Source organism: Idiotropiscis lumnitzeri, unplaced genomic scaffold (genome assembly GCF_059441095.1).
Source record: "Idiotropiscis lumnitzeri isolate Australia: NSW breed Sydney's pygmy pipehorse unplaced genomic scaffold, RoL_Ilum_1.0 HiC_scaffold_39, whole genome shotgun sequence".
NCBI classification, from domain to species: Eukaryota; Metazoa; Chordata; class Actinopteri; order Syngnathiformes; family Syngnathidae; genus Idiotropiscis; species Idiotropiscis lumnitzeri.
Genome location: NW_028283577.1, coordinates 608,862 through 680,950, shown reverse-complemented (window position 1 = coordinate 680,950; position 72,089 = coordinate 608,862). Strand labels below are relative to the sequence as shown.

Sequence of the window (72,089 nt, the reverse complement as noted above, 5' to 3'; positions counted from 1 at the left end):
GTGCATGCAATAAAATGGTGAGCTGTAAATCATGCTCTGCCCACCAAACAATATGTATTTGAAGAGTGATTTTAATTGTTCTGTTTTACTTTGTCTTCTAACTTCTCCAATATTCAGACAGCTCCGCCGAGACCAACGTTTCACCCCCACACTGATATAAAATGGACCCAACCGTTTGGGTCTCTTTCCAAATTTGGTACCAAAGCCTCCCCCACAGTGCGGCAGCTATCTTGAATTGGCCCGTTCCCAGAAAGTTTTACTTCATTCAGTGTCATTCAGTATTATTCAAAATCTTTCAGTGTCATTCCAAATCATTCAATGTCATTCACAATCTTTCCACATCCTTCCACCTTCCATCGTTCAGTGTCATTCCACATTCTCTTTCATATATAACATAACATAACAATAACATAATCCTGGGTCAGCAGACACCTAATTAATGTGTTAATACATGATACATTTTTCTATAAGCAACCCTTATGATTGTAACGTATTTTTAATTCTTTCTAGGCGGGAACTGTCCGAACAAAAAATTCATGCAATTTGTAATTAGACACTTTGTCATACAAAAAGTCACTCAGGGCAAGAGAAAAAAAATTGTCACTTGCCCAAGTTGGGCAAGTAATTTGGCCACTCGGGCAAGGCAAATTTTAGTGGCACTTGCCCTATGGGCAAGCAGTTTTTAAAGTTAACTTCGAACCCTGTGATGGTGTCTTGTGACCTGTCTTTATCAGCTGATGTTCCATGAAGGCGTGCCTTACCTGTCACAAGAATGAAGGCAAGTCACGCCCCCCGCTGTCCATTCACTCCGCCAAGACGCTGCTCCAGGTGGTAGAGAGGATGAAGGCTCCCTTGTCTCTGTTCATGGTTTTTATGCCTCGCTTGCAGATCTCAATGGCCTCTCTGATCCAGCGCTGTAGTTTGTTCTCTTCTGTGCGGATGACCCTGCCCTTCTCCCGGTCCATGATGTGGTTTTCCCTTTTGCAGTGGTCAGTGATTGCTGATTTGTAATGTTCATGTTGTGCTTGTTCTTTTACTGCTCTGATTTTTTAATTTTTTTGACAGGTAAGTCACACCCTCATGGAACATCAGCTGATAAAGACTGGTCTCAAGACACCATCATGCGACACTCTGAAGAAGGCGAAAGACTCGCTGAAACATGTCAGGTAAAAAATTAACCTAAAACATAAATGTCTGCTTTTAATGAATCAGTCAAATATCAATAATAAGAAGACAAAATGAACCTAATACAAATAAATGAATGCTTAATAACTCCCCTGCACATGCTCCTAAAAATCCAAACCTTCACCTGTAAATAAAACGTCCCGACCTGAAGACATCTTAATGTTATTATTTTGTTTTACACACAGCGCCGCCAAGTGGAATCAAAAATTTGTTTTTATTTAAATTTTCACGTACTGCACGGTGCCCTTCTGACGAATCCGACTGAAAATTAGTCAGAAAAGACTCAAGACAATGATCTTACTCTCTGCCGAATTTTGTGACGTTTTGGCAAAAGGCGTGGCTATTACGGTGCTGAAAAGTCCGATTGTACTTTGTGACAACAAAAGCTCCGGCAACATGACTCAGATGATCCTATCTTCTCGAAGTTGTACACATTTGAGGATACTTCAGCCCTGAAGACTTCTACCAACTTATTTTTCATCGTAGTAGTAGCGCCACCAACTGGTAAAAGCTAATACAAGTTATTTTCTTGGATGTTTTTCTCCGTGCAACTCAACAAGGTCGCCCTCATATATGCTCGGATTACTGTTTCGGCCATGAGGATGTCACAATACGAAATTCGTCCTTTTTCGTGAAAGGTTGTGGGAGTGGCATTGCACTGTTCGGCAATAAAACAACGCTGATTATGAGGTTGTAAATATGAACGACAACTCGTGAAACTTTACACACACATCAGGCCGAGCAAATTTATCAATATTTTATACGTTAGTTGTGCAGCTTTTTTGAAATGGCTCGCCATGGCCCTCGAGAAATGTTCAAAAAAGCAACCCTGGTTGAGTGTTTCACCTCGCCTTTTGTAAATTTTATGGAGTACAGTGAACCCTCGGTTATCGCGGTTAATGGGGACCGAGACCACCCGCGAAAACTGAAAATCCGCGAAGTAGCGGCACACCTTCAAAAATGCTTAAAAAAAATACAATATATATAATAAATATATAAATATATATATATATATATATATATATATATATATATATATACGGGGAGAGAGAGAGTGAAATTCATGTTATAACAAAAAAAACAAATTATTATTAAAACATATTATTTTTTAATTCCCCAGCCATTCTTTTTGTATTTATTTAATTACTCCGACTTTTACCTGCTGGTACGCCGTCCGGTGTACCCTGTGAAATGAAAGGTGGCATTCTTTATTTATTTATTCATTTATTCATTCATAACTGACAGCCTCGCGCTCCGCTCGTGCTCGGGCGGAAGAGGTGCTCCAATTCGGCTTAACTGTGACACACGCCCGCCCTCCTCCCCCGGAACTTCCATTCGGTTAAACTTAGGGGCCGCTTGGCACCGCCCGTGCCCGGGGAAGGTGCTCCTCTTCGGCTTACTGTGACGCGAGCATGCCCTCCTCCTCCGGAGCTTCCATTCAGTTAAACTTAGGGGCCGCTTGAAACCGCCCGTGCCCGGGGAAGGTGCTCCTCTTCGGCTTACTGTGACGCGAGCATCCCCTCCTCCTCCGGAGCTTCCATTCGGTTAAACTTAGGGGCCGCTTGGAACCGCCCGTGCCCGTGGAAGGTGCTCCTCTTCGGCTTACTGTGACGCGAGCATGCCCTCCTCCTCCGGAGCTTCCATTCGGTTAAACTTAGGGGCCGCTTGGCACCGCCCGTGCCCGGGGAAGGTGTTCCTCTACGGCTTAACTGCCACGCACGCCGGCCGGAGCTCTGGTACGGTCCAAACCGCGCGAAACGTCGCCACCGATCGTGTCCGGGGGAACGTGCTCTTCTTCGTCCACTCTCCTCTTCGCCCACGCTCTTCTTCGGCGCACGCCGGCCGTCTAACCGCTCCAGCGCCCCGTCGTGCCGCTCGGCGAAACTACAATGCCCCCGAATATTTTTTAGACCCGCGAAGCACTGAACCCGCAAAAGGTGAACCGCGAAGTAGCGAGGGTTCACTGTATGTATAAGACCAAGACCTACAAAAAAGTCTCTTGGAGCAATGAGCTAGGTTTTACAGGAAGTCGGCCATTTTTAATTTCCTTAAAAGGGGGCGGGTCACCACAATGGACTTTGTGTAGAAATTATTATTGGGGCCCGAGCAGCGACGGCGGCGAGGTCCCTATTGTTTTTGTAGAAATTATTATTAGGGCCCGAGCAGCGACCGCTACGAGGTCCCCATTGTTTTTGTGGAAATTATTATTATTTTTATTATTATTATTAGGGCCCGAGCAGTGACCGCTGCGAGGTCCCTATTGTTTTTCTAGAAATTGTTATTAGGGCCCGAGCTGCGACGGCTGCGAGGTCCCTATTGTTTTTGTAGAAAATATTATTACTTTTATTATTAATAATATTATTATTATTATTATTAGGGCCTGAGCAGCGACCGCTGCGAAGTCCCTATTGTTTTTGTAGAAATTATTATTATTATTATTTTTCCGATTGTTCGATCGCATTTTTGACCCCCGAAACATGCACAAAAACTCACCAAACTTGGCAGTCTCATCGGGCATGGCGAAAAATTTGATATTTTAACGTCTAATATGAACAGGAAGTGAGTTATGAATTTTTGAAAGTCCGACTTTTGCCCTTTTTTGCATGTTTACAGGGGTCATTCTTTTGCACCCTGATCCTAAAGGCTTCATCTGATTGCCTTAAAGTTCTGTCTGGAGCATCTTAAGACCTGGGACAAACACTGGGGCTAAAATTTTTTGTTTCCGAAATACTATATGACGGGGGCGGGGCTTCAAAGTTTTCACTTAAGATTTCCTTCGCCGCAATGGACAAAATGCTTAATAACTCTCCTGCACGTGCTGCTAAAAATCCAAAACTTCACATGTACATAAAGAGTCGGTACCTGAAGACATCTATATGTTTATATTCAGTTATACACCTTGCGCCAATCAATATAAATTTTTACATTTTGACGTACTGCACGGTGCCCTTTTAACGAATCCGATTGAAAATTGGCTAGAAAAGACTCAAGACATTGATCTTACTCTATCCCTATTTTTATGACTTTCCTTCAAAGGGCGTGGCTATTACGGTGCCGCAGAGTCTGATTATTCTCCGTGGCAACAAAAGTTCCTGCAAAATGATTCAGATGATCCATCTTCTGGAAATCTTTCACATTTGAGGATATTCAGGCCCTGAAGACGGCTGCCAACTTATTTTTGATCGCAGTGGTAGCGCCACCAACTGGTTAAAACAAATACAAATTATTTTCGTTGATGTTTTTCTCCGGGCAGGTTAACAAAATCTACCTTATATTTGCTCGGATGAGTGTTTAGGCCTTGAGCATGTCACAATACGAAAGTCTTTCGCCTTCTTCAGAGTGTCACATGATGGTGTCTTGTGACCCGTCTTTATCAGTTGATGTTCCATGAGGGCGTGACTTACCTGTCACAAGAATGAAGGCAAGTCACGCCCCCCGCTGTCCGTTCACTCCGCCAAGATGCTGGTCCAGGTGGTAGAGAGGATGAAGGCTCCCTTGTCTCTGTTCATGGTTTTTATGCCTCGCTTGCAGATCTCAATGGCCTCTCTGATCCAGCGCTGTTGTTTGTTCTCTTCTGTGCGGATGACCCTGCCCTTCTCCCGGTCCATGATGTGGTTTTCCCTTTTGCAGTGGTCAGTGATTGCTGATTTGTAATGTTCATGTTGTGCTTGTTCTTTTACTGCTCTGATTTTTTCATTTTTTTGACAGGTAAGTCACACCCTCATGGAACATCAGCTCAAGACACCATCATGCGACACTCTGAAGAAGGCGAAAGACTCGCCGAAACATGTCAGGTAAAAAATTAACCTAAAACATAATTGTCTGCTTTTAATGAATCAGTCAAATATCAATAATAAGAAGACAAAATGAACCTAATACAAATAAATGAATGCTTAATAACTCCCCTGCACATGCTCCTAAAAATCCAAACCTTCACCTGTAAATAAAACGTCCCGACCTGAAGACATCTTAATGTTATTATTTTGTTATACACACAGTGCCGCCAAGTGGAATCAAAAATGTGTTTTTATTTTAATTTTCACGTACTGCACGGTGCCCTTTTGACGAATCCGACTGAAAATTAGTCAGAAAAGACTCAAGACAATGATCTTACTCTCTGCCGAATTTTGTGACGTTTTGGCAAAAGGCGTGGCTATTAAGGTGCTGAAAAGTCCGATTGTACTCTGTGGCAACAAAAGCTCCGGCAACATGACTCAGATGATCCTATCTTCTCGAAGTTGTACACATTTGAGGATACTTCAGCCCTGAAGACATCTACCAACTTATTTTACATCGTAGTAGTAGCGCCACCAACTGGTAAAAGCTAATACAAGTTATTTTCTTGGATGTTTTTCTCCGTGCAACTCAACAAGGTCGCCCTCATATATGCTCGGATGACTGTTTCGGCCATGAGGATGTCACAATACGAAATTCGTCCTTTTTCGTGAAAAGTTGTGGGAGTGGCATTGCACTGTTCGTCAATAAAACAAAGCTGATTATGAGGTTCTAAATATGAACGACAACTCGTAAAACTTTACACACACATCAGGCCGAGCAAATTTATCAATATTTTATACGTTAGTTGTGCAGCTTTTTTGAAATGGCTCGCCATGGCCCTCGAGAAATGTTAAAAAAAAGCAGCTCTGGTTGAGTGTTTCACCTCGCTTTTTGTAAATTTTATGGAGTACAGTGAACCCTCGGTTATCGCGGTTAATGGGGACCGAGACCACCCGCGAAAACTGAAAATCCGCGAAGTAGCGGCGCACCTTCAAAAATGCTTAAAAAAAATATACAATATATATAATAAATATATATATATATATATATATATATATATATATATACGGGGAGAGAGAGAGTGAAATTCATGTTATAACAAAAAAACCAAATTATTATTAAAACGTATTATTTTTTTATTCCCCAGCCATTCTTTTTGTATTTATTTAATTACTCCGACTTTTACCTGCTGGTACGCCGTCCGGTGTGCCCTGTGAAATGAAAGGTGGCATTCTTTATTTATTTATTCATTTATTCATTCATAACTGACAGCCTCGCGCTCCGCTCGTGCCCGGGCAGAAGAGGTGCTCCAATTTGGCTTAACTGTGACACACGCCCGCCCTCCTCCCCCGGAGCTTCCATTCGGTTAAACTTAGGGGCCGCTTGGCACCGCCCGTGCCCGGGGAAGGTGCTCCTCTTCGGCTTACTGTGACGCGAGCATGCCCTCCTCCTGCGGAGCTTCCATTCGGTTAAACTTAGGGGCCGCTTGGAACCGCCCGTGCCCGGGGAAGGTGCTCCTCTTCGGCTTACTGTGACGCGAGCATGCCCTCCTCCTCCGGAGCTTCCATTCGGTTAAACTTAGGGGCCGCTTGGCACCGCCCGTGCCCGGGGAAGGTGCTCCTCTTCGGCTTAACTGCCACGCACGCCGGCCGGAGCTCTGGTACGGTCCGAACCGCGCGAAACGTCGCCACCGATCGTGTCCGGGGGAACGTGCTCTTCTTCGTCCACTCTCCTCTTCGCCCACGCTCTTCTTCGGCGCACGCCGGCCGTCTAACCGCTCCAGCGCCCCGTCGTGCCGCTCGGCGAAACTACAATGCCCCCGAATATTTTTTAGACCCGCGAAGCACTGAACCCGCGAAAGGTGAACCGCGAAGTAGCGAGGGTTCACTGTATGTATAAGACCAAGACCTACAAAAAAGTCTCTTGGAGCAATGAGCTAGGTTTTACAGGAAGTCGGCCATTTTGAATTTACTTAAAAGGGGGCGGGTCACCACAATGGACTTTGTGTAGAAATTATTATTGGGGCCCGAGCAGCGACCGCGGCGAGGTCCCTATTGTTTTTGTAGAAAATATTATTACTTTTATTATTATTATTATTAGGGCCTGAGCAGCGACCGCTGCGAAGTCCCTATTGTTTTTGTAGAAATTATTATTATTATTATTTTTCCGATTGTTCGATCGCATTTTTGACCCCCGAAACATGCACAAAAACTCACCAAACTTGGCAGTCTCATCGGGCATGGCGAAAAATTTGTTATTTTAACGTCTAATATGAACAGGAAGTGAGTTATGAATTTTTGAAAGTCCGACTTTTGCCCTTTTTTGCATGTTTACAGGGGTCATTCTTTTGCACCCTGATCCTAAAGGCTTCATCTGATTGCCTTAAAATTCTGTCTGTAGCATCTGAAGACCTGGGACAAACACTGGGGCTAAAATTTTTTGTTTCCGAAATACTATATGATGGGGGCGGGGCTTCAAAGTTTTCACTTAAGATTTCCTTCGCCGCAATGGACAAAATGCTTAATAACTCTCCTGCACATGCTGCTAAAAATCCAAAACTTCACATGTACATAAAAAGTCTGTACCTGAAGACATCTATATGTTTATATTCAGTTATACACCTTGCGCCAATCAATATCATTTTTTACATTTTGACTTACTGCACGGTGCCCTTTTAACGAATCTGATTGAAAATTGGCTAGAAAAGACTCAAGACATTGATCTTACTCTATCCCTATTTTTGTGACTTTCCTTCGAAGGGCGTGGCTATTACGGTGCCGCAGAGTCTGATTATTCTCCGTGGCAACAAAAGTTCCTGTAAAATGATTCAGATGATCCATCTTCTCGAAATTTTTCACATTTGAGGATATTCAGGCCCTGAAGACGGCTGCCAACTTATTTTTGATCGCAGTGGTAGCGCCACCAACTGGTTAAAACAAATACAAATTATTTTCGTTGATGTTTTTCTCCGGGCAGGTGAACAAAATCTACCTTATATTTGCTCGGATGAGTGTTTAGGCCTTGAGCATGTCACAATACGAAAGTCTTTCGCCTTCTTCAGAGTGTCACATGATGCTGTCTTGTGACCCGTCTTTATCAGCTGATGTTCCATGAGGGCGTGACTTACCTGTCACAAGAATGAAGGCAAGTCACGCCCCCGCTGTCCGTTCACTCCGCCAAGATGCTGGTCCAGGTGGTAGAGAGGATGAAGGCTCCCTTGTCTCTGTTCATGGTTTTTATGCCTCGCTTGCAGATCTCAATGGCCTCTCTGATCCAGCGCTGTTGTTTGTTCTCTTCTGTGCGGATGACCCTGCCCTTCTCCCGGTCCATGATGTAGTTTTCCCTTTTGCAGTGGTCAGTGATTGCTGATTTGTAATGTTCATGTTGTGCTTGTTCTTTTACTGCTCTGATTTTTTTCATTTTTTTGACAGGTAAGTCACACCCTCATGGAACATCAGCTCAAGACACCATCATGCGACACTCTGAAGAAGGCGAAAGACTCGCCGAAAGATGTCAGGTAAAAAATTTACCTAAAACATAATTGTCTGCTTTTAATGAATCAGTCAAATATCAATAATAAGAAGACAAAATGAACCTAATACAAATAAATGAATGCTTAATAACTCCCCTGCACATGCTCCTAAAAATCCAAACCTTCACCTGTAAATAAAACGTCCCGACCTGAAGACATCGTAATGTTATTATTTTGTTATACACACAGTGCCGCCAAGTGGAATCAAAAATTTGTTTTTATTTTAATTTTCACGTACTGCACGGTGCCCTTTTGACGAATCCGACTGAAAATTAGTCAGAAAAGACTCAAGACAATGATCTTACTCTCTGCCGAATTTTGTGACGTTTTGGCAAAAGGCGTGGCTATTAAGGTGCTGAAAAGTCCGATTGTACTCTGTGGCAACAAAAGCTCCGGCAACATGACTCAGATGATCCTATCTTCTCGAAGTTGTACACATTTGAGGATACTTCAGCCCTGAAGACATCTACCAACTTATTTTACATCGTAGTAGTAGCGCCACCAACTGGTAAAAGCTAATACAAGTTATTTTCTTGGATGTTTTTCTCCGTGCAACTCAACAAGGTCGCCCTCATATATGCTCGGATGACTGTTTCGGCCATGAGGATGTCACAATACGAAATTCGTCCTTTTTCGTGAAAAGTTGTGGGAGTGGCATTGCACTGTTCGGCAATAAAACAAAGCTGATTATGAGGTTCTAAATATGAACGACAACTCGTAAAACTTTACACACACATCAGGCCGAGCAAATTTATCAATATTTTATACGTTAGTTGTGCAGCTTTTTTGAAATGGCTCGCCATGGCCCTCGAGAAATGTTAAAAAAAGCAGCTCTGGTTGAGTGTTTCACCTCGCTTTTTGTAAATTTTATGGAGTACAGTGAACCCTCGGTTATCGCGGTTAATGGGGACCGAGACCACCCGCGAAAACTGAAAATCCGCGAAGTAGCGGCGCACCTTCAAAAATGCTTAAAAAAAATATACAATATATATAATAAATATATATATATATATATATATATATATATATATATATATATATATATATATATATATATATATATATATATATATATATATATATATATATACGGGGAGAGAGAGAGTGAAATTCATGTTATAACAAAAAAACCAAATTATTATTAAAACGTATTATTTTTTTATTCCCCAGCCATTCTTTTTGTATTTATTTAATTACTCCGACTTTTACCTGCTGGTACGCCGTCCGGTGTGCCCTGTGAAATGAAAGGTGGCATTCTTTATTTATTTATTCATTTATTCATTCATAACTGACAGCCTCGCGCTCCGCTCGTGCCCGGGCAGAAGAGGTGCTCCAATTTGGCTTAACTGTGACACACGCCCGCCCTCCTCCCCCGGAGCTTCCATTCGGTTAAACTTAGGGGCCGCTTGGCACCGCCCGTGCCCGGGGAAGGTGCTCCTCTTCGGCTTACTGTGACGCGAGCATGCCCTCCTCCTCCGGAGCTTCCATTCGGTTAAACTTAGGGGCCGCTTGGAACCGCCCGTGCCCGGGGAAGGTGCTCCTCTACGGCTTAACTGCCACGCACGCTGGCCGGAGCTCTGGTACGGTCCGAACCGTGCGAAACGTCGCCACCGATCGTGTCCGGGGGAACGTGCTCTTCTTCGTCCACTCTCCTCTTCGCCCACGCTCTTCTTCGGCGCACGCCGGCCGTCTAACCGCTCCAGCGCCCCGTTGTGTCGCTCGGCGAAACTACAATGCCCCCGAATATTTTTTAGACCCGCGAAGCACTGAACCCGCGAAAGGTGAACCGCGAAGTAGCGAGGGTTCACTGTATGTATAAGACCAAGACCTACAAAATAGTCTCTTGGAGCAATGAGCTAGGTTTTACAGGAAGTCGGCCATTTTGAATTTACTTAAAAGGGGGCGGGTCACCACAATGGACTTTGTGTAGAAATTATTATTGGGGCCCGAGCAGCGACCGCGGCGAGGTCCCTATTGTTTTTGTAGAAATTGTTATTAGGGCCCGAGCTGCGACGGCTGCGAGGTCCCTATTGTTTTTGTAGAAAATATTATTACTTTTATTATTATTATTATTATTATTATTATTAGGGCCTGAGCAGCGACCACCTTGCACCACCCAGTGGTGACAAAAATTATAATTTTTTACATTTTGACGTACTGCACGGTGCCCTTTTAACGAATCTGATTGAAAATTGGCCAAAAATGACTTTAGACATTGATCTTGTTGAATCCTTTTGGGCAATTTATCGATACTCATAGTGGTGTCTTTGAAAAAGGTACCGATGACGCGCTGGTCCAATGATCAGCATCTCGGTTTTATCTGAGTTAAGACGCAAAAAATTGAAAGACATTCATAGTTTAATTTCGGCAAGGCATGCCTCTAATTTATAGCAATCACACGGATTCGTTATATCCAACGGCATGTATAATTGCGTATCATCAGCATAGTGTCCCCCAAAATGGGTCTGATATCACGATAGCTCGAGGGTATTTTGAAATGATTATTTTAAAATCAGTGTTGATGACAATGAAATGTGCATATTTCAGGTGTTTTTTTTTTTATTGTGAAATTACACCAGATTTTGATGGGACCACTTTTGATGAACAGCTGGGGTCGTCGAGTGTCCAACAAAACTAGTCTGGTATTACGACAGCTCCAGCTCTTTTATTTTAAAATGCCTCCTTACATTTTGATGGGACTACTTTTGGTGGAAAGCTGTGTTGTCTAGTGTCCTCCAAACCTGGTTTGGTATTACCATAGGTAGAGGATATTTTTTAATGAAATTTTAAAGTCAGGCATGATGACAGTGAAATGTGCAGATTTCAGGCAACTTTTAGTTTGAAATTACAAATTAGATTTCAATGGGACCACTTTTTATGGACAGCTGGGGTAGTCTCGTGTCCCACAAAACTGGTCTGGTATCACGAAAGCTCGAGCTATGTTTTTTTTTAACTCAGTGGTGATGACCGTGAAATAAGCGAATTTCAGGCTACTTTTATTTTGAAGTGCCACATCACATTTTGATGTGACCACTTTTGGTGGACAGCCGGTGTGGTCTAGTATCCCCAGTCCTGGTTTGGTATCACGATAGTTAGAGGATATTTTTTAAAGATTTTTCTTTTAAATCAGTGTTGATCACAGTGCATATTTCAGGTGATTTTTTTATTTTGAAATGCCACATCAAATTTTGAAGTGACCACTTTTTGTGGACAACTGGGGTGGTCTGGTGTCCCGCAGAACTCGTCTGGTATCACGATAGCTTGAGGATTTTGTAATGATTTTAATTTTTTTAATCATTGGTGACGACAGACAAATAAGCAAATTTTCACGCTTTTATTTTTAAATATCCAATCAGATTTTGATGGGACCACATTTGTTTTTCCGGTTCCGTCGCCACGCGAGTGGCTACCTGCTAGAGCAGCACGGCTCACTATTTGAGCCTTTTTCGCGTGTTTTTCCCTTTACCCAGTTTTATTTATTTTACCTCATCGCAGCAATGGACATCCAAATTGCGGTGGTTTTATTGCTGCTGAGGGCTGTTTTTTGCGTGATCGTGTCCGGAGATGTCACTGGGAGCTACGGATCAATCGTTTACACAAGAGATCAGCTGTTAGCACTTCGTGCTAACCCCGTGCCGACTCCCGGAGCGAGACCCGATATCCCCCACGAGTTGAGGAGGAAGAGACGGGGGATGTCGCGCGGGGGCGAAACGCCAGGCAAAGAGGAGGCGTGACCACCCCGTCCTCCCGTCCGTTTTTATGGGAAATGTTAGATACCTTCCCAAGAAAATGGACGAGCTAACAGCGCTAACGCGGCACGAGAGGAACTTCCAATGAGCTAGCTTGCTGATGTTCACGGATTCATGGCTAACAGAGCTAACGCCGGACACCGTTGTGGAATTTGACGGCTTCCAAATACTACTTGCGGACAGGACACTGGAAAGCGGTAAGAGGAAAGAGGAGGGCTGGCTGTGTTTGTTAATGATAGATAGTGTAACCCTAGGCACATCACAGCTAAGGAGCAACTTTCCAGTCGGGACAATGAGCTGCTAGCTGTTAGCATGCGTCCATACTTGACAAGCATCGCGAGTTAACAAGGACGCGCACGTAACAGGTGCGTGAGTAAACTGCTTAAAACTTTGATCGTCATTCGGCTGACCTACAAATTGAGACGCTACAGTCAGTTTGACGTTTTTGTTTGCTTCATTGTGGATTGACATGGAGGAACAAGACAGTGGAAAGCGGACATTAAAAATGACGGAGAAAAGCTGTAGAAGATCACAAGCCTAAACGGATGCAGGCACGCAGCTGCAAATTTGCTCAATTGACCTCCATGCAACGTCAAATTGAACAATTGATGGAGGATGATGCAAATGTTGACGCTGTAAAAAACTGAGGTTCGTGTTTGCTTTAGCGGCATGGAGCAAGAATTTGTGGACCTCAATTCCGGTCTGCAAAATTTAAAGACTGAAGAGGATTTTGCCGATGACCAAAATAACTGGTTTGATCCAAAAAATGTAATTAATGGAAATGTGAGCAATGGAAGAAGGACGTTTTGAAACGTGCAGAGGAAGGATGCAATAAACAAATATCACCTGCTGATAGTAGATCTGCATCAACTAACTACACCCATAGAAGTAGAAGTAAAGAATCTAACAGACAGAAGCTCACTTCTGTCAACGTCTTCAATTAAATTAAAGGCTCAAATGGAACGAGCATGTTTAAAGGCAAAGGCTGCTGATTTACAACAAAGGTTGGCACTTGAGCAAGAAGAAGCTGCAATTAAAGCAAAGAAGGAAATGCATGCAATGCAAACGGCACTCCCTGAGTCTGATGCTAAATTGGATGTCTTGAGAAGATATGAAAATACCCAGGAGGATGGTATCCACATTCCTGATGAGTGTGTTACAATTTAAACAAGGAAAAACATTCAATTACCATCACAGCCTATCAGAGCAACAAGCAGTGTTGACCTGAAATGCTCCCACTTCGACTATTCCAATGGCTAGATTTCCACATCAGACAGAAAGTAGAGAACAACAGGGACATGTGCTTGATGGCCTTTGCCACGCAATCTCACAGCAAGCCAGTGTCGCAGAATACTTAGCAAAGAGTCAAAAAGCATCGCTTCTTCCCGAACTTTCCATTCCTACGTTTTACAGGCGACCCTCTGCATTATAAAACCTGTATAGGTGCCATTGAACATGGGATTGAAGGCCGTACAAGTGATAACCGTGATCATCTTCAATTTTAGCTGCAGTATACTAGTGAACAACCACATGAGTTGGTGAAGAGCTGCATCCATATGGAACCTCTGACAGGATATACCAAAGCAAAACAAATCTTGAAGGAGTTTTATGGTGATGACTTCATGATAGCAGAAGCATATTTAAAGGAAGCCATGGATTGGCCAACAATCAAGTCTGAAGATGGTGTTGCACTTCAGTCTTTCACATTATTCCTTATGGGCTGTTCGAACATAATGGCAGATGTTAATTACATGGAGGACTTGGACAACATGGCTAATATAAAGGCATTGGCAAACAAACTTCCATACAGACTTATAGAATCTTGGAGAAAATTTGCCTGCAATCTCCAAGAAAGAACAAATAGAAGAGTGAAGTTTAAGGATTTTGTTGACAAGCACGAAAGATTTCTATAAAACAGAAAACAAAATCACAACACACAGAAACAACAAAATCAAAGAAAGTCTTCACAACAGTCATTGTGCCCGCCAAGATGGAAAACAACAAAACCACCACGCCAAAGGCAGAACCTGTTTCAGTGGATGCTATTGCCAAACCATGTGCTAATTGTAATGGAGAGCAACACAGTCTCACAATTGGTAAGGAATTTAGGAGAAAGCATCACAAGGATAAGATTGACTTCTTGAGGAGCAAGGGTCTGTGTTTTGCATGTTTGATGCACGGTCGCATTAGCAGTTGCTGGAAACAAAAGCTTCAATGTCAAGAATGCTCTAGACTGCATCCTACAGCACTACACATTGTCCATAAACTTCTGCAAAGAAACAGCCTAAGACGATTGTGAATAGCAGTACCTATTAAGCGCCCTCGTACAAACAACAGAAACCTGGGGTGTCACTGGGGCCTGTAAATAGGACTGCATCCTTTCAATAATTCCGGTATGGGTCAAGGCACAAAAAGGAACCAAGACAGTGGCGACTTACTGTCCGGTTTAAAAATGCCCTGACGCCTTTTTTAGACTGAAATAACTTACTAAAGTTTTCGTTTTGTGCCATTCAGAATGGGAGAGGGAGCCAGGAGGTGAAACAGCCGTCTTGCCAGTTCAATCCCGCACACCCTCTGACTCTCACCCTCCGTTCTGCCTTTTTATTGAAACTAACTCATCAATAACTAATCACCAGAAGACAGAAAAGCATCAACAACTAATCACCAAGAGACAGAAAACATCAATAACTCACGGTATAAAGGTCAGTTTAACTAAAGCATCAATAACTAATCACCAGGGACTCCAGCAGGCAGAAAATCATAACCCAAGGTCAGTTTAACTAAACACATCTTCAGGATACGGTGTCTGTGTGTGTGTGTGTTAAAATAACAAGTAAGTGTCTCTGTGTGTGTTCAACATTAATGAGTGTATAAAAACATGATTATGAATACACAAACTGATTACCTATCCTCAGCCCATCTTACATTTCCCCCCTGTTGTGGATTTAAAAATCATGTCCTTACGGCTTTAAGACAGATCATCATAATGAAATCATACAACAGTGTGATCATCAGTGGAGGAGCGAAAACCTCACATTAGGGAAAAATTCCCCTCCTCCCTTCCGGCGTAGAATGAGATCCTCATAATTTGATGACCATCAGGGAATAAAACTTGTCCCTGGGGTGACTTGGTGGAGGCCCTTGCCTCGTTGTAGGAGAGATAAGATAAGATAAGATAAGATAAGATGTCCTTTATTAGTCCCACAATGGGGAAATTTGAGGTGTTACAGCAGCAAAGATATAGATCACACAGAGTCGGCGGCGTAATGTAGCCGTTAATGTATAACATTAGCAGCAGACATTCAGAAAAAGCATGCAAATATACACAGTATAAACGTATCTAAGTGTAAGGAAACACTCCTAATGTTTGTCCATTATACGGAGGGGGAAACGCTGTAATGATAAAAACTACTGAATGATTGAAAATACTGCAATCATAAAAATATTCCAATGATAAAAGTACTGTAATGGTAAGAGTACTGAAATGATAGAAAAGTACTGCATGATAGAAAATACTGCAATGGTAAAAGTACTGTAATAGTAAAAGTACTGCAACGATAGAAAAATACTGCAATGATGAAAGTACTGCAATGGTAAAAGTACTGCAATGGTAAAAGTACTGTAATAGTAAAAGTACCGCAATGATAGAAAAATACTGCAATGATAAAAGTACTGCAATGATAAAAGTACTGTAATAGTGAACATCCTGCAGTGGTAGAAATACTACAGTGATAGAAGTATTGTAATAAGAATACTGTAATGGTAAACAAAATACATCATTGGTCAATATTTAAGTACACCCTTGGCTGAAAGTACAGTAGTAGTTAATATTGCATCCTAGGACTGCACAATTGCACTAATGCCCTCCCGTTTGTAGGCCTGACCCAATGTTCTTGTTAAAAAGTCTGACAGCAGTTGGCAGGAAGGAGCGGCGAAATCTCTCTTTGGTACAGCGAGGGTGTAAAAGTCTGTCACTGAAGGAGCTGTAAAGTGTTCTCAGAGTGTCATTGAATGGGTGGGCTGGTTTGTCCAGCATTGATGACAGTTTTGCCGTCATCCTTCTGCCCCCCACTGAGTCCACAGAGTCCAGGGAGCAGCCCAGGACAGAGCTGGCCCTCCTCACCAGTTTGTCCAGTCTCTTTTTGTCTCGGCCCGAGATGCCTCCTGCCCAGGAGACCACTCCATAGAAGATGACTGATGAAACCACCGAGTCATAGAAGTTCCTGAGGAGTGTTCCCCGAACGCCAAAGGACCTCAGCCGCCTGAGTAGGAAGAGTCTGCTCTGACCCTTCCTATAGAGAGCGTCTGTGTTGTCGCTCCAGTCCAGTTTATTGTTCAGATGAACACCCAGGTACTTGTAAGTTGAGACCCTCTCAACGTCTGTTCCCTGGATATTCACTGGTGCAGGTGGAGAGTGCCGACGCTTGCGGAAATCCACCACCAGCTCTTTGGATTTCCCAGCGTTGATTTGGAGGCGGTTCTGCTGACACCAGTCCACGAACCCCTGCGTAACCCCTCTGTACTCCCGATCGTCATCGTCAGTGATGAGGCCGACAATCGCAGAGTCATCAGAGAACTTCTGCAGGTGACAGGTTGTGGAATTGTATTTGTAGTCCGAGGTGTAGAGGGTGAACAGGAAGGGAGCCAGCACAGTTCCCTGCGGCGCTCCCGTGCTGCAGAGGAGCACGTCAGACACACAGTCCTGTGTTCTCACGTACTGTGGCCGGTTTGTGAGGTAGTTGTGAATCCATGTGATGAGGTGGTGGGCCACTCCCGCCTGCTCCAGCTTGTCTCCCAATAAGGCGGGCTGGATGGTGTTGAAAGCACTTGAGAAATCAAAGAACATGATCCTCACCGTGCCCCCCGCCTTCTCCAGGTGGAAGAGTGAAGTGTGGAGCAGGTAGATGATGGCATCATCCACATTGATGCCAGGCTGGTATGCAAATTGGAGTGGGTCCATTGAGGAGCTGACCAGGGGGCGCAGATGGACGAGGACCAGTCTCTCCAGGGTCTTCATCAGATGAGACGTCAGCGCCACTGGTCTGAAGTTGTTGAGCTCCTTCGGATGGGGTGTCTTTGGAACCGGAACCAGGCAGGATGTTTTCCACAGCTGGGGGACTCTGCCCAGCTTCAAGCTCAGGTTGAACATGTGCTGGACGATTCCACACAGCTGGTCTGCGCAGGATTTGAGGAGCTGGGAGCTGGTCCCATCTGGGCCTGCCGCCTTCCTCGCCTTCATCTTCCTCAGCTGGTTCTTCACCTGAGATGTTGTGAGGAACAAGGCTGAGCAGGAGGAAGTGGTGGTTGTCTGATGAGGCTGGGAACTGGAGCCTGTGGAGAGAGAGAGGGGCGAGAGAGGGGGAGAGAGGGTCTTGTTCGCAGTGGCAGGAGGGGTGGGTGGGGGCTGCATCAGGGAAGCCTGAGCGGGGTCAGACATTTGATCAAACCTATTGAAAAATAGGTTCAACTCATTTGCCCACTGAAGCCCCCCCCCCCTTCTGGGTCTTACCTGCTTGTCCGTGGCCTGAGATGGTCTTCAGGCCCCTCCAGACATCCCTGGCATTGTTCCGCTGCAGTTGTTCTTCCATCCGCATCCTGTAGGACAGCCGTCCTTACCTCCCGGATCTTCGTGTATGGTGTGTGTGTGTGTGCACGTGTGAGGACAGGGGCAAGAAGTCCATGTGTTTTTACGTTTCAGTGTCCAGTTTGAGTTCGTCATTCTCAACATTAATCAGGTTGTAATGGTACATTTGGGCAACAAACCTACGATTAACCATCGTCTTTGTCATAAAAATAATGCAACATGAACAGACTACACATAACAAAATGAAAACTATAATTATCCCTATATATTGTTTTTTAAATTCTTCATAGTGGTCATAACATCAATAATTGTTTCATTTTTATTAAAAATTTAAATGCAGTAATGTACTCCAATCAAGGCTGATATTCCTTTATGTACGTCATTAATTTCCAAACAATATCTAATCTTTTTGTTCTGTGGCTTCAACATATTTATCATCTCATCAATATTAGCACCACAGAGTACTGAGTTTCGAGATCCTCACAATAGTCGTTCTCAAAATGATATTTTATTTTTATCAATTTAGCTTTGTTAAGGTAAGATATTTTATTGACAATCTAACATTAATATGCAAAGAACATGTACATTAGTACGAAATGTAAAAGAAAATTGTGGTGGGGGGGTGCGAATTGTTTTCTTCTTGGTAGGGGGGGCATGACAGGAAATAATTGAGAACCACTGGTCTAGTCACACACCAGCTCGGGTTCATTCCCTACCAGAGAAATGACATTCCATGTCCCCAGAGCTAGGCGCTTTATGTTGCCGGGGATTGGACTGCCTTTGACTGCCTCCTAGCTCAAAGGAAACCCAAATTCTTTGGTCCCGCCCACTGGTAGTGAGCCGAAGCCCTTGTATTAAATAATAAATAAATACATAAAATAAAAAAATTAATAAATTTAAAAAACGGACCGATCCACTGCTTGGGTTAGTTTGACCCACCTTGAGATCCGTTCCCACTCAGTGACAGTGTCTACAAGCCACTGCCACCAGGCCAGTGAACCCAACGTCCAGGCAGTGACAAAAAACGTGATCAAATTACATTGCTCATCATAAGGTGTTTGTGAGACGCTCTTTGTATGTTTCCTCAATTAAGACCTGTTTTCCATTGGTGTATTTGAAAAAAGTGGTGAACCTGTTAAATTCACTACAAAACGTTAAGAAGATGAAAGTAATGTTTGAAGGAATATTATTTTTCTATCGACGTGCCGGCGGGCGGGCACAGATAGAGAGTGATAAAGCAGCACCACCCGCGCGGGGCGTGCTGACGAAAAGGCAAGCGCTCCTCCTCTCATCGCGTCCTTATTAAGACAGAAAAAAGACGCTGTTGAATTTGACCTATTCGCAGTTCGAGCAGGTGCTTAACGCTGGAGAATATCACCACTTCGAAGTTCGAACTGCTGTTGAAACGGAGAGGTAAGTGTTTTTCGTTGGGTTTTTTTCAAAACATGCGTCGAGTGCATTTGTTCATAGTTAGAGATAGTTGTGTGGAAAACACTATACAAAGTAGCACCATGGATGTGGGCCTACAACACTGGCCTAGCAAACATGTGCTCCTACATCGACATAATTGACGAGCTCCAGTTAAGCATTGAATAATTATAAAACGTCATGGTGCTTTTACTCATTTAAAGAACTAAACCGACGCGTATTGTCATCCGGTGGTCAGGTTTGCATTGAATGTGAGCACGAGGGACGCTAGCTTGTTGCGTTAGCTTTGCGGAGCTAACAGCTTGCACTTTTGTTATAGAACCACAGAATGCAAGTACCATGATAATTTCTGTCATTAATTTTTGTGTAAGACACGATGTTCACTGGTTAATTACATGATTCTTAAAGCAAAGGTTACTGTGAATGCAATTTTGGTAAGATTTTTGTAGTCACACTGCATAAATCTGTCTGTCTGTTGTTTAAACTTCAATATAAACTATTATGGTTGAAATCGTTAATTGGGATGGAGGAATTGATATTTTTTTAATTTATAATTTATTTTTCTTACACTGATATTGTTAAAACTCCATTTAGCCCATAGTATTAATAATTCTCAACACAATACTGTCTTTTTTCTTTATAGAATAAACAATGCCTTCCCTGAGATGCAGGAAGTCCCCAAAGCAGGATACGATTGAACATGCAGTCAAGGGTCTGGACAAGACTGCAGAGTTAGAAGCGAAGTATATAAACTAATTTAAAGGTATGATGTTAACGCTTTTGCTAAGATATATTATTGTTTTCTGATAACCAAGCTGACATCGTTTTTTAAGTGGTTATTTTACATTAAGAGTGTCTTGACCTTTTCTTTTGCCACTTTTGTCAGTTTCAAGTTATTTCAGTGAGTGTGAAACCTGATGGTAGGAGTTCTATCTAAATTAAGGCTGTACTTGATGACGCCCTCCGGCATTTTTATACCACAATAGACCGGTGAACAAGTCCGATATTGATAGTCTAGTGTAAAGCACGTAATACGTCACAGAGATCACGTGACGCGATCCAATATGACTGTGTACAGTGTATGTCATTGTTTTGAAACTAAATAATCTTAAAGTTTTTTTTTTACGTAACCAGGTGCAATTGACATTTGTACTTTCAGTCCTAATACATACTGGCTAATGCAATGCTGGAAAATGAATTTTGGCTGGTCTGTTCCTTTAAAATCATAAAGAAGGGCTCTGCTCTATCCCTCACAAGAAGCAATGTTTCAAACCACCCTACATTAGTATAGTGGCCCAAATGAATATGATGACTCCTTATTTGTGTGCTTAAAAATATGACGAAGCTAACTTGATTTCCCTGTTAACTAGGTCGAGGAGTATTTACCAAGGCCCCTTTCAGGAAAGACGACTTTATTCTTTATTATGGAGTACAGAGGAAAATTGATAGATTCTGATGAATCTCAACGCAGGAAGATGGATGGAAGAGGCACTGTCTTTTTGTTTGACTTCCGCCGGCAAGAAAAAACTTGGAGGTGAGGCAAAGATTGAGATGTTATCTTATTTTTGTTTTTATTTAAAAAAAATAAACACATACTCATCCCATAAGTGTTAGGGGAAAAATCATTCTCTAAGCAAAAATGTATAATTACTTTTATTCATGCGTTGAATCTGTACAAATGAAAATATAGATCATGAAGTCTCAAAGACAAGCTGTTAATAGGGTCTGATTCCAATAGAAATTTCTTGTATGATTTGATTTAGATTTAAAAATTGTGGATTTCCTATTTTTATGTTTTGTGTACACAAGATTGTCTCAAAGATTAATTTCTGACATTGATTGAATAATTGTTTTTTTTTTTTTTAATCTATTTTAAGTGTTGATGCAGCTCAAGAAGATGGCAGTCTGGGAAGACTGGTTAATGATGACCACATGCACCCCAACTGTAAAATGAAGAAGATGACAACAGAGGACAGACCACACCTCTGTCTGTTTGCGCTCCGAGACATTGATGTTGGCGAAGAAATAACTTAAGACTATGGACCAGCTGGCCTTGGAGAACACAGGTTTGTAAGATGCATCTTTAAGTACAATAACAGAGCCCACTTGTGGTGTTCTGGTGATGTAGTTTCCAATTAGTTTGGCAATCTAATAAATGTATGTGAAGTTTCTATGGAAGTTGAACATGATGACTGACTGGGGGAGTTCTCCATTGTCCACTATCTGTAATTCAAATTTGTGGGTCTGAGTCAAAGTTTGGCTCTGCAGGAACAACGAACTGGTCAGGGAGTGACAGTATTACAAAGTTCTGCGTTACTCCTTTCTGGGCGGTGGCCCTGTTAGGCCATCATATGCCATATTGCAAATATCCCCATTGTGGGACTAATTAAGGACATCTTTATGTTGTGGTTTCCCTACCAGAACCAGCACCAACCCTGTATATTCATGATATAAAACACTGTTTCAATTTGATATTTAGCCTTTCTATACTGTAAAAATAGAAGACCCCAGGCTTTCCTGCGCGCCCTTGCCCAATTGGTGGTGTTCAGGAGACAACCTGGGACTGAAATATCAGTCACAACCAGTGTTGTTTTCGTCACTGATGACTATGACGAAAATACTTCGTTAACGCCCCTTTTTTAATGACGATGACAAGCTATACGAGGTTCTTTTATGACGAAAACATGACGTGATGTACATGAATTTTTTTCGTTGACTAGACAAAATTGTTAGCATGTGGTTCATAAATTATTTTATGTTGCTTTTAGTGAAATAAAGCCACAACAGTTGCCCAACAAAATGTTTTGCTTCTCTGCTTATTTTGGAGCAGTGAGTATTGATTCCACTGTTGCCACTTTTTTCTGTTTGTAATGAAGAATCCTTAGTAGTCCATCCAAAAGTCTTTGTTATTGGGTGGAAACCTTGAATGCCTTGTTTTAACTCAAATGGACTTAAACCCATCCATCCATCCATCCATCCGTTATCTGTACCGCTTCTCCTCACTAGGGTCGCGGGGGGTGTTGGAGCCTATCCCAGCTGTCTTCGGCAGTAGGCGAGGTACACCCTGAATTGGTGTCCAGCCAATCGCAGGACATGCATAGACGAACAACCATCCACGCTCACACTCATGCCTCGGGGCAATTAGAGTGTCCAAGCAACTTGCCATGCATGTTTTAAGAATATGGGAGGAAACCGGATTACCCAGAGGAAACCCACGCAGGAAGGCCGGAGCCAGAATCGTACCTACGACCTCAATATTGTGAGGCCATCATGCTAACCAGTTGGGCCACCGTGCCGCTTGGACTAAAACCTTTGTGAATAAATTGACGAAAACTAGGGTAAAACTTTTTTTGCGTTTCCGTCGATTAAAACTGGACTAAAACCCTTTTTTTAGTTTTCGTTGACTAAAACTGGACTAAAACTATAACGAATTGGGATGACTAAATGTGATGTAAACAAATCAGCACTTTGTCCAAATGACTTGGACAAAATCTAAAATGCCTGCCAAAAACAACACTGGTCACAACACGTGTCTACAGAAGATTAATTGGCATGGGCGAAATTAATTAGTTTTATTTCATTCATGAGCTTATGTTTTGTTTTGGGTGGCTAAGGCTTAAAATGTGTAAAAATCTAATCCAACCTCAAATATAATTAATTCAATAAATTTATGATGCTACTAAAACATCGAAGCAGCCTCCTCCAGGCTTTACAGACTCAGAAATGGAGGTATGCGTATCGTGTGCTCATCCTGTCGTGTCTCGAGATGTTAAAATTGCAGTTAGATAGACGTGTGCTGATTAGACAAGACTTCTAATATATCTGGTGTCACAGGATATTTGTCAGTGAATGTGTATGTCTGGTTTGAGGCTCACTCAGCTTTTTCTTGTGTTGTGGGGTCCAGTTGAGTTGAATTGCGAGTCAGGTATGTTGGCCATCTGACACCCAACTGTCAGGTTTGCGTTCGTGGGGACCCCGTAGAGCCATTTTTATTGTTGACATAAATCATAGCTAATCATCTTTTCCTTCATTATCATATGAAATACAGTTAGGAGTTGTATGTGCCTTTACTATGTTATAATCTTAGAACCTACCAGCCACTACAGCTGTCCGACAAGAAGACTTTTGGCTGTCCTGTGCTCCATTGCGGCCCTGGTGGCGTTCAAAAGACAACCTGTGACTGAAATATCAGTCACAACATATCTCTACTGAAGATTAATTGTCATGCGCTAAAGTAATTGGTTTTGTTTCATTCGTGAACTTGTTCGTTAAAATGTGTAAAATTCTGATCCATTTTCTTTTTTTTAATTCATTAAATTAATATTCAACTTGTTCATTAGGATGGAGGACAACCGACAATGACTGAATCGGCTGAGGTTGATGCCACCAGAACATCGAAGCAGCCTTCTCAAGGTTTGACAGACTCTGAAAAGGAGGTATGCGTATCATGTGGTCATCCTGTCGTGTCTTGAGATGTTAAAATTACAGTTAGATAGACCTGTGCTGGTTGGACAAGTTTTCTAATATATCTGGACATAAATCGTAGCTAATAATATTTTCCCTCATCATCATATGATATACAGTTATGCGTAGTGTATGTCTTTACTATGTTACAATCTAAGAACCTACCAGCCACTACAGTTCTCTCATTGGGAGACTTAAGCTTTCGTCAGGCTGTCGACTGCTGCATTGCCCTCTTATTGGCTTTAAGTACACAACCTGTAACTGAATTATCTGTCAGAACAGAACCTATGTGTCCACAGCAGGTGATTTGGCATGTGGATTCTTCAGATTTTTAGAAAATAGGTAAAATTGTGATCAAAAGTTTAAAATGTATAAAATTCTGGTATAGTTTGCAATAGTATATCTATTAAATCATTTCAAAACTTCTTAACAAGGATGGAGAACATTGGCTGTGACCGAATTGGTTGAGGTTTACATTACCAGGACCATTGAGCAGCCTCCTCGGGATCTACAAATTTAGGAATGAAGATATGCATCCCATGTTACAATCCTGTTATGGCCCGAGGTTTTGAAGTTGCAGTTACATATTGGGCTGGGCGATATGGCTGATAAGTACATAGCGATATAAGTATTTCATATGGGTCCATCGATACACATTGAATTCTTTTTTCATATTATTTTATTCATTATTTTTTTTATTTTCCAATATTTTCACTGCCCTGTTAAAAAAACATTTAATGTAGTTTTCCTCCCGGGAGCTTTTTGTTACGGTCAATTAAGTGTTTTTGTTAAATATAGCTGCGTAGAATAATTATATGCATTATTATCGTACCACAATGTTTTGGTTTTGCAAATAATTTCCTAAAATCATTCTAATTTTGTTATTACATTATTTTGTCATATCATTCATCAAAATTTTAGTTTTTTTTTTTTTCAAATAGAATTAAGACCTTTTTCTGTGCAGATTCCTCTGGGGATTAAGTATTTAATGGGTTCTCAATTTTCTCTTGGACTCTGATGCAACCCAGTCTCCTCCCTTGGACAAAAAATATGGGCTGAATCTTCCTTGGAATAACGACACAGATTCTGACGAATCATTGTCAAATCCTGCCCCTGAACTTTGTGCCTCAGACCCAGACCATATTACTATCCCAAGGCTCAGGAGGACCAAAAGTATACAGGTAAACAACCCATATAGATTTCAGGGAATCTTACAAGCAAATTGCATATATTTTATTGGTCTCCTGCCTTCTATCCTTTACATTTCGTTGTTGTTGTTGTTTTTTAGATTAAAAAAACAGGCTGACTTTGGAATGGATAAGCATTATTACTCCAACTCAGATGACAGTGGAGATGAATATATTCCGGATACAAGTGAGGCCTCTGATTCAGACGGAAGTGAATCTTTGAAAATTGTGGACCCTCTCTTGAAGTCTAAGAATGCCTTCAGAGATTTTTCTCCCACACCACGAATCTCAAAAGCCACCTCAACGCAGGTTGTTAATCAAGGGCGTTCACCCGTTCGGAGGAGTAGCAGCACTGGTGTGATTCTTGAATTCTATGGCTCTTCAAATATTTGTGCAGTTTAACACAAATCATCCAAAATAGAATTCAAGCACATCTGTGACAGAAATTCAAATTCAGAAGTCAAAGAGAGAGAACAAAAAAAAAAATCTAATGCTGCGCTTCTTCCGAAGACATATACTGTAAACATTAAATGTATGTTAGGACAATCTTGAAAAAAGTATTAGAACACCCTTTACTTTTATTTCTTGTTAATTTTATTAACCAAAATATGTCCATTTTTATTACAGATTAATGAATACAAAATTAAAACTCTAATCAGCTACTTTTTAATCGTTATATTTGTATAAACAAATGTTATACATCTGTGTGTTAACTTATACAAGAAATGACGGAAAAGCAAGGGTGGTTTAGTATTTTTTTATCGTATATAGTCTGTATAATATCTTTAACCTATGCTGATGCTGTTTAATACTGATTTAAATAATAATAATAATGTCATAATCTGTTGGTTTTACATGAACAAAACCTTTCAAGCACTTTTTAAAATTCTAAATACTACCTCTTGTCAGTAAGTTGGTTCACAGCACTGCCTTGGAGTGAAAGTGTGTAGTGCTGAGACAGTCGGTATGTGCTGAGTCGTCTGACGTTTGTGTGACTGGTACCCAGGAAGGTAGCAAAACCAGGCAGTGTGTATGTCGTACCCAGGAAGGCAGAGAAACCAAGCAATATGTATGTGGTACCCACGAAGGCAGAGAAACTAAGCAGTGTGTATGTGGTACCCGGGAAGGTAGCAAAACCAGGGAGTGTGCATAGATACAGACCCCAAAAGTGATTAAAACCAAATAAAGTCCCCAGAAGATCATCTGTAGTCAGGTGAAGGACCCTGTACTTTGTTCAACTCATTTACTCCCTTAGACGTACAAAGACGTCTTTTAATGCAATGGCGCCCTCTACCAAAGACGTATAAGTACGTTTCCTGTCTTTTTTACGTCATAGTGTACATAAGGGTCTGATGCAACCTCTGACTGAGAATCAGCCTTGTCCGCATTGTGAATCATGTAAAAATCACCCAGCAGGGGGCAGAGGTGCAAAAGATCCGCCTTGAATCTGCGCCAGAGGTACAAATGGGGGGGCGGGATCCTGGGGTAGACTTATAAGTGTGGAGAGCAGCGTGGGTAGCAGCAGCATCGGCAGCACTAGCAGCAGTCGCATTAGTAGCGTTAGCAATGAAATCCTCCAAGCAAATGACGATCGAGGAATGCTTTTTTGTAAAAAAAAAGCTTCCTAAAAGCATCAAGGCGATGGAGACGCTTTGGTTGAGAGGATGACGCTTCGTCGTCGTCACAACAAAACGGCGTCTAAAGAGGGTGCGCGTGCCTTGCGGCCTGCATCGCCTGCCTTCGGACAATAGCCAAAGCAGCTGAGAGTCCTCACCAGATCCCCCCGAACGAGGAGGTAAGCGCTCGCAAGTTACCATTGAACATGTGGTTTTACCCCTCATGCTTTTATTGTACATATCATGCATCTTGCGGGCAGAAAATGTCGCGTAAATGTGCAGTTAGACGCGAGCTTGCTCGCTGACTTCCTCATCCGGCCGCCTCTATTGCACAATTACACGCGAGCGTAAGTCCTCGCCGACGAGGAAGTAAACGCTCGCAAGTTACCATTAAACATGTGGTTTTAGCCCTCATGCTTTTATTGTACATATCATGCATCTTGCGGGCAGAAAATGTCGCGTAAATGTGCAGTTAGACGCAAGCTTGCTCGCTGACTTTCTCGTCCGGGCGCCTATTGCACAATTACACGCGAGCGTAAGTCCTCGCCGACGAGGAAGTAAACGCTCGCAAGTTACCATTGAACATGTGGTTTTAGCCCTCATGCTTTTATTGTACATATCATGCATCTTGCGGGCAGAAAATGTCGCGTAAATGTGCAGTTACGCGCGAGCGCATCTCCTCCCCGACGAGGAAACAACAATACTGAATGGTGTGGTAATCATGCATACTTTCTAAAATTCACAGATTGTGCATCCCGCGGCAAGAAAGTTCCTCCTCGTCTTGTTGGTGTAAAGAAAGGTAAATTATAATATGAAACTTCACACGCCAGCAATAAAATGCAGCAATAAATATATATTTCCAATTGTTTGTATTTCTGTAATTTACAGGTTGTGCATCAGGAAGCAGTGGTTCCGGATGGCGTCACACTGGATGGCAACCGAGGAAAATCGACTTTACAGCAACCCCTGGACCACTGAATGCCGCTGCCCATTTGGAGTCTGAGGAGCCAGCTGATTTCCTGCAGCTGTTTCTCACGGATGAGCTTCTGCAGCACATCGCGGATGCCAGCAATCACTTCCCAGACAATTATTTTCACACAAACCCCAGTGGACAAACACAAGCTCGCCTATTTTCCACGGACCAGCAAAGCCAGACCACAACGAAAGTGTCGGGTCTGTTTGTGCAAAGGCAAACGGAGTGAAACAAGAATGTGGTGTGAACTATGTTGTGTGCCCTTGCATCAAGGCAACTGTTTTATTTTATATCACACAAAAAAAAAGTATGTATGACACTGATGTATTTCATTTTTGTACATAGTTCAACAGTTCAGTCGTTTAGTGTTATGTGCAAATAAATTTATTTTATCAAAAACATTTTTTGTGCTTTTTTTTGTTATTTTATAGAAGGCATGCATTATTTAGATGTTAGAGGTGTCATAAAAGCCATAAATAATAGTGTCAAAATTCAAATTATGGTCAAAATGCATCAGTTTACAAAAAGCTCATTTTCTCAGTTTTTTCCCCAGGGATTGGAGTTTTCATGAAATTTAGCTATTTTCAAATGCCGATTGCTCAAGAATGGAAAAAGATAGGAACAAACATTTTTTTCTGTTGAAAGAAGAGAGTCTCATCTTTCTTCGGGTGTGCTCCATGTCTATATAGCATTAGAATACTATATTCTGTGGGCCTTGCAATATTAGTCAAAACCCAGGAAAACGCTGGGATTGAGCGGGTTGCTCCAGTGAAAATGGCTGGTATTTAATGAGTTAAGACTGGTTAGGACATCCGGCTCGCAGTCCCAAGGTGCAGGGTTCGATCCCGGGACCCAGCTTTCCTGTGTGGAGGTTGCATTTGTGAGTGAGTTTGAGCGCAGATGGTTGTTCGTCTTTGCGTGCCCTGCGATTGGCTGGCAACCACTTCAGGGTGTGCCCCGCCTACTGTCCGTTGACAGCTGGGTAGGCTCCAGCACGCTATCCTTGTGAGAATAAGCGGATTGGATATTACATGTATGTGTTTATGCCCTAGGCCAGGCGAGGGCAAACTACGGCCCGGGGGCCACATGCGGCCCGTTAAGTTTTAATCCGGGCCGCCGAACTTGAAAAAAATTTAATGAATAAACCTTGTTAATGTTTTATTTTCTAAACACTGTGGTTTTCAAAGACAAATATTATTGTTGGAATGCTTTTATTCACTTTCATTTAAAATTAAATGTATTTTTTTTCTCAGATGAGGTGAGGTTTCCAAAACACTCCATCCATCTGCTCCTGGTCCGGCCCCTCTGTCATATTTTAGAACCCATTGTGGTCCTCCAATCAAAAAGTTTGCCCGCCCCTGCCCTAGGCTTTGTGTCTTTGCTTGGTTGACTGTGTAATGAGTGTATGAATGCATTTCTTTCTACCAGACACCTTGGACTTCCCATGGCAGATTAATAATCTATTTTATCTATCCATCAGGGTCACGAATGTCATTTGATGAGTAGAGAATTTAGAGTCTCCAATTAACCTAATATACATGGATTTGCGCATGGAAACCTGAGAAAAAGCCCTTAGTCCTACTTTTCCATCTGAACCACTTTATCCTCACGAGGGTCACAGCCGTGACATCCCAGCTGACTTCAGAAAGTAAGTGGGCGACGACTCATGATCTCTTGGTTGAATAATATTGTTAGGGGCTCAAAATGGCCCTCTACAATAAAATGGCAGAAGAATATTACATACTCTCTGGCAGAAGAATATTGCGTTTTTTTTGTTTTGTCCAATTAACTTAAATAAAACTTGGGAAAATTTAATGATTACATGTAAACCAGCTGGTCTTCCCCATACCAAGCCCTGGCTAAAACTGACTGAAAAATGCATGATGTGTGCCTTTTAAACTCCTCGGCCCATCCACTATGCCAGGGATGGGCAAACTTTTTGATTGGGAGGGGGGGGGCACAATGAGTCCTAAAATACATTTAATTTTAAACGAAAGTGAACAAAAGCATTACAACAATATATATGTCTTTGAAAAACCACAGTATTTAGAAAATAAACCATTAACAAGGCTTATTCATTTAATTTTTTTCAAGTTTGGGGGGCTGGATTGAAACGTTTAACGGGCCACAAGTGGCCCCCGGGCCGTAGTTTGCCCAAGTGCCCTAAGCCAATTGATTCTAAAAAATAACAGTTTTCTTCATCAAAACAACATTTTATGATCAACATAAATGTTAGTGAGTACATAAAGGTATACTCATTCGATCTATCATAACCCCATGCACTTAGACTGTACAAAAAAAAGAAAATTTTTATTTTAAAACCTAGTATTTCGCCATGACGTCACACGCTAGCGTCAAGTGCTTGGCGCTAAAAACCCGGAAGTAACAGCGGCGCTCGGTTTGAAAGTGGAGAGTTGTGCATGGTAGGCGAATTCGGGAGAAATGTTTGTTGAACACGAGGACTGTGGCGTAGAAGATGGTTTAACAGCGATCTAGTGCGCACCCAACCGTGATGGCTGACCAACGAAATAAATGCGGACCGACGGAGTGGACTGACAGGACGTGGAAAACAGGTGTGTGGCATGTGTGCGTGTGCACGAATGTGGGAGCGCGTTCACTATGGTGGCAGCGATCGCAAAGCAGCAGCACCACTCCTTGACAAAAGTATTGTACTTTCTCTGATGTTTTGGGTTTGCTCTGCTTTGGGGTTTGTAGTTCTGGCCACGCAAAAGTAACAAAGCAAGTCCTTGGATGTCTGCTTTTTTCTTGAACTGTTAATTGGTTAACATCGTGGCTCTTATTTTTATCTAATGTATGGAGTTTGGTGGCTATCTATATGCACAACTATATTAGTTGCACTTGAAATTGCATACAGAAAATTAGTATAAATAGGTTACGCTATAAAGTATAACAATATTAACAATCGTTATTGTTGTTACTGTTTATTTATTTTATTTTGCAATAACTGTGCTCCAAGCTTAGCTGTTGTGCCAGCTGCCAAGTAAAAATATGTAATCTCACTCAATAATAGGAATAAATACTTAACTAACATCTCAATTTTTCGGGTTGGGCTGTGGGGGAGGGGAGGGTGGCTGCCTGACATAAAGCAGACTGTCCTGCACATGCGCAGACCAGCCGAGTGTGTGAAGTGTGCGTAAGTGCAGTACCGGGACCGACCACTAGACAGCGATCCTGAGTAATTTTTCCGCACACACATTTCTAGCACACTCGTCTTGTTTTTGTGACCTTCCTGGGAAGCCCTGAAACTTTGACAGGACCTCCCCCTGAGCTTCTTATCACTGAATTCAATGCTCTTTTTTGTGGGGCCCAGATTTTTGGTCCCCACAAAAATTTTGGTCCCCTACAGTGGGTGTGCTGTCCGATGTTGGTCCCCAACATGTAGCTTATACAAACACACACACACACCCCTACTTGTTTTTGTGACATTGTTGGGCCACCTGAGCAAAACTCACATTGTGGGAACCACCCTTTCTAGTGGTTGTACAGCTCTGAAAAAAATCAGGCAGTGTCCAGGAATTTAGTTAAACACAAAAACCACTTCAAATTACCAATTAATGACCTGGAGGTCAAATGAGTGACTCAAGTGCATGTAATTCAGTCACTGTAGCCCAAAGATTCTCTGGGCCAGTGGATGAACCATTATTCGTCTTGGACAGCATTGAAGCAGGCCGTAGCCTGGTTTCTAAAGCTGAAAGACTTACTGACAGAGTAAAGGAAAATAGAAAGGAGTTAATCACATTAGGTGAAGAAGGCAAGATGAATTTATTCAAGAGAACTGTCAAAGGAAAGTATTTGACCTGCGACGACTTGGATAAAGCAGAAAGAGAACTTGTGAAATACTGTCAAAGGCGAAGTTTCAAAAAAGATTTAGCCATATTTGAAAAACAAAAAAGGGTGAAGAAAAGTAGCCCACTTTACAAGTTCAATATAGTACTTCAAGATGGTGTCATGAGGGTTGGTGGACAGTTGAGCCACGCAGCCATGCCTGAAACAGCAAAACAGCAAGCCATCTTGCCAAGGATTCACATAACACAAAGCTAGTCCTGAGATACATTCATGAGATTACAGCTCACGCTGGAAGGAACCACATGATGGCTAATCTGCATCAACAGTTTTGGATACCTCGAGCTGCTAGAGTCATCAGAAGAGTGCTACCTGACGATCCGCCTTTCAAGAGAATTGGCGTTGATTATTTTGGTCCATTCTAAGTAAGTAGGGTTAGAGGACAAGTAAAGAGATACGGCGTGATTTTTACATGTCTCGCTGTACGAGCCGTACATCTGGAAATTGCATCTTCACGTGACACAGATGCTTGTCTCAACGCAATCCGAAGATTTCTTGTCAGAAGAGGACAAGTGAGAGAGATGTATTCTGATAACGGAACCAACTTTAGATCAGCTGACAGTGAAATGAAGAAATCAATCAAAGAATGGAACACTAAGTAAATCGAGAAACACTTGCTGCAAAAAGGTATTCAGTGGCATAGCAATCCCCCAGCAGGTTCCCACCACGGAGGAAGCTGTGAGCGACTTATTTGGTCTGTGAGAAAAATCCTGAATGTCACTGTAAAAGAACAAATTTCGGGTGAAGAAAGTCAATATACCTTGCTTGGTGAGGCTGAAGCAGTTATAAACAGCAGGCCTATCACAAGGACATCTTCCGACCTCAACGACTTGGAAGCGCTCACACCCAACACTCTGTTGTGGCTGAAGGTCAAACCTGAGTTACCTCCTGGAGTCTTCTGTAAAGACGACCAATACGCCCCAATACGTACCTCTGGGAATGAGCTGGTCAGCTCTTTAAAGAGTATTATGTAAGTTGAAATACATTAATCCATTTTTCTTTTTTGGACCATCTTTAACTGTGTAGTGTGTAATGTCTAAAATACAAAATGATCAGATTTTAGGGTGCAGTTGACGACTGTGGCACAGGTCCTCGCTCTACAAGTGCTAATAGTCTTCGGCAAAGAGAAAAATCTGCCATAAGGTACAGAAAACATTGGCATCAGAGTAAATGGATGCATGTTTTTGCAATGTGCGAGGAAACTGGCGAACTCAGAGAAAACTACGCAGGCTTGGGAGAACATGCAAACTCTACACAGGAAGGCCGGAGCCGGAATCGATCCCACAACCTCTGCATTGTGAGACCATCGTGCTCACAAGTCGCCCACCGTGGCGGCCGTCCATTATGAATGCCATCCCACCATCCATTATCTGTACGGCTTCTCCTCACAAGGGTTGCGGGGGGTGCTGGAGCCTATCCCAGCTATCTTGGGGCAGTAGGTGGGGTACACCCTAAACTGGTTGCCAGCCAATCGCAGGTCACACAAAGACAAACAACCATCCGCGCTCACACTCACACCAATTTAGGGTGTCCAAACAACCTGCCATGCATGTACCTGCGTGAAGTTGGCCCCCCATTTGTTGCAAAAATAGGTGGAAATAGTTTGTTTCGTTTGTGCTGCGTTTGTGCCCGTTTGTGCTGTTAAAATTTTCGTTTGTGCTGCTTCGGTTCGAAAGATATTACACTTTGTTTTATTTCGAGTGTGACGTCACCCAGCCCCCCATTTTCATCCGATTGACTTGGGAATGGTGCCATTCGTTTGTGCTACGTTTGTGCCCGTTTGTGCTGTTAAAATTTTCGTTTGTGCTGCTCCGGTTCGAAAGATATTACACGTTTTAATTTCGAGTGGTGACGTCACCCAGCCCCCCATTTTCATCCGATTGACTTGGGAATGGTGCCGTTCGTTTGTGCTACGTTTGTGCCCGTTTGTGCTGTTAAAATTTTCGTTTGTGCTGCTTCCGTTCCAGAGATATTACACGTTTTAATTTCGAGTGGTGACGTCACCCAGCCCCCCATTTTCATCCGATTGACTTGGGAATGGTGCCGTTCGTTTGTGCTACGTTTGTGCCCGTTTGTGCTGTTAAAATTTTCGTTTGTGCTGCTTCCGTTCCAGAGATATTACACGTTTTAATTTCGAGTGGTGACGTCACCCAGCCCCCCATTTTCATCCGATTGACTTGGGAATGGTGCCGTTCGTTTGTGCTACGTTTGTGCCCGTTTGTGCTGTTAAAATTTTCGTTTGTGCTGCTTCCGTTCCAGAGATATTACACGTTTTAATTTCGAGTGGTGACGTCACCCAGCCCCCCATTTTCATCCGATTGACTTGGGAATGGTGCCGTTCGTTTGTGCTACGTTTGTGCCCGTTTGTGCTGTTAAAATTTTCGTTTGTGCTGCTCCGGTTCGAAAGATATTACACTTTTTAATTTCGAGTGGTGACGTCACCCAGCCCCCCATTTTCATCCGATTGACTTGGGAATGGTGCCATTCGTTTGTGCTGCGTTTGTGCCCGTTTGTGCTGTTAAAATTTTCGTTTGTGCTGCTCCGGTTCGAAAGATATTACACGTTTTAATTCACGCGGTGACGTCACAAACAGGAACGCGCCAGCGTCAGTTTGTTTTGTTTTGCTGTCGAACAAGGAGCTCGGTATCGCGCTACCGCGTTCAGTCAATCACTTGAATCACTCGTATTTGTTATTAATTCCAGGTTATAAACTAGTTCCTGGAATGAACCGATGTTTTGTATGTTTTTGCGCATTTTACATTCTTCATGATCCTGGAAAGCAACTGTTGCCGGACGAACTTCAGGTAAACATGTCAAACTCACTGTTGTAGCTTTTTTGCTAGCATACAGTAATCTTAAAACCTTCCTGTTTTCACTGCTGTAAATTACTTTAAATTCGGTCTTATTTCTTTTAATAGTGTTGTTCTACTGCTCATTCATTTATTTCATCAGTAGTCATTAAAGCTATGTGATTATTTCTTAAAATTATAGTAGACGTGAGGCTGAAACATATCCGTTGAACTTTTTGAAATAAAAACAACTTAAAGACACCCCTCGATGAAGCATTCCCTCATTTGAGAACAACTGAATTAATATAAAAACAGTCCGTGTGTAATTGATGAGAGCCTGCAGAGAAACCTTGGGTGAAACGATAGCTTTATGTGTAAAGAAAACAGCAACAAACAAAACCCCAAACTATTTACATTTCAACAATTAAGCAATCACTGCTTTGTGAAGCTCTTTGTCTTTTCTGATGCTGCTTTCACTCTACTTTCCAGGTCATTGTGCATCTCCCAGTCAAAAGCAGCCCTCCTGCAATATGCCACATAATGTCCTAGAGAATCCTCTTCGAGATGATATGACTGCTCTAAAAGTAAACTGTCAGCATCAGACTTCTGGGAATTTCCAGCAGGGCAACTTCTGTTCAACTCATACCTAGGTCGGTGTCAATCCACTAAGCCTCTCCATTTCTCAACTTCAGTAGTATGAATACTGTAGCAACATCAGACTCATCACAGAGGTCAACATAATTTTTTAATATATTTTTTCCTCAGTATGAGAAGTAGTAGAGGCATCGTCAGGTCATAAGACATGACCTACATCAGCTTTTTTGTTTTGCAGCAGAAATCCACGTTTCCCTCAATGAAGGCATGATGACGAGCAACGAAACGGTCAACATGAATGAGAAGACTTTCATGCTTGAAAAGCCCTTTTTTAGGTTGTTGAACTCTGCTTCAACAGCTGCCAAACTTGCAGTGATGCTGGTACTTCGGAAGAGAGGGACCACTACGCCTGACCAGAGTGGTAAGTAACTTCCCTGTCTTATGATGTGGGTAATAATCTCAGGGAGGAAGTGGATGTTATCCCTGTCCCCCTCAGCCATGGCAAGTGACCTGATCTCCTCACATATTTCTGTCACACACTGTCAAGCGTTAGTCTGGATCTGCTGCTGATGCTCCTCGACGGGTTCCTGTGCCTGAACCTCTGTGTCTGGCATGCTGATACAGTCTTCTTGTGCTATTTGTGTTTTCAGGTATTTCTTGCACTTTTCTGATGGGAGAGGGGTTCCAGAACTGTCATTACCTTCAGATTCATTAAGTGCCACAATAGTGATGGCACATAGAAGTTCTGTTGAATGTTCCACACATTGTGACTTGAGTAGTTGTGCTCATGATCTCACATAAAAATCTTTGACACGATGTCTTTTATTTTTCAGGCAATCCCACTGGCAGATCATTTTGATGCAGTGTGCAACATCTACCCTGACAAAGCATGGCGGCAGGTTTGCATGCTGACTCCCAAGCAAGACATTAATGTAGCTCTTCAAATCGGGATGTTTTCCTGCTGACAGGTGCAGAAGTCCAGTGAAAGTTACCAAAATTTGTCCTGATTGCCAGCATGTTTTGCAACAAAATATAGTATTAAAATAAGGAAAGGCACCATCATCTTTGTCGACGCCTGTTTCATGAGTTGGTTTTCTTCTTTCTGTTGAACCGCATACAATTAAAAAGCAAAGCCTGATTTTTTTTTTTTTTTCAATTAAAATTACTTCGACAGACATGACCACTAGTGATGAGTCTATAAAGACAGGAATGCGAATAACAATTCAGTTTTATTGATAATGCCTGTTTCAATTTCTAGTGGCATAAGCCAGCAAGTCCCCACAACTTTTCTAACTTTAATTTTTGCTGTAAAAACATCCGCTTTTTGGTTGAACTAGTCTGTCGATTGTGCTGTTTTGGGCCTTAAGAACTTGTATTGTGTTGCTACTGTTTTTCAATAAGAAATTATTTTAGGTCATTTAGAATTCATCCAGCCGCTTGTCCAAATGGACACAATCGTCGACCTTGCGCGTGTAAGGTTGCTGAAATGTGCATCACTGCAGAGAAAGATGTAAGTTTGCGTCACAAATGAGGACATCTATGTATTTATGTACAGTGCACCTCGCAGTGGTAGCATTAAAGACATTGGACTGGACACATTTTTCTGTCACTACTGGAGTCAAACAACTATGTGTACAAGACATTGGTACAGATGTCAGAAAAGCATGGCGTATGTGCTATCACACAGTGGCTGAAAAAAATTGATTCATGCAGGTGCCCCGTCCGTCCCCAATAGAAGCAGTGAGTGCTTTTTCTCTTGCCATTCTTGGATCTCTGGCCAAAGCTTTTACCGCTCACCCCGATTTGAAGACCTACATCAATGAGTGCTTTAAGCATGAAAACCTGCCATGTTTTGTCAGGGTAGACGTTGCACACTGCAACAATATGATCTCCCAGTGGGACCGCCTGAAAAATAAAAGACATTGTGTAAAAAGATTTTTTCTGAGATTTAGCACAACTACTTAAGTCACAATGTGTGGAACATGCAAAATAACTTCTATGTGCCATCACTATTGTGGCACTTAATGAATCTGAAGGTAATGACAGTTCTGGAACCCCTCTCCCATCAGAAAAGTGCAAGAAATACCTGAAAACACAAATAGCACAAGAAGACTGTATCAGCATGCCAGACACAGAGGTTCAGGCACAGGAACCCGTCGAGGAGCATCAGCAGCAGATCCAGACTAACGCTTGACAGTGTGTGACAGAAATATGTGAGGAGATCAGGTCACTTGCCATGGCTGAGGGGGACAGGGATAACATCCACTTCCTCCCTGAGATTATTACCCACATCATAAGACAGGGAAGTTACTTACCACTCTGGTCAGGCGTAGTGGTCCCTCTCTTCCGAAGTACCAGCATCACTGCAAGTTTGGCAGCTGTTGAAGCAGAGTTCAACAACCTAAAAAAGGGCTTTTCAAGCATGAAAGTCTTCTCATTCATGTTGACCGTTTCGTTGCTCGTCATCATGCCTTCATTGAGGGAAACGTGGATTTCTGCTGCAAAACAAAAAAGCTGATGTAGGTCATGTCTTATGACCTGACGATGCCTCTACTACTTCTCATACTGAGGAAAAAATATATTAAAAAATTATGTTGACCTCTGTGATGAGTCTGATGTTGCTACAGTATTCATACTACTGAAGTTGAGAAATGGAGAGGCTTAGTGGATTGACACCGACCTAGGTATGAGTTGAACAGAAGTTGCCCTGCTGGAAATTCCCAGAAGTCTGATGCTGACAGTTTACTTTTAGAGCAGTCATATCATCTCGAAGAGGATTCTCTAGGACATTATGTGGCATATTGCAGGAGGGCTGCTTTTGACTGGGAGATGCACAATGACCTGGAAAGTAGAGTGAAAGCAGCATCAGAAAAGACAAAGAGCTTCACAAAGCAGTGATTGCTTAATTGTTGAAATGTAAATAGTTTGGGGTTTTGTTTGTTGCTGTTTTCTTTACACATAAAGCTATCGTTTCACCCAAGGTTTCTCTGCAGGCTCTCATCAATTACACACGGACTGTTTTTATATTAATTCAGTTGTTCTCAAATGAGGGAATGCTTCATCGAGGGGTGTCTTTAAGTTGTTTTTATTTCAAAAAGTTCAACGGATATGTTTCAGCCTCACGTCTACTATAATTTTAAGAAATAATCACATAGCTTTAATGACTACTGATGAAATAAATGAATGAGCAGTAGAACAACACTATTAAAAGAAATAAGACCGAATTTAAAGTAATTTACAGCAGTGAAAACAGGAAGGTTTTAAGATTACTGTATGCTAGCAAAAAAGCTACAACAGTGAGTTTGACATGTTTACCTGAAGTTCGTCCGGCAACAGTTGCTTTCCAGGATCATGAAGAATGTAAAATGCGCAAAAACATACAAAACATCGGTTCATTCCAGGAACTAGTTTATAACCTGGAATTAATAACAAATACGAGTGATTCAAGTGATTGACTGAACGCGGTAGCGCGATACCGAGCTCCTTGTTCGACAGCAAAACAAAACAAACTGACGCTGGCGCGTTCCTGTTTGTGACGTCACCGCGTGAATTAAAACGTGTAATATCTTTCGAACCGGAGCAGCACAAACGAAAATTTTAACAGCACAAACGGGCACAAACGCAGCACAAACGAATGGCACCATTCCCAAGTCAATCGGATGAAAATGGGGGGCTGGGTGACGTCACCACTCGAAATTAAAAAGTGTAATATCTTTCGAACCGGAGCAGCACAAACGAAAATTTTAACAGCACAAACGGGCACAAACGTAGCACAAACGAACGGCACCATTCCCAAGTCAATCGGATGAAAATGGGGGGCTGGGTGACGTCACCACTCGAAATTAAAACGTGTAATATCTCTGGAACGGAAGCAGCACAAACGAAAATTTTAACAGCACAAACGGGCACAAACGTAGCACAAACGAACGGCACCATTCCCAAGTCAATCGGATGAAAATGGGGGGCTGGGTGACGTCACCACTCGAAATTAAAACGTGTAATATCTCTGGAACGGAAGCAGCACAAACGAAAATTTTAACAGCACAAACGGGCACAAACGTAGCACAAACGAACGGCACCATTCCCAAGTCAATCGGATGAAAATGGGGGGCTGGGTGACGTCACCACTCGAAATTAAAACGTGTAATATCTCTGGAACGGAAGCAGCACAAACGAAAATTTTAACAGCACAAACGGGCACAAACGTAGCACAAACGAACGGCACCATTCCCAAGTCAATCGGATGAAAATGGGGGGCTGGGTGACGTCACCACTCGAAATTAAAACGTGTAATATCTCTGGAACGGAAGCAGCACAAACGAAAATTTTAACAGCACAAACGGGCACAAACGTAGCACAAACGAATGGCACCATTCCCAAGTCAATCGGATGAAAATGGGGGGCTGGGTGACGTCACACTCGAAATAAAACAAAGTGTAATATCTTTCGAACCGAAGCAGCACAAACGAAAATTTTAACAGCACAAACGGGCACAAACGCAGCACAAACGAAACAAACTATTTCCACCTATTTTTGCAACAAATGGGGGGCCAACTTCACGCAGGTCATGCATGTGTTTGGAATGTGGGAGGAAACCGGAGAACCCACGCAGGCGTGTGGGAAACATGCAAACTCCAAACAGGAAAGCCGGAATCAATCCCGCGACCTCTGCATTGTGAGACCATCGTGCTAACAAGTCGCCCACCATGCATCCCTGCTAAATAAATGATTAATTTTTACATTTTAGTATTTGTAAGCGATCTTGTGTTCATGACAGCATTTTCAACAGTGTGGGTGTTTGTATGAAAGCATTTCACTCGTGTATGGGCATGAGCATGTTTCAGTTGTATTTATGAATAACAATAATTTCACAATTGTGCCTGAGCGCCTTTCACTGGTGTGTATGAGAATGTTTCACCTATGTGTATGAGCGCATTTGACGAGTGTATGAGCAACAACTATTTCACTAGTGTGTATGAGAGCGTTTCACTCGTATGTATGATAGCGTTTCATAAGTATGCATGAGCAACAACAATTTCACTGGTGTGTAAGAGTGCATTTCAGAAGTGTGAAGCGATTCCTGACTTTTGTCCCCAACGGCACCTCATACTCCCCATCTCCCGCTCACTTCTCCTGACCCCATGAGCCATCCCCGTTGCTACTACATGGAGATTTGATGTGTTTTTTTGTTTTTTTTGTTATTAGCTTCTTCAACATCTCTTCTGATTCTCATCTCTTCTCTGGCGCTCGTCTCCGCCTGTCTGATTTGAAGTCGACCTCAGAATTTGCACTATTTTGACATGACTTCTGTGGTAATCACTACTGACATATTGTGTCATTTGCTCAATAATACATTAAAATTATAATAAATAATTAAAATGGGTCCGGTGCCGAGCTCTGGCTTCATATCTTTAAAAGTGGTCTTCTCAAATCTGTTACTAATGGCCTCTAAATCAGTTGTGGTAGAGAAGGGGCAAATTAGACCTTATGGCATCTTAATTTGGTCAAGTCTTGTACCCATTTTCAAGGCCAGCGACTATTGCTTTAGCTATATACAAGAAAAGGATTACTCTGAATATACACAACAACAAATCCCAGATGTCCAACCCAAATGTTGTTTCAAAATAATCCAGTTCAGATGATAAACAAATGTATTGGTATGTTGAGGTCATTATTTCAAATCAAAATATACACTTCTTTTTCAGACAATGGGGAGGATCGAAGAAGTGGAAAAGTTGCAGGAGTAACTTCAAAACAATGCAAAGAGACAGAATCTGGAAGAATGTCAAGTTTGTCCATGTTTATATTTCTGGAATTTAGTGGGCGTGCATCTCGAAATGTTTGGGCATGGTTCGGGCTGCCAGACAAGACTTTCACTGCGAGCGCTGGACCACTGGATGCTGCGGCAAACAGCGGACTTCTTGCAGCTATTTATTACCAACAAGCTACTCCTGCACATCAATGATGCGGATGGCACAGACTGCTTTGCAGACAATTATTTTGAGGCAAAACCAAGAGGTCTGTAAGCACTCTGAAAACAAAGTAAAATATTTGACACCCACGGCAAAAAAAGCCATGCTACAGCATAGGGCTGGGCGATAAACCGAAAATTTACCGTTACCGAAATTTATTACAATGACCGAAATCATTTTGCCCATGTCGGTAAATTCGATGAATAAAAAAAGAAAAGCCTTTTGTCTGCGGCAATGTTCATGCCCCTTTAAGACCGCTACAGCGCCTCTAGTCATGTGACTCCACCCGTCTGTCGCTCTCGTTGCTGGCGATTCAAATCCAGAAGCTTTCTCACCACCCACAACACAACCATGCTGTGCTGAAAGTTCAAAGTGAGAAGCAAGGTTCGACAAGTGACAACAGCCCATGAACGGAGGCGACACCATACGAGAGAACGTCTCAGAGGTGGACGCGATAGCTTAGCACATAGCTAAAGATAAAGCTCCTCTAGTTACGTGGCGCGCACAGGATTTAAACGCTTCATGAAAGCCGTATTTCCCGATATGGACTACATCGGGCCGGGAGCTTAGACATGTCAAGCATTTTGCATCTACATCCGACTTGTGGTCGGGTCGCAACATGGATCCCTGATTGAGCCTAACTGTGCATTACATAGATGACAAGTGGCGACTGCGCAGCAGAGTACTCGAGACGGCACATTTTCCCCGATAATACCCACTTGTTTATTTGGCTTGCATTGACATTTTCTTTCATTTTATTTAGCGTTTTTTTATTTGCCATTATTTACATCATGAGAGCATCTTGGCGCAATCTATTTGCAGAAAAAGATTTCGCAAGAGGTACCCTTTTTCTTTGTGACATTGTTCAAGTCATGCAAAGCAAGCTCAGGGTTCGCGGTTAACCGCTTCCCGATTGCCCGGGGCAAGTGAAATTTGGCCACGGGCAAGGTAAAATTATGGGCAACTTGCCCGACCGGGCAAGCATTTTTTAAAGCAGCCAAATATCTTTAATTTTGACGAAAACGGTGGTGTGATCTGTTTGTGTGCACTGTATGGTGATGGTTTAACCCAGACAACCCCTTATGTTTTGGTATGGTCCATTGGCCTTATCGGGGGCAATGGGCGGGCGCTACGGGGATCAGTTAGTTCAGTGAATGTCGAGTTAAAGTGGACGTCAATAAATCCCGCAGTATTGGAACTCGCTGTCGTAGCATCCTCATTTGAAGTTTGAAAAACACAACAAAAACCTACGATATTTTGGCCGAAAATTGGCGACGAGTTCGTTCAAATCCGAACATTTCGGATTCCTCTGACATGACTAAAATAGCTCGAATATTTTTAAGTAGACAATTCAGTTGTGAGTAAGGAAGGGAGTAATATTTGATTATTGGCTGTTAATTCATTAGCTCCATGATGTGACCTGACATAGTGTCAGTGACTGTGTTCTGTTTATGCTATGAAACTTATGGAGGCAGCACCACAGGCACTGGTCTTAAAGGAATACACAAATTTGCCACACTCATAATTTACTCATGTGATTCCTCAATTAATACGCTCTCCTGGACTTAAAATTGATCATCTGGATTGCTGTAATATCATTTTCCCAATTTAACATGCAGATTTGTTAATTATTAAAACTACAATTAACATTTTCAATAACTGCACAGGATGATACATTTGCTCTTGTGAGTAGGGTTTCATGGTTGACGATGAAAACAAGATTAATTTATGCTTATCAGATTATATGTTTATTTACATTTGTGGCGCACATTTTACAACCATAAACATTTTATTCTTAGAGAAAAAAAATTGTCACTTGCCCAAGTCGGGCAAGTAATTTGGCCACTCGGGCAAGGCAAATTTTAGTGGCACTTGCCCTATGGGCAAGCAGTTTTTAAAGTTAACCGCGAACCCTGCAAGCTATTTGGAATGTTCATACAAATGATTTTTGTACTTTTATTTTTCATTGAAAGTAAAGTGTACCAGTTGGTCAATAAAAAAAACAGTCAATATGCAATTCCTGCATTTATTTTGATTTTAGTCCACGTGGGAATTTATTGTGCATTTATCGTTATCGAGGTAAAATTGCTCGATTTCTCGCGATATTGATTTGAGGTCATATCGCCCAGCCCTTCTACAGCATGTATACAGTGTGAGACGTGTTGTGTTCACTTGCTCCAAGGCAATTGTTTTTAAGTGTATACCACATACCCAACGAATTGTGTAATTTGTATGGCGGGGTGTACACATGCGTTGCAAAAACACATGCACACACTGTCACTCACGCACTTCCGTATATAGTTTATTTCAGCACCTTTTGTCATGCTGTTTTTATTTTATAGAAGGAAAGCATTATTTTGATGTCTGAGCTGTCACAAAAGAAAAAATAGAACTGTTGAAGTCAAGTCAAGCTTGTGCTTGAAATGTTTGTTCTTAGTTTCTCAGTTTTTCGTGAGCAATGGGAATTCAGTTATATTCAAACGCTGTCAGGTAAAGGCTCCATATTTTTATAGCATTATAGCACACTATTCTGTGGGCGCTAGAATTGAAGGGTTTGCGTTAGTAAAAATAGGTGGGATTAAATGAGCTGAAGTGTATCTCTTGAGTGCTCCTTAAATATTTGCCTGTGTTGGTATATTTTATTTTGGTCGTGTCATGTTTATTCTTACGCTGAAAGAGACATGAGGTGTTCGAAAAAAATAAATGATTTTTTTTTCCCGGTCAAAACTACCAATGGTGTCTGTTTTTTTTCCCTCCGTGAAATGTACGAGTTATCACTTTGACGCGCATGATGTCACGTGGCTGGAGGACTGGAAACTTGCACGAACAACATTTACGTTGAAATGTAACAATGACACATATATCGACATCTAACAAACATGCATGGGCATCTAACATTGACACTTACATTGACGTCTATAACATAAACCATTACAATCACATCTAACAAACACGGACATCTAACAGACACATCGACATCCATCATAAACATTTACATAGACATCGACATCTAACCAACCTTTACATAGACATCTTACACACATCGACATCTAACAAACATTTACATAGACATCTAACATAAACACATCTAATATAGACACATAGATTGACATCTAACATCGACACATTGAGATCTAACATAGACATACATTGACATCTAACAAAGACTGTTACATCGACAACTAACATCGACACAAGGCTTTGTCAAATGACACGTCATGACGACATATACAGAGACACAAGGCACAACAGCATATTTTTGGTACAAATTGAACCCGATATGTTAGCTACCTCGTTCGACTTAAAGGGTTAGCGAACTTGTTATGGTGGTTGAGGCGTGGTGGCTACCCAGCTCGTGTAGTGTATATTAAACTTAAGTTAATAATTTATGACCAGTAAACACGGATGTTGTAACGCAAAACAATGTTCAAATGTTAGTTTTTTTTCAACACATTTCATGAGAAAAAGCTCTACTTGTCTGTGAGAAATGTATGTTGTAGACCCATTATATAACACAATATTACACAATTTTACATTGGAATTTCATTTAATAAAACATTGACAATTATCTTTACAAACACTGTGTATGATTCATCTTTTCATTTGTTGTTCAATGAGCAAAACAGTGGCGATCAAAACAGTGCAAATTAAATGACATTTTATAGGTATCTGGCTGCAATACAGTGAACCCTCGCTACTTCGCGGTTCACCTTTCGCGGGTTCAGTGCTTCGCGGGTCTAAAAAATATTCGGGGGCATTGTAGTTTCGCCGAGCGGCACGACGGGGCGCTGGAGTGGTTAGACGGCCGGCGTGCGCCGAAGAAGAACGTGGGCGAAGAGGAGAGTGGACAAAGAAGAGCACGTTCCCCCGGGCACGATTTGGGGCGACGTTTCGCGCGGTTCGGACCGTACCAGAGCTCCGGCCAGCGTGCGTGGCAGTTAAGCCGAAGAGGGACAACTTCCGCCCGGGCACTAGCGGGGTGACATTTCGCTCCGTTCGGGACCGTGCGAGAGCTCCGGAGGAGACCGGCCGGCGTGCGTGGTTGTTAAGCTGAAGAGGAACACCTTCCGCCCGGGCATGAGCGGAGCGCGAGGCTGTCAGTTATGAATGAATAAATGAATAAATAAATGAAGAATGCCAGGGCACACCGGACGGCGTACCAGCAGGTAAAAGTCGAAGTAATTAAATAAATACAAAAAGAAGTAATTGAATAAATACAAAAATAATGGCTGGGGAATAAAAAAATGTTTTAATATTTTTTTTTTTTGTTATAACATGAATTTCACCCTCTCTCTCTCTACCCGTATATATATATATATATATATATATATATATATATATTATTTTATTTATTTATTTTTTTAAGCATTTTTGAAGGTGCGCCGCTACTTCGCACTTTTTTTTTTTAAGCATTTTTGAAGGTGCGCCGCTACTTCGCACTTTTTTTTTTTAAGCATTTTTGAAGGTGCGCCGCTACTTCGCGGATTTTCAGTTTTCGCGGGTGGTCTCGGTCCCCATTAACCGCGATAACCGAGGGTTCACTGTAGTAAGTTACATTCTAATTTACATTTACAGGTAATGGAAATGACTACTGGTAACCTCAATTTAACTGTATTTCAGTCAGAATGCCTCAAACATCATAAAAAAATAAAACGTTGAGTATTATTTCTCCTTCAAAATGTCAGAAGAAATACTCTATAATGGCCTGACGACATTAACATAGTTTATAGTATATAGCAGGGGTGGGAAAACTTTTTTATTGGCAGGCCACAATGGGTTCTAAAATTTGACAGAGGGGCTGGACCAGGAGCAGATGGATGGAGTGTTTTGGTAACCTCATCTCATCTGAGAAAAAAAAAACATTTAATTTTAAATGAAAGTGAACAAAAGCTTGTCTTTGAAAAACCACACTATTTTGAAAATAAAACATTAACAAGGTTTATTTTTTTTTTTTTCAAATTCGGCGGGCCGGATTAAAACGTTTAACGGGCCGCATGTGGCCCCCAGGCCGTAGTTTTCTCACGACGGTATATAGCATAGCGGCATAGGTTCCCTCGTCAACATCAAGTGAGTTACCCTCTTACCAAGACCAAAATACGGGGCTCCCCATCTCCCGGTCACTTCTCCAGACCCCAACAGTCACCCTCGTTGCGAGAACTTTAAGATTCGATGTTTATTTTTTTTCGCTTCTTCAACTTCGTGTCTGATTCTTTTCTCTTCTCTGGCTCCAGGATTCCGCTGTCAATCAGATGACGATTGAGGCGGGACTTCCGGTTCAAAGTCACCCTCAGAGTTTGCAACCATTTGAGATGGCTTCTGTGGTAATAACAACTGTCATAGGTGCAATTTGCTCTATAAAGCATTAAAAAAAAAAATAATAATAAATTACAAAAAATAGTCAAGTACAGCACTCGTCTCATAAACTAGGTAAGAATTTAGCGTTACTAACGTTGCTACACTATAAAGAGTGTTTTACTGACTAGCTAAACCCAGTTTTGGTTTAGCTGTTATAAAAGTTTGGTTTTTTAGTGCTGTAAATGCATTTTCAGCTCGCGCTGTACACATTTGCTATGAGAGGCATTATCTCATAAGGGAAATATTGGACAATCAAATTAATGACTGCCCAGGCATCAGGATGTCTTTTTACACTATATAAAGGTGGAAATTTACATTGGAAACGTTTAGTTTAGCTGTTAATGAAGTTTCGTTTTTTTTAGTGCTGAAAATTCATTGTCTGCTGGCGCTGTACACTTTTTCTAAGTGTTGCAATATCTCATGAAGGAAATACTGGACAATCAAATTAATGACTTTCCAGGCTTCAGGATGCCTTTCTACACTATATAAAGGTGGAAATTTACATTGGAAACGTTTGGTTTAGCTGTTATAAAAGTTTGGTTTTTTAGTGCTGTAAATGCATTTTCAGCTCGCGCTGTACACATTTGCTATGAGAGGCATTATCTCATAAGGGAAATATTGGACAATCAAATTAATGACTGCCCAGGCTTCAGGATGTCTTTTTACACTATATAAAGGTGGAAATTTACATTGGAAACGTTTGGTTTAGCTGTTATAAAAGTTTGGTTTTTTTAGTGCTGAAAATGCATTTTCAGCTCGCACTGTACACATTTGCTATGTGAGGCATTATCTCATAAGGGAAATACTGGACAATCAAATTAATGACTGCCCAGGCTTCAGGATGTCTTTTTACACTATATAAAGGTGGAATTTACATTGGAAACGTTTGGTTTAGCTGTTATAAAAGTTTGGTTTTTTGTGCTGAAAATGCATTTTCAGCTCGCACTGTACACATTTGCTATGTGAGGCATTATCTCATGAAGGAAATACTGGACAATCAAATTAATGACTTTCCAGGCTTCAGGATGCCTTTTTACACTATATAAAGGTGGAAATTTACATTGGAAACGTTTGGTTTAGCTGTTATAAAAGTTTGGTTTTTTAGTGCTGTAAATGCATTTTCAGCTCGCGCTGTACACATTTGCTATGAGAGGCATTATCTCAAAAGGGAAATATTGGACAATCAAATTAATGACTGCCCAGGCTTCAGGATGTCTTTTTACACTATATAAAGGTGGAATTTACATTGGAAACGTTTGGTTTAGCTGTTATAAAAGTTTGGTTTTTTAGTGCTGAAAATGCATTTTCAGCTCGCACTGTACACATTTGCTATGTGAGGCATTATCTCATGAAGGAAATACTGGACAATCAAATTAATGACTTTCCAGGCTTCAGGATGCCTTTTTACACTATATAAAGGTGGAAATTTACATTGGAAACGTTTGGTTTAGCTGTTATAAAAGTTTGGTTTTTTAGTGCTGTAAATGCATTTTCAGCTCGCGCTGTACACATTTGCTATGAGAGGCATTATCTCATAAAAGAAATATTGGACAATCGAATTAATGACTGCCCAGGCTTCAGGATGTCTTTTTACACTATATAAAGGTGGAAATTTACATTGGAAACGTTTGGTTTAGCTGTTATAAAAGTTTGGTTTTTTAGTGCTGAAAATGCATTTTCAGCTCGCACTGTACACATTTGCTATGTGAGGCATTATCTCATAAGGGAAATACTGGACAATCAAATTAATGACTTCCCAGGCTTTCAGGATGCCTTTTTACACTCTATAAATGTGGAAATTTACATTGGAAACGTTTGGTTTAGCTGTTAATGAAGTTTCGTTTTTTTAGTGCTGAAAATTCATTGTCTGCTGGCGCTGTACACCTTTTCTAAGTGTTGCAATATCTCATGAAGGAAATACTGGACAATCAAATTAATGACTTTCCAGGCTTCAAGATGCCTTTCTACACTATATAAAGGTGGACATTTACATTGGAAACGTTTGGTTTAGCTGTTATAAAAGTTTGGGTTTTTAGTCCTGTAAATGCATTTTCAGCTCGCGCTGTACACATTTGCTATGAGAGGCATTATCTCATAAGCGAAATATTGGACAATCAAATTAATGACTGCCCAGGCTTCAGGATGTCTTTTTACACTATATAAAGGTGGAAATTTACATTGGAAACGTTTAGTTTAGCTGTTATAAAAGTTTGTTTTTTTAGTGCTGTAAATGCATTTTCAGCTCGCGCTGTACACATTTGCTATGTGAGGCATTATCTCATAAGGGAAATACTGGACAATCAAATTAATGACTGCCCAGGCTTCAGGATGTCTTTTTACACTATATAAAGGTGGAAATTTACATTGGAAACGTTTGGTTTAGCTGTTATAAAAGTTTGGTTTTTTAGTGCTGAAAATGCATTTTCAGCTCGCACTGTACACATTTGCTATGTGAGGCATTATCTCATAAGGGAAATACTGGACAATCAAATTAATTACTTCCCAGGCTTCAGGATGCCTTTTTACACTCTATAAATGTGGAAATTTACATTGGAAACGTTTGGTTTAGCTGTTAATGAAGTTTCGTTTTTTTAGTGCTGAAAATTCATTGTCTGCTGGCGCTGTACACTTTTTCTAAGTGTTGCAATATCTCATGAAGGAAATACTGGACAATCAAATTAATGACTTTCCAGGCTTCAGGATGCCTTTCTACACTATATAAAGGTGGAAATTTACATTGGAAACGTTTGGTTTAGCTGTTATAAAAGTTTGGTTTTTTAGTGCTGTAAATGCATTTTCAGCTCGCGCTGTACACATTTGCTATGAGAGGCATTATCTCATAAGGGAAATATTGGACAATCAAATTAATGACTGCCCAGGCTTCAGGATGTCTTTTTACACTATATAAAGGTGGAAATTTACATTGGAAACGTTTGGTTTAGCTGTTATAAAAGTTTGGTTTTTTAGTGCTGTAAATGCATTTTCAGCTCGCGCTGTACACATTTGCTATGAGAGGCATTATCTCATAAGGGAAATATTGGACAATCAAATTAATGACTGCCCAGGCTTCAGGATGTCTTTTTACACTATATAAAGGTGGAAATTTACATTGGAAACGTTTAGTTTAGCTGTTAATGAAGTTTCGTTTTTTTAGTGCTGAAAATTCATTGTCTGCTGGCGCTGTACACTTTTTCTAAGTGTTGCAATATCTCATGAAGGAAATACTGGACAATCAAATTAATGACTTTCCAGGCTTCAGGATGCCTTTCTACACTATATAAAGGTAGAAATTTACATTGGAAACGTTTGGTTTAGCTGTTATAAAAGTTTGGTTTTTTAGTGCTGTAAATGCATTTTCAGCTCGCGCTGTACACATTTGCTATGAGAGGCATTATCTCATAAGGGAAATATTGGACAATCAAATTAATGACTGCCCAGGCTTCAGGATGTCTTTTTACACTATATAAAGGTGGAAATTTACATTGGAAACGTTTGGTTTAGCTGTTATAAAAGTTTGGTTTTTTAGTGCTGTAAATGCATTTTCAGCTCGCGCTGTACACATTTGCTATGAGAGGCATTATCTCATAAGGGAAATATTGGACAATCAAATTAATGGCTGCCCAGGCTTCAGGATGTCTTTTTACACTATATAAAGGTGGAAATTTACATTGGAAACGTTTAGTTTAGCTGTTAATGAAGTTTCGGTTTTTTAGTGCTGAAAATTCATTGTCTCCTGGCGCTGTACACTTTTTCTAAGTGTTGCAATATCTCATGAAGGAAATACTGGACAATCAAATTAATGACTTTCCAGGCTTCAGGATGCCTTTCTACACTATATAAAGGTGGAAATTTACATTGGAAACGTTTGGTTTAGCTGTTATAAAAGTTTGGTTTTTTAGTGCTGTAAATGCATTTTCAGCTCGCGCTGTACACATTTGCTATGAGAGGCATTATCTCAAAAGGGAAATATTGGACAATCAAATTAATGACTGCCCAGGCTTCAGGATGTCTTTTTACACTATATAAAGGTGGAATTTACATTGGAAACGTTTGGTTTAGCTGTTATAAAAGTTTGGTTTTTTAGTGCTGAAAATGCATTTTCAGCTCGCACTGTACACATTTGCTATGTGAGGCATTATCTCATGAAGGAAATACTGGACAATCAAATTAATGACTTTCCAGGCTTCAGGATGCCTTTTTACACTATATAAAGGTGGAAATTTACATTGGAAACGTTTGGTTTAGCTGTTATAAAAGTTTGGTTTTTTAGTGCTGTAAATGCATTTTCAGCTCGCGCTGTAAACATTTGCAATGAGAGGCATTATCTCATAAAGGAAATATTGGACAATCGAATTAATGACTGCCCAGGCTTCAGGATGTCTTTTTACACTATATAAAGGTGGAAATTTACATTGGAAACGTTTGGTTTAGCTGTTATAAAAGTTTGGTTTTTTAGTGCTGAAAATGCATTTTCAGCTCGCACTGTACACATTTGCTATGTGAGGCATTATCTCATAAGGGAAATACTGGACAATCAAATTAATGACTTCCGGGGCTTTCAGGATGCCTTTTTACACTCTATAAATGTGGAAATTTACATTGGAAACGTTTGGTTTAGCTGTTAATGAAGTTTCGTTTTTTTAGTGCTGAAAATTCATTGTCTGCTGGCGCTGTACACCTTTTCTAAGTGTTGCAATATCTCATGAAGGAAATACTGGACAATCAAATTAATGACTTTCCAGGCTTCAAGATGCCTTTCTACACTATATAAAGGTGGAAATTTACATTGGAAACGTTTGGTTTAGCTGTTATAAAAGTTTGGGTTTTTAGTCCTGTAAATGCATTTTCAGCTCGCGCTGTACACATTTGCTATGAGAGGCATTATCTCATAAGCGAAATATTGGACAATCAAATTAATGACTGCCCAGGCTTCAGGATGTCTTTTTACACTATATAAAGGTGGAAATTTACATTGGAAACGTTTAGTTTAGCTGTTATAAAAGTTTGTTTTTTTAGTGCTGTAAATGCATTTTCAGCTCGCGCTGTACACATTTGCTATGTGAGGCATTATCTCATAAGGGAAATACTGGACAATCAAATTAATGACTGCCCAGGCTTCAGGATGTCTTTTTACACTATATAAAGGTGGAAATTTACATTGGAAACGTTTGGTTTAGCTGTTATAAAAGTTTGGTTTTTTAGTGCTGAAAATGCATTTTCAGCTCGCACTGTACACATTTGCTATGTGAGGCATTATCTCATAAGGGAAATACTGGACAATCAAATTAATGACTTCCCAGGCTTCAGGATGCCTTTTTACACTATATAAAGGTGGAAATTTACATTGGAAACGTTTAGTTTAGCTGTTATAAAAGTTTGTTTTTTTAGTGCTGTAAATGCATTTTCAGCTCGCGCTGTACACATTTGCTATGTGAGGCATTATCTCATAAGGGAAATACTGGACAATCAAATTAATGACTGCCCAGGCTTCAGGATGTCTTTTTACACTATATAAAGGTGGAAATTTACATTGGAAACGTTTGGTTTAGCTGTTATAAAAGTTTGGTTTTTTAGTGCTGTAAATGCATTTTCAGCTCGCGCTGTACACATTTGCTATGTGAGGCATTATCTCATAAGGGAAATACTGGACAATCAAATTAATGACTGCCCAGGCTTCAGGATGTCTTTTTACACTATATAAAGGTGGAAATTTACATTGGAAACGTTTGGTTTAGCTGTTATAAAAGTTTGGTTTTTTAGTGCTGAAAATGCATTTTCAGCTCGCACTGTACACATTTGCTATGTGAGGCATTATCTCATAAGGGAAATACTGGACAATCAAATTAATGACTTTCCAGGCTTCAGGGTGCCTTTCTACACTATATAAAGGTGGAAATTTACATTGGAAACGTTTAGTTTAGCTGTTAATGAAGTTTCGTTTTTTTAGTGCTGAAAATTCATTGTCTGCTGGCGCTGGACACTTTTTCTAAGTGTTGCAATATCTCATGAAGGAAATATTGGACAATCAAATAAATGGCTGCCCAGGCTTCAGGATGTCTTTTTACTCTATATAAAGGTGGAAATTTACATTGGAAACGTTTAGTTTAGCTGTTAATGAAGTTTCGTTTTTTTAGTGCTGAAAATTCATTGTCTGCTGGCGCTGTACACTTTTTCTAAGTGTTGCAATATCTCATGAAGGAAATACTGGACAATCAAATCAATGACTTTCCAGGCTTCAGGATGCCTTTCTACACTATATAAAGGTGGAAATTTACATTGGAAACGTTTGGTTTAGCTGTTATAAAAGTTTGGTTTTTTAGTGCTGTAAATGCATTTTCAGCTCGAACTGTACACATTTGCTATGTGAGGCATTATCTCATAAGGGACATACTGGACAATCAAATTAATGACTTCCCAGGCTTCAGGATGCCTTTTTACACTCTATAAATGTGGAAATTTACATTGGAAACGTTTGGTTTAGCTGTTAATGAAGTTTCGTTTTTTTAGTGCTGAAAATTCATTGTCTGCTGGCGCTGTACACCTTTTCTAAGTGTTGCAATATCTCATGAAGGAAATACTGGACAATCAAATTAATGACTTTCCAGGCTTCAGGATGCCTTTCTACACTATATAAAGGTGGAAATTTACATTGGAAACGTTTGGTTTAGCTGTTAATGAAGTTTCGATTTTTTAGTGCTGAAAATTCATTGTCTGCTGGCGCTGTACACCTTTTCTAAGTGTTGCAATATCTCATGAAGGAAATACTGGACAATCAAATTAATGACTTTCCAGGCTTCAGGATGCCTTTCTACACTATATAAAGGTGGAAATTTACATTGGAAACGTTTGGTTTAGCTGTTATAAAAGTTTGGGTTTTTAGTGCTGTAAATGCATTTTCAGCTCGCGCTGTACACATTTGCTATGAGAGGCATTATCTCATAAGGGAAATATTGGACAATCAAATTAATGACTGCCCAGGCTTCAGGATGTCTTTTTACACTATATAAAGGTGGAAATTTACATTGGAAACGTTTAGTTTAGCTGTTATAAAAGTTTGTTTTTTTAGTGCTGTAAATGCATTTTCAGCTCGCGCTGTACACATTTGCTATGTGAGGCATTATCTCATAAGGGAAATACTGGACAATCAAATTAATGACTGCCCAGGCTTCAGGATGTCTTTTTACACTATATAAAGGTGGAAATTTACATTGGAAACGTTTGGTTTAGCTGTTATAAAAGTTTGGTTTTTTAGTGCTGAAAATGCATTTTCAGCTCGCACTGTACACATTTGCTATGTGAGGCATTATCTCATAAGGGAAATACTGGACAATCAAATTAATGACTTCCCAGGCTTCAGATGCCTTTTTACACTCTATAAATGTGGAAATTTACATTGGAAACGTTTGGTTTAGCTGTTAATGAAGTTTCGTTTTTTTAGTGCTGAAAATTCATTGTCTGCTGGCGCTGTACACTTTTTCTAAGTGTTGCAATATCTCATGAAGGAAATACTGGACAATCAAATTAATGACTTTCCAGGCTTCAGGATGCCTTTCTACACTATATAAAGGTGGAAATTTACATTGGAAACGTTTAGTTTAGCTGTTATAAAAGTTTGGTTTTTTAGTGCTGTAAATGCATTTTCAGCTCGCGCTGTACACATTTGCTATGAGAGGCATTATCTCATAAGGGAAATATTGGACAATCAAATTAATGACTGCCCAGGCTTCAGGATGTCTTTTTACACTATATAAAGGTGGAAATTTACATTGGAAACGTTTAGTTTAGCTGTTAATGAAGTTTCGTTTTTTTAGTGCTGGAAATTCATTGTCTGCTGGCGCTGTACACTTTTTCTAAGTGTTGCAATATCTCATGAAGGAAATACTGGACAATCAAATTAATGACTTTCCAGGCTTCAGGATGCCTTTCTACACTATATAAAGGTGGAAATTTACATTGGAAACGTTTGGTTTAGCTGTTATAAAAGTTTGGTTTTTTAGTGCTGTAAATGCATTTTCAGCTCGCGCTGTACACATTTGCTATGAGAGGCATTATCTCATAAGGGAAATATTGGACAATCAAATTAATGACTGCCCAGGCTTCAGGATGTCTTTTTACACTATATAAAGGTGGAAATTTACATTGGAAACGTTTAGTTTAGCTGTTAATGAAGTTTCGGTTTTTTAGTGCTGAAAATTCATTGTCTGCTGGCGCTGTACACTTTTTCTAAGTGTTGCAATATCTCATGAAGGAAATACTGGACAATCAAATTAATCACTTTCCAGGCTTCAGGATGCCTTTCTACACTATATAAAGGTGGAAATTTACATTGGAAACGTTTGGTTTAGCTGATATAAAAGTTTGGTTTTTTAGTGCTGTAAATGCATTTTCAGCTCGCGCTGTACACATTTGCTATGTGAGGCATTATCTCATAAGGGAAATACTGGACAATCAAATTAATGACTTCCCAGGCTTCAGGATGCCTTTTTACACTCTATAAATGTGGAAATTTACATTGGAAACGTTTGGTTTAGCTGTTAATGAAGTTTCGTTTTTTTAGTGCTGAAAATTCATTGTCTGCTGGCGCTGTACACTTTTTCTAAGTTTTGCAATATCTCATGTAGGAAATACTGGACAATCAAATTAATGACTTTCCAGGCTTCAGGATGCCTTTCTACACTATATAAAGGTGGAAATTTACATTGGAAACGTTTGGTTTAGCTGTTATAAAAGTTTGTTTTTTTAGTGCTGTAAATGCATTTTCAGCTCGCGCTGTACACATTTGCTATGTGAGGCATTATCTCATAAGGGAAATACTGGACAATCAAATTAATGACTGCCCAGGCTTCAGGATGTCTTTTTACACTATATAAAGGTGGAAATTTACATTGGAAACGTTTGGTTTAGCTGTTATAAAAGTTTGGTTTTTTTAGTGCTGAAAATTCATTGTCTGCTGGCGCTGTACACTTTTTCTAAGTGTTGCAATATCTCATGAAGGAAATACTGGACAATCAAATTAATGACTTTCCAGGCTCCAGGATGCCTTTCTACACTATATAAAGGTGGAAATTTACATTGGAAACGTTTGGTTTAGCTGTTATAAAAGTTTGGTTTTTTAGTGCTGTAAATGCATTTTCAGCTCGCGCTGTACACATTTGCTATGAGAGGCATTATCTCATAAGGGAAATATTGGACAATCAAATTAATGACTGCCCAGGCTTCAGGATGTCTTTTTACACTATATAAAGGTGGAAATTTACATTGGAAACGTTTAGTTTAGCTGTTATAAAAGTTTGGTTTTTTAGTGCTGTAAATGCATTTTCAGCTCGCGCTGTACACATTTGCTATGAGAGGCATTATCTCATAAGGGAAATATTGGACAATCAAATTAATGACTGCCCAGGCTTCAGGATGTCTTTTTACACTATATAAAGGTGGAAATTTACATTGGAAACGTTTAGTTTAGCTGTTAATGAAGTTTCGTTTTTTTAGTGCTGGAAATTCATTGTCTGCTGGCGCTGTACACTTTTTCTAAGTGTTGCAATATCTCATGAAGGAAATACTGGACAATCAAATTAATGACTTTCCAGGCTTCAGGATGCCTTTCTACACTATATAAAGGTGGAAATTTACATTGGAAACGTTTGGTTTAGCTGTTATAAAAGTTTGGTTTTTTAGTGCTGTAAATGCATTTTCAGCTCGCGCTGTACACATTTGCTATGAGAGGCATTATCTCATAAGGGAAATATTGGACAATCAAATTAATGACTGCCCAGGCTTCAGGATGTCTTTTTACACTATATAAAGGTGGAAATTTACATTGGAAACGTTTAGTTTAGCTGTTAATGAAGTTTCGGTTTTTTAGTGCTGAAAATTCATTGTCTGCTGGCGCTGTACACTTTTTCTAAGTGTTGCTATCTCATGAAGGAAATACTGGACAATCAAATTAATCACTTTCCAGGCTTCAGGATGCCTTTCTACACTATATAAAGGTGGAAATTTACATTGGAAACGTTTGGTTTAGCTGATATAAAAGTTTGGTTTTTTAGTGCTGTAAATGCATTTTCAGCTCGCGCTGTACACATTTGCTATGTGAGGCATTATCTCATAAGGGAAATACTGGACAATCAAATTAATGACTTCCCAGGCTTCAGGATGCCTTTTTACACTCTATAAATGTGGAAATTTACATTGGAAACGTTTGGTTTAGCTGTTAATGAAGTTTCGGTTTTTTAGTGCTGAAAATTCATTGTCTGCTGGCGCTGTACACTTTTTCTAAGTGTTGCAATATCTCATGAAGGAAATACTGGACAATCAAATTAATGACTTTCCAGGCTTCAGGATGCCTTTCTACACTATATAAAGGTGGAAATTTACATTGGAAACGTTTAGTTTAGCTGTTATAAAAGTTTGGTTTTTTAGTGCTGTAAATGCATTTTCAGCTCGCGCTGTACACATTTGCTATGAGAGGCATTATCTCATAAGGGAAATATTGGACAATCAAATTAATGACTGCCCAGGCTTCAGGATGTCTTTTTACACTATATAAAGGTGGAAATTTACATTGGAAACGTTTAGTTTAGCTGTTAATGAAGTTTCGTTTTTTTAGTGCTGGAAATTCATTGTCTGCTGGCGCTGTACACTTTTTCTAAGTGTTGCAATATCTCATGAAGGAAATACTGGACAATCAAATTAATGACTTTCCAGGCTTCAGGATGCCTTTCTACACTATATAAAGGTGGAAATTTACATTGGAAACGTTTGGTTTAGCTGTTATAAAAGTTTGGTTTTTTAGTGCTGTAAATGCATTTTCAGCTCGCGCTGTACACATTTGCTATGAGAGGCATTATCTCATAAGGGAAATATTGGACAATCAAATTAATGACTGCCCAGGCTTCAGGATGTCTTTTTACACTATATAAAGGTGGAAATTTACATTGGAAACGTTTAGTTTAGCTGTTAATGAAGTTTCGGTTTTTTAGTGCTGAAAATTCATTGTCTGCTGGCGCTGTACACTTTTTCTAAGTGTTGCTATCTCATGAAGGAAATACTGGACAATCAAATTAATCACTTTCCAGGCTTCAGGATGCCTTTCTACACTATATAAAGGTGGAAATTTACATTGGAAACGTTTGGTTTAGCTGTTATAAAAGTTTGGTTTTTTAGTGCTGTAAATGCATTTTCAGCTCGCGCTGTACACATTTGCTATGAGAGGCATTATCTCATAAGGGAAATATTGGACAATCAAATTAATGACTGCCCAGGCTTCAGGATGTCTTTTTACACTATATAAAGGTGGAAATTTACATTGGAAACGTTTGGTTTAGCTGTTATAAAAGTTTGGTTTTTTAGTGCTGAAAATGCATTTTCAGCTTGCACTGTACACATTTGCTATGTGAGGCATTATCTCATAAGGGAAATACTGGACAATCAAATTAATGACTTCCCAGGCTTCAGGATGCATTTTTACACTCTATAAATGTGGAAATTTACATTGGAAACGTTTGGTTTAGCTGTTAATGAAGTTTCGTTTTTTTAGTGCTGAAAATTCATTGTCTGCTGGCGCTGTACACCTTTTCTAAGTGTTGCAATATCTCATGAAGGAAATACTGGACAATCAAATTAATGACTTTCCAGGCTTCAGGATGCCTTTCTACACTATATAAAGGTGGAAATTTACATTGGAAACGTTTGGTTTAGCTGTTATAAAAGTTTGGGTTTTTAGTGCTGTAAATGCATTTTCAGCTCGCGCTGTACACATTTGCTATGAGAGGCATTATCTCATAAGGGAAATATTGGACAATCAAATTAATGACTGCCCAGGCTTCAGGATGTCTTTTTACACTATATAAAGGTGGAAATTTACATTGGAAACGTTTAGTTTAGCTGTTATAAAAGTTTGTTTTTTTAGTGCTGTAAATGCATTTTCAGCTCGCGCTGTACACATTTGCTATGAGAGGCATTATCTCATAAGGGAAATATTGGACAATCAAATTAATGACTGCCCAGGCTTCAGGATGTCTTTTTACACTATATAAAGGTGGAAATTTACATTGGAAACGTTTAGTTTAGCTGTTATAAAAGTTTGTTTTTTTAGTGCTGAAAATGCATTTTCAGCTCGCACTGTACACATTTGCTATGTGAGGCATTATCTCAGAAGGGAAATACTGGACAATCAAATTAATGACTTCCCAGGCTTCAGGATGCCTTTTTACACTCTATAAATGTGGAAATTTACATTGGAAACGTTTGGTTTAGCTGTTAATGAAGTTTCGTTTTTTTAATGCTGAAAATTCATTGTCTGCTGGCGCTGTACACTTTTTCTAAGTGTTGCAATATCTCATGAAGGAAATACTGGACAATCAAATTAATGACTTTCCAGGCTTCAGGATGCCTTTCTACACTATATAAAGGTGGAAATTTACATTGGAAACGTTTGGTTTAGCTGTTATAAAAGTTTGGTTTTTTAGTGCTGTAAATGCATTTTCAGCTCGCGCTGTACACATTTGCTATGAGAGGCATTATCTCATAAGGGAAATATTGGACAATCAAATTAATGACTGCCCAGGCTTCAGAATGTCTTTTTACACTATATAAAGGTGGAAATTTACATTGGAAACGTTTAGTTTAGCTGTTAATGAAGTTTCGTTTTTTTAGTGCTGAAAATTCATTGTCTGCTGGCGCTGTACACTTTTTCTAAGTGTTGCAATATCTCATGAAGGAAATACTGGACAATCAAATTAATGACTTTCCAGGCTTCAGGATGCCTTTCTACACTATATAAAGGTGGAAATTTACATTGGAAACGTTTGGTTTAGCTGTTATAAAAGTTTGGTTTTTTAGTGCTGTAAATGCATTTTCAGCTCGCGCTGTACACATTTGCTATGAGAGGCATTATCTCATAAGGGAAATATTGGACAATCAAATTAATGACTGCGCAGGCTTCAGGATGTCTTTTTACACTATATAAAGGTGGAAATTTACATTGGAAACGTTTGGTTTAGCTGTTATAAAAGTTTGTTTTTTTAGTGCTGTAAATGCATTTTCAGCTCGCGCTGTACACATTTGCTATGAGAGGCATTATCTCATAAGGGAAATATTGGACAATCAAATTAATGGCTGCCCGGGCTTCAGGATGTCTTTTTACACTATATAAAGGTGGAAATTTACATTGGAAACGTTTAGTTTAGCTGTTAATGAAGTTTCGTTTTTTTAGTGCTGAAAATTCATTGTCTGCTGGCGCTGTACACTTTTTCTAAATGTTGCAATATCTCATGAAGGAAATACTGGACAATCAAATTAATGACTTTCCAGGCTTCAGGATGCCTTTCTACACTATATAAAGGTGGAAATTTACATTGGAAACGTTTGGTTTAGCTGTTATAAAAGTTTGGTTTTTTTAGTGCTGTAAATGCATTTTCAGCTCGCGCTGTACACATTTGCTATGAGAGGCATTATCTCATAAGGGAAATATTGGACAATCAAATTAATGACTGCCCAGGCTTCAGGATGTCTTTTTACACTATATAAAGGTGGAAATTTACATTGGAAACGTTTGGTTTAGGTGTTATATAAGTTTGGTTTTTTAGTGCTGAAAATGCATTTTCAGCTCGCACTGTACACATTTGCTATGTGAGGCATTATCTCATAAGGGAAATACTGGACAATCAAATTAATGACTTCCCAGGCTTCAGGATGCCTTTTTACACTCTATAAATGTGGAAATTTACATTGGAAACGTTTGGTTTAGCTGTTAATGAAGTTTCGTTTTTTTAGTGCTGAAAATTCATTGTCTGCTGGCGCTGTACACTTTTTCTAAGTGTTGCAATATCTCATGAAGGAAATACTGGACAATCAAATTAATGACTTTCCAGGCTTCAGGATGCCTTTCTACACTATATAAAGGTGGAAATTTACATTGGAAACGTTTGGTTTAGCTGTTATAAAAGTTTGGTTTTTTAGTGCTGTAAATGCATTTTCAGCTCGCGCTGTACACATTTGCTATGAGAGGCATTATCTCATAAGGGAAATATTGGACAATCAAATTAATGACTGCCCAGGCTTCAGGATGTCTTTTTACACTATATAAAGGTGGAAATTTACATTGGAAACGTTTGGTTTAGCTGTTATAAAAGTTTGGTTTTTTAGTGCTGAAAATGCATTTTCAGCTCGCACTGTACACATTTGCTATGTGAGGCATTATCTCATAAGGGAAATACTGGACAATCAAATTAATGACTTCCCAGGCTTCAGGATGTCTTTTTACACTATATAAAGGTGGAAATTTACATTGGAAACGTTTACTTTAGCTGTTAATGAAGTTTCGTTTATTTAGTGCTGAAAATTCATTGTCTGCTGGCGCTGTACACTTTTTCTAAGTGTTGCAATATCTCATGAAGGAAATACTGGACAATCAAATTAATGACTTTCCAGGCTTCAGGATGCCTTTCTACACTATATAAAGGTGGAAATTTACATTGGAAACGTTTGGTTTAGCTGTTATAAAAGTTTGTTTTTTTAGTGCTGTAAATGCATTTTCAGCTCGCACTGTACACATTTGCTGTGAGGCATTATCTCATAAGGGAAATACTGGACAATCAAATTAATGACTTCCCAGGCTTCAGGATGCCTTTTTACACTCTATAAATGTGGAAATTTACATTGGAAACGTTTGGTTTAGCTGTTAATGAAGTTTCGTTTTTTTAGTGCTGAAAATTCATTGTCTGCTGGCGCTGTACACTTTTTCTAAGTGTTGCAATATCTCATGAAGGAAATACTGGACAATCAAATTAATGACTTTCCAGGCTTCAGGATGCCTTTCTACACTATATAAAGGTGGAAATTTACATTGGAAACGTTTGGTTTAGCTGTTATAAAAGTTTGGTTTTTTAGTGCTGTAAATGCATTTTCAGCTCGCGCTGTAATCATTTGCTATGAGAGGCATTATCTCATAAGGGAAATATTGGACAATCAAATTAATGACTGCCCAGGCTTCAGGATGTCTTTTTACACTATATAAAGGTGGAAATTTACATTGGAAACGTTTGGTTTAGCTGTTATAAAAGTTTGTTTTTTTAGTGCTGTAAATGCATTTTCAGCTCGCACTGTACACATTTGCTATGAGAGGCATTATCTCATAAGGGAAATATTGGACAATCAAATTAATGACTGCCCAGGCTTCAGGATGTCTTTTTACACTATATAAAGGTGGAAATTTACATTGGAAACGTTTGGTTTAGCTGTTATAAAAGTTTGTTTTTTTAGTGCTGTAAATGCATTTTCAGCTCGCACTGTACACATTTGCTATGAGAGGCATTATCTCATAAGGGAAATATTGGACAATCAAATTAATGACTGCCCAGGCTTCAGGATGTCTTTTTACACTATATAAAGGTGGAAATTTACATTTGAAACGTTTGGTTTAGCTGTTATAAAAGTTTGGTTTTTTAGTGCTGAAAATGCATTTTCAGCTCGCGCTGTACACATTTGCTATGAGAGGCATTATCTCATAAGGGAAATATTGGACAATCAAATTAATGACTGCCCAGGCTTCAGGATGTCTTTTTACACTATATAAAGGTGGAAATTTACATTGGAAACGTTTGGTTTAGCTGTTATAAAAGTTTGGTTTTTTAGTGCTGTAAATGCATTTTCAGCTCGCGCTGTACACATTTGCTATGAGAGGCATTATCTCATAAGGGAAATATTGGACAATCAAATTAATGACTGCCCAGGTTTCAGGATGTCTTTTTACACTATATAAAGGTGGAAATTTACATTGGAAACGTTTGGTTTAGGTGTTATATAAGTTTGGTTTTTTAGTGCTGAAAATGCATTTTCAGCTCGCACTGTGCACATTTGCTATGTGAGGCATTATCTCATAAGGGAAATACTGGACAATCAAATTAATGACTTCCCAGGCTTCAGGATGCCTTTTTACACTCTATAAATGTGGAAATTTACATTGGAAACGTTTGGTTTAGCTGTTAATGAAGTTTCGTTTTTTTAGTGCTGAAAATTCATTGTCTGCTGGCGCTGTACACTTTTTCTAAGTTTTGCAATATCTCATGTAGGAAATACTGGACAATCAAATTAATGACTTTCCAGGCTTCAGGATGCCTTTCTACACTATATAAAGGTGGAAATTTACATTGGAAACGTTTGGTTTAGCTGTTATAAAAGTTTGTTTTTTTAGTGCTGTAAATGCATTTTCAGCTCGCGCTGTACACATTTGCTATGTGAGGCATTATCTCATAAGGGAAATACTGGACAATCAAATTAATGACTGCCCAGGCTTCAGGATGTCTTTTTACACTATATAAAGGTGGAAATTTACATTGGAAACGTTTGGTTTAGCTGTTATAAAAGTTTGGTTTTTTAGTGCTGAAAATGCATTTTCAGCTCGCACTGTACACATTTGCTATGTGAGGCATTATCTCATAAGGGAAATACTGGACAATCAAATTAATGACTTCCCAGGCTTCAGGATGCCTTTTTACACTCTATAAATGTGGAAATTTACATTGGAAACGTTTGGTTTAGCTGTTAATGAAGTTTCGTTTTTTTAGTGCTGAAAATTCATTGTCTGCTGGCGCTGTACACTTTTTCTAAGTGTTGCAATATCTCATGAAGGAAATACTGGACAATCAAATTAATGACTTTCCAGGCTTCAGGATGCCTTTCTACACTATATAAAGGTGGAAATTTACATTGGAAACGTTTGGTTTAGCTGTTATAAAAGTTTGTTTTTTTAGTGCTGTAAATGCATTTTCAGCTCGCGCTGTACACATTTGCTATGAGAGGCATTATCTCATAAGGGAAATATTGGACAATCAAATTAATGACTGCCCAGGCTTCAGGATGTCTTTTTACACTATATAAAGGTGGAAATTTACATTGGAAACGTTTAGTTTAGCTGTTAATGAAGTTTCGTTTTTTTAGTGCTGGAAATTCATTGTCTGCTGGCGCTGTACACTTTTTCTAAGTGTTGCAATATCTCATGAAGGAAATACTGGACAATCAAATTAAAGACTTTCCAGGCTTCAGGATGCCTTTTTACACTATATAAAGGTGGAAATTTACATTGGAAACGTTTGGTTTAGCTGTTATAAAAGTTTGGTTTTTTTAGTGCTGTAAATGCATTTTCAGCTCGCGCTGTACACATTTGCTATGAGAGGCATTATCTCATAAGGGAAATATTGGACAATCAAATTAATGACTGCCCAGGCTTCAGGATGTCTTTTTACACTATGTAAAGGTGGAAATTTACATTGGAAACATTTAGTTTAGCTGTTAATGAAGTTTCGTTTTTTTAGTGCTGAAAATTCATTGTCTGCTGGCGCTGTACACTTTTTCTAAGTGTTGCAATATCTCATGAAGGAAATACTGGACAATCAAATTAATGACTTTCCAGGCTTCAGGATGCCTTTCTACACTATATAAAGGTGGAAATTTACATTGGAAACGTTTGGTTTAGCTGTTATAAAAGTTTGTTTTTTTAGTGCTGTAAATGCATTTTCAGCTCGCGCTGTACACATTTGCTATGAGAGGCATTATCTCATAAGGGAAATATTGGACAATCAAATTAATGACTGCCCAGGCTTCAGGATGTCTTTTTACACTATATAAAGGTGGAAATTTACATTGGAAACGTTTGGTTTAGCTGTTATAAAAGTTTGGTTTTTTTGTGCTGAAAATGCATTTTCAGCTCGCACTGTACACATTTGCTATGTGAGGCATTATCTCATAAGGGAAATACTGGACAATCAAATTAATGACTTCCCAGGCTTCAGGATGCCTTTTTACACTATATAAAGGTGGAAATTTACATTGGAAAGTTTGGTTTAGCTGTTATAAAAGTTTGGTTTTTTAGTGCTGTAAATGCATTTTCAGCTCGCGCTGTATACATTTGCCTATGAGAGGCATTATCTCATAAAGGAAATATTGGACAATCGAATTAATGACTGCCCAGGCTTCAGGATGTCTTTTTACACTATATAAAGGTGGAAATTTACATTGGAAACGTTTGGTTTAGCTGTTATAAAAGTTTGGTTTTTTAGTGCTGAAAATGCATTTTCAGCTCGCACTGTACACATTTGCTATGTGAGGCATTATCTCATAAGGGAAATACTGGACAATCAAATTAATGACTTCCCAGGCTTCAGGATGCCTTTTTACACTCTATAAATGTGGAAATTTACATTGGAAACGTTTGGTTTAGCTGTTAATGAAGTTTCGTTTTTTTAGTGCTGAAAATTCATTGTCTGCTGGCGCTGTACACTTTTTCTAAGTGTTGCAATATCTCATGAAGGAAATACTGGACAATCAAATTAATGACTTTCCAGGCTTCAGGGTGCCTTTCTACACTATATAAAGGTGGAAATTTACATTGGAAACGTTTGGTTTAGCTGTTATAAAAGTTTGGTTTTTTTAGTGCTGTAAATGCATTTTCAGCTCGCGCTGTACACATTTGCTATGAGAGGCATTATCTCATAAGGGAAATATTGGACAATCAAATTAATGACTGCCCAGGCTTCAGGATGTCTTTTTACACTATATAAAGGTGGAAATTTACATTGGAAACGTTTAGTTTAGCTGTTAATGAAGTTTCGTTTTTTTAGTGCTGAAAATTCATTGTCTACTGGCGCTGTACACTTTTTCTAAGTGTTGCAATATCTCATGAAGGAAATACTGGACAATCAAATTAATGACTTTCCAGGCTTCAGGATGCCTTTCTACACTATATAAAGGTGGAAATTTACATTGGAAACGTTTGGTTTAGCTGTTATAAAAGTTTGGTTTTTTAGTGCTGTAAATGCATTTTCAGCTCGCGCTGTACACATTTGCTATGAGAGGCATTATCTCATAAGGGAAATATTGGACAATCAAATTAATGACTGCCCAGGCTTCAGGATGTCTTTTTACACTATATAAAGGTGGAAATTTACATTGGAAACGTTTGGTTTAGCTGTTATAAAAGTTTGGTTTTTTAGTGCTGAAAATGCATTTTCAGCTCGCACTGTACACATTTGCTATGTGAGGCATTATCTCATAAGGGAAATACTGGACAATCAAATTAATGACTTCCCAGGCTTCAGGATGCATTTTTACACTCTATAAATGTGGAAATTTACATTGGAAACGTTTGGTTTAGCTGTTATAAAAGTTTGTTTTTTTAGTGCTGTAAATGCATTTTCAGCTCGCGCTGTACACATTTGCTATGTGAGGCATTATCTCATAAGGGAAATACTGGACAATCAAATTAATGACTGCCCAGGCTTCAGGATGTCTTTTTACACTATATAAAGGTGGAAATTTACATTGGAAACGTTTGGTTTAGCTGTTATAAAAGTTTGGTTTTTTAGTGCTGAAAATGCATTTTCAGCTCGCACTGTACACATTTGCTATGTGAGGCATTATCTCATAAGGGAAATACTGGACAATCAAATTAATGACTTCCCAGGCTTCAGGATGCCTTTTTACACTCTATAAATGTGGAAATTTACATTGGAAACGTTTGGTTTAGCTGTTAATGAAGTTTCGTTTTTTTAGTGCTGAAAATTCATTGTCTGCTGGCGCTGTACACTTTTTCTAAGTGTTGCAATATCTCATGAAGGAAATACTGGACAATCAAATTAATGACTTTCCAGGCTTCAGGATGCCTTTCTACACTATATAAAGGTGGAAATTTACATTGGAAACGTTTGGTTTAGCTGTTATAAAAGTTTGGTTTTTTAGTGCTGTAAATGCATTTTCAGCTCGCGCTGTACACATTTGCTATGAGAGGCATTATCTCATAAGGGAAATATTGGACAATCAAATTAATGACTGCCCAGGCTTCAGGATGTCTTTTTACACTATATAAAGGTGGAAATTTACATTGGAAACGTTTGGTTTAGCTGTTATAAAAGTTTGGTTTTTTAGTGCTGAAAATGCATTTTCAGCTCGCACTGTACACATTTGCTATGTGAGGCATTATCTCATAAGGGAAATACTGGACAATCAAATTAATGACTTCCCAGGCTTCAGGATGCATTTTTACACTCTATAAATGTGGAAATTTACATTGGAAACGTTTGGTTTAGCTGTTATAAAAGTTTGTTTTTTTAGTGCTGTAAATGCATTTTCAGCTCGCGCTGTACACATTTGCTATGTGAGGCATTATCTCATAAGGGAAATACTGGACAATCAAATTAATGACTGCCCAGGCTTCAGGATGTCTTTTTACACTATATAAAGGTGGAAATTTACATTGGAAACGTTTGGTTTAGCTGTTATAAAAGTTTGGTTTTTTAGTGCTGAAAATGCATTTTCAGCTCGCACTGTACACATTTGCTATGTGAGGCATTATCTCATAAGGGAAATACTGGACAATCAAATTAATGACTTCCCAGGCTTCAGGATGCCTTTTTACACTCTATAAATGTGGAAATTTACATTGGAAACGTTTGGTTTAGCTGTTAATGAAGTTTCGTTTTTTTAGTGCTGAAAATTCATTGTCTGCTGGCGCTGTACACTTTTTCTAAGTGTTGCAATATCTCATGAAGGAAATACTGGACAATCAAATTAATGACTTTCCAGGCTTCAGGATGCCTTTCTACACTATATAAAGGTGGAAATTTACATTGGAAACGTTTGGTTTAGCTTTTATAAAAGTTTGGTTTTTTAGTGCTGTAAATGCATTTTTACACATTTATAAACACACACATTTTCAGCTCGCGCTGTACACATTTGCTATGAGAGGCATTATCTCATAAGGGAAATATTGGACAATCAAATTAATGACTGCCCAGGCTTCAGGATGTCTTTTTACACTATATAAAGGTGGAAATTTACATTGGAAACGTTTGGTTTAGCTGTTATAAAAGTTTGGTTTTTTAGTGCTGAAAATGCATTTTCAGCTCGCGCTGTACACATTTGCTATGAGAGGCATTATCTCATAAAGGAAATATTGGACAATCGAATTAATGACTGCCCAGGCTTCAGGATGTCTTTTTACACTATATAAAGGTGGAAATTTACATTGGAAACGTTTGGTTTAGCTGTTATAAAAGTTTGGTTTTTTAGTGCTGAAAATGCATTTTCAGCTCGCACTGTACACATTTGCTATGTGAGGCATTATCTCATAAGGGAAATACTGGACAATCAAATTAATGACTTCCCAGGCTTCAGGATGCCTTTTTACACTATATAAAGGTGGAAATTTACATTGGAAAGTTTGGTTTAGCTGTTATAAAAGTTTGGTTTTTTAGTGCTGTAAATGCATTTTCAGCTCGCGCTGTATACATTTGCCTATGAGAGGCATTATCTCATAAAGGAAATATTGGACAATCGAATTAATGACTGCCCAGGCTTCAGGATGTCTTTTTACACTATATAAAGGTGGAAATTTACATTGGAAACGTTTGGTTTAGCTGTTATAAAAGTTTGGTTTTTTAGTGCTGAAAATGCATTTTCAGCTCGCACTGTACACATTTGCTATGTGAGGCATTATCTCATAAGGGAAATACTGGACAATCAAATTAATGACTTCCCAGGCTTCAGGATGCCTTTTTACACTCTATAAATGTGGAAATTTACATTGGAAACGTTTGGTTTAGCTGTTAATGAAGTTTCGTTTTTTTAGTGCTGAAAATTCATTGTCTGCTGGCGCTGTACACTTTTTCTAAGTGTTGCAATATCTCATGAAGGAAATACTGGACAATCAAATTAATGACTTTCCAGGCTTCAGGGTGCCTTTCTACACTATATAAAGGTGGAAATTTACATTGGAAACGTTTGGTTTAGCTGTTATAAAAGTTTGGTTTTTTTAGTGCTGTAAATGCATTTTCAGCTCGCGCTGTACACATTTGCTATGAGAGGCATTATCTCATAAGGGAAATATTGGACAATCAAATTAATGACTGCCCAGGCTTCAGGATGTCTTTTTACACTATATAAAGGTGGAAATTTACATTGGAAACGTTTGGTTTAGCTGTTATAAAAGTTTGGTTTTTTAGTGCTGTAAATGCATTTTCAGCTCGCGCTGTACACATTTGCTATGAGAGGCATTATCTCATAAGGGAAATATTGGACAATCAAATAAATGGCTGCCCAGGCTTCAGGATGTCTTTTTACTCTATATAAAGGTGGAAATTTACATTGGAAACGTTTAGTTTAGCTGTTAATGAAGTTTCGTTTTTTTAGTGCTGAAAATTCATTGTCTGCTGGCGCTGTACACTTTTTCTAAGTGTTGCAATATCTCATGAAGGAAATACTGGACAATCAAATCAATGACTTTCCAGGCTTCAGGATGCCTTTCTACACTATATAAAGGTGGAAATTTACATTGGAAACGTTTGGTTTAGCTGTTATAAAAGTTTGGTTTTTTAGTGCTGTAATTGCATTTTCAGCTCGAACTGTACACATTTGCTATGTGAGGCATTATCTCATAAGGGAAATACTGGACAATCAAATTAATGACTTCCCAGGCTTCAGGATGCCTTTTTACACTCTATAAATGTGGAAATTTACATTGGAAACGTTTGGTTTAGCTGTTAATGAAGTTTCGTTTTTTTAGTGCTGAAAATTCATTGTCTGCTGGCGCTGTACACCTTTTCTAAGTGTTGCAATATCTCATGAAGGAAATACTGGACAATCAAATTAATTACTTTCCAGGCTTCAGGATGCCTTTCTACACTATATAAAGGTGGAAATTTACATTGGAAACGTTTGGTTTAGCTGTTAATGAAGTTTCGATTTTTTAGTGCTGAAAATTCATTGTCTGCTGGCGCTGTACTCCTTTTCTAAGTGTTGCAATATCTCATGAAGGAAATACTGGACAATCAAATTAATGACTTTCCAGGCTTCAGGATGCCTTTCTACACTATATAAAGGTGGAAATTTACATTGGAAACGTTTGGTTTAGCTGTTATAAAAGTTTGGGTTTTTAGTGCTGTAAATGCATTTTCAGCTCGCGCTGTACACATTTGCTATGAGAGGCATTATCTCATAAGGGAAATATTGGACAATCAAATTAATGACTGCCCAGGCTTCAGGATGTCTTTTTACACTATATAAAGGTGGAAATTTACATTGGAAACGTTTAGTTTAGCTGTTATAAAAGTTTGTTTTTTTAGTGCTGTAAATGCATTTTCAGCTCGCGCTGTACACATTTGCTATGTGAGGCATTATCTCATAAGGGAAATACTGGACAATCAAATTAATGACTGCCCAGGCTTCAGGATGTCTTTTTACACTATATAAAGGTGGAAATTTACATTGGAAACGTTTGGTTTAGCTGTTATAAAAGTTTGGTTTTTTAGTGCTGAAAATGCATTTTCAGCTCGCACTGTACACATTTACTATGTGAGGCATTATCTCATAAGGGAAATACTGGACAATCAAATTAATGACTTCCCAGGCTTCAGGATGCCTTTTTACACTCTATAAATGTGGAAATTTACATTGGAAACGTTTGGTTTAGCTGTTAATGAAGTTTCGTTTTTTTAGTGCTGAAAATTCATTGTCTGCTGGCGCTGTACACTTTTTCTAAGTGTTGCAATATCTCATGAAGGAAATACTGGACAATCAAATTAATGACTTTCCAGGCTTCAGGATGCCTTTCTACACTATATAAAGGTGGAAATTTACATTGGAAACGTTTAGTTTAGCTGTTATAAAAGTTTGGTTTTTTAGTGCTGTAAATGCATTTTCAGCTCGCGCTGTACACATTTGCTATGAGAGGCATTATCTCATAAGGGAAATATTGGACAATCAAATTAATGACTGCCCAGGCTTCAGGATGTCTTTTTACACTATATAAAGGTGGAAATTTACATTGGAAACGTTTAGTTTAGCTGTTAATGAAGTTTCGTTTTTTTAGTGCTGGAAATTCATTGTCTGCTGGCGCTGTACACTTTTTCTAAGTGTTGCAATATCTCATGAAGGATATACTGGACAATCAAATAAATGACTTTCCAGGCTTCAGGATGCCTTTCTACACTATATAAAGGTGGAAATTTACATTGGAAACGTTTGGTTTAGCTGTTATAAAAGTTTGGTTTTTTAGTGCTGTAAATGCATTTTCAGCTCGCGCTGTACACATTTGCTATGAGAGGCATTATCTCATAAGGGAAATATTGGACAATCAAATTAATGACTGCCCAGGCTTCAGGATGTCTTTTTACACTATATAAAGGTGGAAATTTACATTGGAAACGTTTAGTTTAGCTGTTAATGAAGTTTCGGTTTTTTAGTGCTGAAAATTCATTGTCTGCTGGCGCTGTACACTTTTTCTAAGTGTTGCAATATCTCATGAAGGAAATACTGGACAATCAAATTAATCACTTTCCAGGCTTCAGGATGCCTTTCTACACTATATAAAGGTGGAAATTTACATTGGAAACGTTTGGTTTAGCTGTTATAAAAGTTTGGTTTTTTAGTGCTGTAAATGCATTTTCAGCTCGCGCTGTACACATTTGCTATGTGAGGCATTATCTCATAAGGGAAATACTGGACAATCAAATTAATGACTTCCCAGGCTTCAGGATGCCTTTTTACACTCTATAAATGTGGAAATTTACATTGGAAACGTTTGGTTTAGCTGTTAATGAAGTTTCGTTTTTTTAGTGCTGAAAATTCATTGTCTGCTGGCGCTGTACACTTTTTCTAAGTTTTGCAATATCTCATGTAGGAAATACTGGACAATCAAATTAATGACTTTCCAGGCTTCAGGATGCCTTTCTACACTATATAAAGGTGGAAATTTACATTGGAAACGTTTGGTTTAGCTGTTATAAAAGTTTGTTTTTTTAGTGCTGTAAATGCATTTTCAGCTCGCGCTGTACACATTTGCTATGTGAGGCATTATCTCATAAGGGAAATACTGGACAATCAAATTAATGACTGCCCAGGCTTCAGGATGTCTTTTTACACTATATAAAGGTGGAAATTTACATTGGAAACGTTTGGTTTAGCTGTTATAAAAGTTTGGTTTTTTTAGTGCTGAAAATTCATTGTCTGCTGGCGCTGTACACTTTTTCTAAGTGTTGCAATATCTCATGAAGGAAATACTGGACAATCAAATTAATGACTTTCCAGGCTCCAGGATGCCTTTCTACACTATATAAAGGTGGAAATTTACATTGGAAACGTTTGGTTTAGCTGTTATAAAAGTTTGGTTTTTTAGTGCTGTAAATGCATTTTCAGCTCGCGCTGTACACATTTGCTATGAGAGAAATTATCTCATAAGGGAAATATTGGACAATCAAATTAATGACTGCCCAGGCTTCAGGATGTCTTTTTACACTATATAAAGGTGGAAATTTACATTGGAAACGTTTAGTTTAGCTGTTAATGAAGTTTCGTTTTTTTAGTGCTGAAAATTCATTGTCTACTGGCGCTGTACACTTTTTCTAAGTGTTGCAATATCTCATGAAGGAAATACTGGACAATCAAATTAATGACTTTCCAGGCTTCAGGATGCCTTTCTACACTATATAAAGGTGGAAATTTACATTGGAAACGTTTGGTTTAGCTGTTATAAAAGTTTGGTTTTTTAGTGCTGTAAATGCATTTTCAGCTCGCGCTGTACACATTTGCTATGAGAGGCATTATCTCATAAGGGAAATATTGGACAATCAAATTAATGACTGCCCAGGCTTCAGGATGCATTTTTACACTCTATAAATGTGGAAATTTACATTGGAAACGTTTGGTTTAGCTGTTAATGAAGTTTCGTTTTTTTAGTGCTGAAAATTCATTGTCTGCTGGCGCTGTACACTTTTTCGAAGTGTTGCAATATCTCATGAAGGAAATACTGGACAATCAAATTAATGACTTTCCAGGCTTCAGGGTGCCTTTCTACACTATATAAAGGTGGAAATTTACATTGGAAACGTTTGGTTTAGCTGTTATAAAAGTTTGGTTTTTTTAGTGCTGTAAATGCATTTTCAGCTCGCGCTGTACACATTTGCTATGAGAGGCATTATCTCATAAGGGAAATATTGGACAATCAAATTAATGACTGCCCAGGCTTCAGGAT

The 72,089-nt window shown here is 39.6% G+C and overlaps 3 long non-coding RNA genes across 6 annotated transcripts; 2 read left to right on the top strand and 1 right to left on the bottom strand.

Annotated features, from left to right (window-relative positions):
- The first annotated feature begins 19,136 nt into the window (after nucleotides 1-19,136).
- On the top strand, nucleotides 19,137-23,691 carry LOC148315788 (uncharacterized). The gene is made up of 5 exons (XR_015840572.1): nucleotides 19,137-19,240; nucleotides 19,899-20,018; nucleotides 20,626-20,789; nucleotides 21,133-21,321; nucleotides 23,596-23,691. It is a non-coding gene; the product is annotated as an uncharacterized LOC148315788 (long non-coding RNA).
- Nucleotides 23,692-33,810: 10,119 nt separating this feature from the next.
- On the top strand, nucleotides 33,811-35,801 carry LOC148315787 (uncharacterized). 3 transcript variants are annotated; one of them, XR_015840577.1, is made up of 5 exons: nucleotides 33,811-34,798; nucleotides 34,981-35,163; nucleotides 35,290-35,392; nucleotides 35,576-35,641; nucleotides 35,711-35,801. It is a non-coding gene; the product is annotated as an uncharacterized LOC148315787 (long non-coding RNA). The 3 variants fall into 3 exon arrangements; XR_015840576.1 differs by having other exon boundaries at nucleotides 33,813-34,798; nucleotides 34,984-35,163; nucleotides 35,576-35,801; XR_015840575.1 differs by having other exon boundaries at nucleotides 33,813-34,798; nucleotides 35,576-35,801.
- LOC148315786 (uncharacterized) lies at nucleotides 35,614-38,409 on the bottom strand. 2 transcript variants are annotated; one of them, XR_015840578.1, is made up of 4 exons: nucleotides 37,423-38,409; nucleotides 37,058-37,240; nucleotides 36,829-36,931; nucleotides 35,614-36,647 (listed from the first exon to the last, which is right to left on the bottom strand). It is a non-coding gene; the product is annotated as an uncharacterized LOC148315786 (long non-coding RNA). The 2 variants fall into 2 exon arrangements; XR_015840579.1 differs by having other exon boundaries at nucleotides 37,058-37,237; nucleotides 37,423-38,408.
- Between the last annotated feature and the right edge of the window lie 33,680 nt (nucleotides 38,410-72,089).